General features: G+C 32.7%; 6 protein-coding genes and 1 pseudogene across 7 annotated transcripts; 4 read left to right on the plus strand and 3 right to left on the minus strand.

Annotated features, from left to right (window-relative positions):
• The first annotated feature begins 376 nt into the window (after nt 1–376).
• Nucleotides 377–4769, plus strand: LOC11416686 (uncharacterized). Of its 2 annotated transcripts, XM_039834615.1 has the most exons (8): nt 377–629; nt 716–796; nt 1208–1384; nt 2079–2249; nt 2778–2990; nt 3073–3170; nt 3690–4104; nt 4162–4769. In XM_039834615.1, the coding sequence occupies exons 1-8, from the start codon at nt 533–535 to the stop codon at nt 4533–4535; spliced, it is 1626 nt and encodes a 541-aa protein (XP_039690549.1). In that variant the 5' UTR covers nt 377–532; the 3' UTR covers nt 4536–4769. The 2 variants fall into 2 exon arrangements, with proteins under 2 accessions (XP_039690549.1, XP_003613269.2); XM_003613221.4 differs by having other exon boundaries at nt 3690–4769.
• Nucleotides 4770–7841: 3072 nt separating this feature from the next.
• On the minus strand, nt 7842–12398 carry LOC11426446 (disease resistance protein RGA2-like; annotated as a pseudogene).
• A 1131-nt stretch (nt 12399–13529) lies between these two features.
• Nucleotides 13530–27537, plus strand: LOC11411112 (AP-1 complex subunit gamma-2). The gene is made up of 18 exons (XM_003613224.4): nt 13530–13806; nt 15366–15668; nt 15820–15961; nt 17692–17865; nt 18884–19063; nt 20096–20250; nt 21573–21663; nt 21761–21924; nt 22398–22452; nt 22819–22941; nt 23036–23131; nt 23727–23854; nt 24593–24697; nt 24796–25052; nt 25294–25530; nt 25620–25795; nt 26306–26410; nt 26953–27537. The coding sequence occupies exons 1-18, from the start codon at nt 13775–13777 to the stop codon at nt 27046–27048; spliced, it is 2619 nt and encodes an 872-aa protein (XP_003613272.1). The 5' UTR covers nt 13530–13774; the 3' UTR covers nt 27049–27537.
• A 3090-nt stretch (nt 27538–30627) lies between these two features.
• LOC11409570 (RING-H2 finger protein ATL47) lies at nt 30628–32595 on the minus strand. The gene has a single exon (XM_003613225.4). The coding sequence runs from the start codon at nt 31923–31925 to the stop codon at nt 30819–30821; it is 1107 nt and encodes a 368-aa protein (XP_003613273.1). The 5' UTR covers nt 31926–32595; the 3' UTR covers nt 30628–30818.
• Nucleotides 32596–37097: 4502 nt separating this feature from the next.
• On the plus strand, nt 37098–41469 carry LOC11412837 (protein trichome birefringence-like 43). The gene is made up of 5 exons (XM_003613227.4): nt 37098–37393; nt 39484–39655; nt 39967–40142; nt 40232–40390; nt 40885–41469. Exons 1-5 carry the CDS (start codon nt 37113–37115, stop codon nt 41183–41185), a joined length of 1089 nt encoding a protein of 362 aa, XP_003613275.2. The 5' UTR covers nt 37098–37112; the 3' UTR covers nt 41186–41469.
• A 6040-nt stretch (nt 41470–47509) lies between these two features.
• LOC11405640 (threonine--tRNA ligase, mitochondrial 1) lies at nt 47510–59232 on the plus strand. Its single transcript, XM_003613228.4, has 19 exons — nt 47510–48017; nt 48898–48957; nt 49075–49164; nt 50799–50873; nt 51024–51152; nt 51255–51344; nt 52699–52787; nt 52872–52968; nt 53053–53139; nt 54136–54220; nt 54628–54722; nt 55055–55087; nt 55175–55261; nt 56175–56267; nt 56517–56609; nt 56704–56925; nt 57385–57456; nt 57872–57943; nt 58846–59232. Exons 1-19 carry the CDS (start codon nt 47547–47549, stop codon nt 58939–58941), a joined length of 2136 nt encoding a protein of 711 aa, XP_003613276.1. The 5' UTR covers nt 47510–47546; the 3' UTR covers nt 58942–59232.
• Nucleotides 59233–62864: 3632 nt separating this feature from the next.
• LOC11405975 (protein RICE SALT SENSITIVE 3) lies at nt 62865–65592 on the minus strand. Its single transcript, XM_003613230.4, has 7 exons — nt 65275–65592; nt 65015–65065; nt 64696–64878; nt 64464–64569; nt 64294–64335; nt 64128–64184; nt 62865–63719 (listed from the first exon to the last, which is right to left on the minus strand). The coding sequence occupies exons 1-7, from the start codon at nt 65409–65411 to the stop codon at nt 63207–63209; spliced, it is 1089 nt and encodes a 362-aa protein (XP_003613278.1). The 5' UTR covers nt 65412–65592; the 3' UTR covers nt 62865–63206.
• Nucleotides 65593–72089: the final 6497 nt, after the last annotated feature.

Genomic DNA, 72089 nt, shown 5'->3' on the forward strand with positions numbered 1-72089 from the left:
ATTATTTTAATAAAAATTTGTGTGGGAAACACTTAAAGATGGGTCTTAAGTTAGATACCGATATCTTAGAAGATCCCCAAATTTTTTTCTCACAATGGAAGTATCTATTAGGCACTAGGTCTTAAATGATGAAGATCTCACCATTGTAGATGCTCTAAGCACTTTAAATAGTAAATTTTGTATGAAAATTTATATATTTAATACATAAAAAATTATTACACTTGACCTTTTAAAAGAATAATTGCAAGTTTCCGAAAGCACCGTTAAGAAGACTTTGTTGAAATTAATCTTTTCATTATAAGTAACACAATAAAGTAAACAATTACTAGCATACATAAGCACATCCAATCCAATACAAAGGAAATCTATTTAAAGATACTAATGGCGGTTAAAGATTCTCTCTCATACTAACCTGGCCCACAACTCCCTCTTGCATTTTTTCTTCCCTTTTCCACCTTTCTCCTTTCACACACACTACCACACACCACACTCCTTTCAGCTCCATAATCCCATTTTGAATGCTTAGGATCAAATGGGTAAGCTTCATTTTGCATTGACTTTTCTTCTTCTACTTCTACTTACAAATGTCTCAGCTGCACCACCATTATTCTCATCAATTTCACCTGCAAGTAAGTCATTCACTCATTCACATACCCAATTTTTCATTTATCAAACTTTTTTCTTTTTTATACTTAAATTTTGTTGCTTTTTTCAGAGATTGTTAATGGGTTTCTCTCAAATGCTGTACCTGCTTTCACCAAATGGGTGTTCTCACTTAAACCAACCACCAAAAAAGGTATAGATCTATCTCAAATTCTCAATCTTCAAAGCCCTGACACAAACACCGGACACGAGATTGATACTAACACACAAAAGTGATTGAATGTATAATTAGAAGTATCTGGTGTCTGAGGTGTCTTGTCAGACACCAGATACAATATGGCTTTAATCTAAAGTGTTGGTGCTACATAGATCACAAATGACACATACACCCAGAGACTACATTGACACAATTTTTTAACTTAAGAAAATGAAAGTGATTGAATGTAGTCACATGTATCAGTGTCTTGTCAGACACCAAATATAACTTTAATATGAAGTGTTGATGCTACATAGATCACAGTGATATCTTCACTTTTTTTTAATGTTTTTCTATTATTTTTGTTTTGTTTTGGTTGTGATGTGGAATTGGAATGTTGAATGGCAGCGATTGCTGGGAAGTCAATGATGAAGTTTGAGAGTGGATACAATGTGGAAACTGTGTTTGATGGAAGCAAGCTTGGAATTGAGCCTTATGCAGTTGAGGTGTTGTCTAATGGGGAGCTTCTGATTCTAGATTCGGAGAATAGTAACATTTATAAGATTTCGTCTTCACTTTCTTTGTGTAAGTGTGCCAATGTGATAACTTCACCTATGATGTCACTCGTTGCTCCTACTAGCAACATTTTTTGCAGTAATAATAATTGTTGTTATGAAATCAGAATAATCTTTCGGTGATTATAAGTTTGGTTTTGTTGTAATTGTAGAGAATTGTTATTTGTTATGTTATTCAGTTTCTTTTGGCCTGATTTGAAATATTATTAACTACCTTGTTGACTTGTTGATCCATTCATTGTGTAGCATAAAGTAATGTGTGGAAATGGAATTGACTTACTTTAACTTTTGAAATTATGAGCTATATTTGATTTTGTTTGTAACTGCTGCAACTATTATACATTTTTTGTGGTTTTTTGCGTTGTAGACTTACAACAAGAAACCATGAATGACAAGGGTCATTTCTTGTTCCCTATTCTCTCTCCCCTTTGGACTGTAGAATCGGAAACAATGAATTGAAGCAATATGACGTCAAAGAGTTTGGTTATATCATTATCACTAGTTTCAGTGTGATGTGTACAATGCATGATATTTTGTCACTCTAGTTGTAGCTTATGAGCTTATTATTACTTAACTGTTATGCATGCATTTGGAACTCCTTGCATCTATGGCATCTTAATGTGATTTCTCTGCCTCACTTGAAACCATTGGTATGTGTGCACTTTCTTCACTTCAAAAATAACATGTACATTGCAAATGTACAGATAGCAGGCCAAAACTTGTGGCAGGATCTGCGGAAGGATATTCTGGACATGTTGATGGAAAATTAAGAGAGGCTAGGATGAACCACCCAAAGGGGATTACTGTTGATGACCGAGGAAATATCTATGTTGCAGATATTATGAATATGGCAATTAGGAAAATTAGCGATTCAGGTTAGCATTTTGTTATACTTTGGTTATCTTCTCCTCTAGAGACGTTTTTTTTTCATTTGTGTATATATGTATAGGATTCCTAAACTAGAACACAACTGTCTTGTAGAAATTCAAGGAAACTTATAAATCCTGTAAATGTTGCTTTAGGCCAAACTTATATTCAAGGGTTTGTTTGGATTGACTTATTTTTATTCGAGTTTATCTATTGACATAAGCATTTGTAAGATTGTTTAGGCTAACTTATTGAAGCAACGTACGACATGTCCATAAGCTGTTTTCAGCTTATTTCCATAAGCTTTCCAGTATAACTTATGAAAACAACTTATAGCTCATGAAAACAGTTTGATTATATTCTATCTTTTATTATAGAAATAACTTCATATATAAGCACTTATGCTATAAGCACATATTACATTGTATCAAAACATTGTTCTACTTTGAACATCAGAGTTGGAGATGGAACTTTTTATTGAATTAAGATATCTGTTTTCTCTTTTATGGAAAAGGAATTAAGATGTTTGTTTTCAGGGGTTACAACAATTGCTGGAGGAAAATTAAGCCGTGGAGGGGGCCATGTCGATGGACCAAGTGAAGAGGCTAAATTTTCTAATGACTTTGATGTGGTTTATGTTGGAAGTAGTTGTTCTCTACTTGTCATCGACAGGGGGAATCAAGCCATCAGGGAGATTCAGCTGCGCTTTGATGACTGTGCTTATCAATACGAAAGTGGATTTCCACTCGGTAAATAAAATAAATCTATTCAGAGTCTATCTCTAGAGTTTTTATTAGTTACATATTAAAAGTGTATGCCTTCAATCTGCAGGAATTGCAATGCTTCTCGGAGCTGGCTTCTTTGGTTATATGCTGGCATTGCTGCAGCGTCGTCTAAGTACAATTGTTGCGTCTCAGGATATGACTCTTGTGAGTGCTTGTCTAGTTCTCTGCTTTCTGATGTGTTATATTAAATAAGATAAATATAGTCTATATAGCACTGACACCTCAGATCAATGGTGTGTCTGGTGTCCGATACAACACGGACACATTTGGTTACATTCAATTTCTTTCTCTTTTTAAAAACCATACCAGTGTGTTTGTGTCTGTGTCCAGTGTTTGTGCCCATGACGGTGCTTCATAGAATAGTCCTAAATAAATCGGATAGATAGTTGGCTATCCAAAAACAAAATATGATTGATAGAACTTCAATAAGTTTATATGCAGTAAATATCCAGATTTCTTGAGAAAAAAGGAATGTTACTTCTTACTTCTCATTGTAGCTGCATGACATGGAAAACTATAAAATCTCAAAACATGCCATAGTAATGATAATCGTATGTAAACATATCCTTTGTTCTCTAAAGCTAGCATAATTTAATGTTCATAAAATCAATATCAGAGTACATGAGAAAACTTCAACTAATAATTCATCTCATGCTTTTGTAGGCTGAGAGCTCAGCAATGTCTGACTTTTCACCGAGTCCATATCAAAAGCCATTGAAATCTGTCAGACCGCCTTTGATTCCATCAGAAGACGAATCTTATAAGCAAGAAGAAGGTCTCTTTGCATCCATTGGGAAGCTTCTTACCAATGCTGGGGCCTCAGTAGTGGAAATAATGGGTTTCAGGAAAAAACCACAAAGCTATGAATTTCAAAGCCAGCCTTTATTCCATCAACCTGAAAGGCAAATAAATGCTTGGCCCGTGCAAGAAAGTTTTGTAATTACAAATGAAGATGAGCCCCCTTCTATTGACCCGAGAACTCCAACCCCTAAGAAAACATATCCTTTCATGATTAAAGACACCGAAAAAATGCAACAGTTGTGGCAAGGTCGGGCGCTCTATAATGGATGGGAAGGAGATCTTCAGCATCAGCAGCAGCAACAACAAAAACATGTGTACAATGGATGGGAAGGAGATCTTCATCAGCAGCCGCAGCAACAACAACAGCAACCACAACAAAAACATCTGTATAACGGATGGGACGGAGATCTTCAGCAGCAGCCGCAACAAAGACAACAACAACAGCAACCACAACAAAAACATCTGTATAACGGATGGGACGGAGATCTTCAGCAGCAGCAAAAACATAATTATCGTAATCAGTATCATTCATCGGTTGCTCACACTTACTATGAGCAAAGTCATGAGGAAACCAATGAGATAGTATTTGGTGCAGTGCAGGAACAGGATGAGAAGGAGTCTGTAGTTATCAAGCCTTTGGATTACGGTGATTCTTTCTATGATCATCATAATATGCGGTCTCGAATCAGTTATATCCACAAGTACTGAGTATATACAATCAAAAACGTTTGCCGTAATGAATCTCCAATAGGGGAAGTTGAAATCAAGTACAGAAATTATAATGATTTCTTTTAAATAGTAGGATTTTATTTTAGTGAGAAGCTGATGATCAGAAAATTATTTGTTTCTTCGGTTTTGCCAAATTTTCAGTCACTCTGGTGTGTAAACAAATTGAACATTGAGCATAATTTAAAGGCAAGATCAAGAAATTTTGGTACGCTATTCCTTTTGATGGTCATGCTTAAATATTTAGTACTAGTATATTATATACCATGAAAAATCTAACATGTTCCTTACAAAAAATCTTCCTCCTTGTTGAAGTATGATACTGAACGTTAAATTCACTCAATAGTAAACGCAATCCTTGAGTTTGACATTAGATGTTACCGTTTAAATTTACTACAAGTTTTTGATCAATGTATTACGTATTAATGTTGGTACTTAGTACCATTCAAACATGATGGTTGTTATAACTTTTCTTTTTGGAGCATGTATTATAGTATTTTTTCACTTTCACAAAATTGACTTCTAAATTGTGATGAAAGAATTTTCTTTCGTTTTTGTAACTATTATTGTTTACATTATATCATTGTTTAAGTGGACCTCTCACTAGTTTTATTTACCGTTTTGCATCTATTCTGAATACAATTAAATTTTTCCGTAAAAAACAATACAGTTAATTTTGACAAAATTGGTTGTTGAAAATTTTAGTTTAGTAACGTAATTAAAAGCACACTTATAAATTGAACTTCGTGATTTTGCTAGATATACAAGTTTTTATGTCCCTATATAAAAAAGTCAATATGATAAAAAAATTTAAAACTTGTAAGTATTTTCAAAAAACCAAAATTAATGTGTTTCAAAAAACCAAAATTAATGTAGTTTTTCTCAATACAATACAATACAATGAAAGGTCTGAGAAATCCGATTGGCACATTCTGATTGTATGTCAAGAAGCGTTGATTGTTGGGAAATGACGGGTCTGTCACAAGTGATTCAGGATTGTTTTGAGCATTTCGGTACAGTAGGAGGCGTTGCAGCTCTGTTACACGTTTCGCGATTGTTCTGCTACACATTCTGAACTGATAACCATTTCGCAAGCATCATCTGAGCTGCAACGAGAATCAAATGTGAAAAATGCGTGGAATCAGAAGGCGTCATCAGCGCATCAAATTCTCGTTGCAGCTCAGATGATGCTTGCGAATGGTTATCAGTTCAGAATGTGTAGCAAAGCAATTGCGAAACAGTGAGCAGAAACAATAGGGCGTCTGGTAATGCAGTGCACGGTGACTTGTAATGTTGATGCCAATTTTTTGACAAGGTATAATCGAACTGGTTAGGTGCATGTATCCGCGACGAAGGAGTAATTTTTGTGAAGGCAGAGGGTATCATTGTGCTATGTGCATGTCGACAAAGACGGAAAGACACAAGGTTCCAGGTGATTGGGGTGGTGTGTAGCGAGCAAAAGTTTCGCCAAAGGTGAGGAATTTGGAGAATTTGTAGAGGTTGTCTACCGACTTGGGATAAGCTAAGCACACGTCATGTTCTATGTCTGCTGCAATGTCCCCTTTGCGCAGAGACTGAGAAATCCAATTGGCACATTCTGTTTGTATGTCAAAAAAGCGCTGATTGTTGGGAAATGACGGGTCTGTCTCAAGTGATTGAGGATTGTTTTAGGTGTTTCGCACAGAAGGAGAAGTGTTGCAGGATGTTTGTGCGCGAGAGACAGAGGACGTGGTTAGTAAGGTTTTGTCGCTAATATGAAGTAGTTGGCATAGATAACGCGAAAATGTGTGAACTCAGAAGGCGTCATCAGCGCATCAGATTGTCGTTGCGGCTCAGATGGTGCTTGCAGAGCAATGTTTATCAGTTTAGAATGTGCAGCAGAGCAATCACGAAACAGTGAGCAGAAACGATATGATTTGTAATGATTGCACCAGTTTTTTGACAAGGTGTAATCGAACTGGTTATGGTGCATGTATCCGCGAAGAAGGAGGAATTTTTGTGAGGGCAATGACAGGGTGGTTCAGCCCTGAGCTGCCAATCCATGAAGGTGAAGATGTTGCTATGTTGAAATGATTTCAATTCAATGAAATCTATGAAATGGGTGCAACAAATGGGTATTTCTAGCATGACTTTTCTTGGTGATTCCCAAGTTCTTGTTGCTGCAATATATGGCAGAAATGAAGGCCAATCTGAGTTTAATTTTATTGTGAACAGTATTAGATGTCTTTTAAATTTGCATTGTAACTTTGAGGTAAAGTTTATTCGGAGGGAAGCTAATATGGTTGCTCACAGCCTCACTCGAGCGGCCAATTCTTTCGCTCGAGCGGCGATTATGTTCCTCTTTGTATTAACCCCCTAATGATGAATGAAATGAGTTAAGTTTGTTTCCTTAAAAAAATAAAGTTACAAATGTAAACACTTAGGTTCAATGATGCGAAAGAGAGAAGACATGGGCAAACACCAACCTTAGTTCAGTGATATGAAAGAGCACCTTTATGAAAATAATGAAACAGGTCAGAAGTGGTTGGTTTCGACCATTATGAGATGGTAATGGAACATAAGGCACCACATAATTTCTAATATCTTGATCTTGTCACAACATCTAATATACATTTCTTGGAGATCATCAAGTTTAATGATTTCAGTTGAGAGCAGCTTGAGTTTGGTGTGCTCAATATCTTCAGAGAAGCAAGGTTTACGAAAAGTTTAAATGTATCACACAACATGAAAAACTTGAATACTCCATGTTGCAGTAGTTTGCGAAATGGAACAAAAAATGATTAATGATCGTAAAAAGCCATAATAATTGAAGGTGAACAATATGGTAAATAGAGAGGATAAAATGTAGAGTGGATGAGAAATCCAAAACTAACCTGCAACAATATAGTTTTCTTAATTTTTTGTTAAAGTAAGTTGTGTTAAACTAATCCAAAACTAACCTCTCAAAATAAGTAAGATCTATTTAAAGGGTTGACATTTTCTAAGAGATGTTTGTCTGTAATCGATGGTTAAGGATGAACTCCCAACTAATTAAAAGTTAAAAAATCTAAATATTTACTACCTGTGCTATAGTTGGTTATTTTATGAAAGGCCGTTTTACTATCACAATCATGGAGATGCTGCCATTTAAAGTTTTAAGTGCTGAAAAGACTAAATAATCTCTTGTCAATTGGAAAATCAAAGAATGGTTCATGGTAATGAATTCTGCGACTAGACATTATGTATTGATTCTTGCTTTAAAATAATTTCTGTTAATAGATGTGATGGGTTTTGTTAATCCTTGGAATTAGACTATGCTTCCTTGGTTGTTCTGCCACAGTATTTTCAGTTTTGTCCTGATTTCGTCCTCCTGCGGAAAGAATTGGATGTTGCCCTAAATTTCAATATTTTTATATTGGAAATGTTACCAGATTGTGCACACATAAGCTTTGGATGGAACACATGCATCATTCCTGCTGTTCCATTGTTTCACATTAACCTTACACGCATCATGTCTCAACTTCAATTCACAAATGAAACAGAAAAGGTATAAATAAAGAAAACTTCAATTCACTATCAAAAGGTTTCTCAACTTAATCACTTGAAAGAATAGACTAGGCACCATCATGAGCTTTAATTCGCCAATCTTCTGAAAAATTCTCTGATTTCTTTTGCTAAAGACTTTCATGTCTCCCTCACAGAGAAGCTCCATCAAATCTTATACCAGTGATGGACCCAAAGGAATCATGTTTCCTAATGAAGAAATTAGGAAAATCAAATAGGGTCCTGTATCATCTGGCTGCCGCAGATTTTACAATTCGCTTTGTGTCAGCTACAGAAGCTTGGGGAGAAACAGTCTTTCATTGCTGCAAATTCCATGTTCCCTTTCCATGGCTGATCTTCCTTACCAGTAGAGTCTGTTATCACATGAGTTATAGCTGGCATATGAATTGTTGTTCCAGTGGATTTTCTGACCCTTGTCAAAGACGGAATGAATTGTTGTAACAGGTTCACAATATTCCAAGATTTCTCATGATTTTTTCCTCACACAGATTTAATTTGTGGTTTCACTTGCAAATCAAGAGGTGGTTGAAGGAATGATGGCCAGTAGAACTGCTTGCAGAGGCGTACCTAAGAAGGATGAAGATCGTAAGGGTTTCAGTCAATTAGCACATAAACTATGGAGTTATTCATTAAGCATAAACACACAGACTTTTATGTTGTTTTTATAAAATTTGGGTGTTTTTTAAAATTATTTTTCTAAAGTACTTGCATGATAATTTTGAATTTGAATTTCTCAAATCCATTTTTTACAAATCAGTTCAAAAAAATTATCTCAGAAAGTCCCAAGTCTTGGAAAATTATTTAACTCATCAAATCTTATTTGTTTTCCACATTAGAGATAAAATCATGAGTAATTATGGGGGATGGATAAACATATGCCAACAAGATGATCAAGTACCAAGATGGAAAATTTAAAGCAGAACATCATAAAATAACCATTATAGAGTTTTGATGATGGGAACAAAATTTGTACTCACATGGTTATGTTGGTGCTCAAAGGGCTGTCTTAACCCCAGCCGAAGTACAGAGGACTCGTTATTGGCATTCACCCTTCAAGAAACTATACATTCAAGTGCACATTAAACTGCATGTCAACAAGGACAATTTGAAATCAATAAAATTGGTATTTACTATTTAAAACATATCTTCTCAAGTTATTTATCACATATCTTTTAAAGCAACACAAATGGTTATAGCCCCAATTTTTTTGTAGTATTCAGCCGATGAATTTAAAATACCGAATTTTTAAAACATACAGTGCTATGATATGACCAATGACTGAAGAAATAAAAAAAGCAGCAAGCACTTTACCTTCCTTTAGATCTGAACAAATTAACTATATAGGCAACCCAGAATCAATAAAACACTTGACCAATCTTCAAGAGAATACTATTATGATAGAGGAAGAAAAGGAACATCGTTAAGATGAGGATGAGCGATAAATATAAAAGTGTCAAAATGTATTAAGAAAGGTGAGAGATCCAAAACATACCATGAAGATTTTGAATGTGAGATATTTTTGGCCAATCCTCGCCTGTTTCCCTTTTACACCGTTTCTCCAACTCAGGACAACCACAAATACTCAAACTCTTAAGAGCAGAAAGGCTTTGAATGCTCGTCGGAAGACAAATCAACTTCGGACAATCCCGAATTCCTAGTTTTTGAAGTGAACAAAGTTTTCCTAAAGAGTCAGGTAAGGATGTCAAGTTTGGAAGACACAACAATGATAACGATTGAAGGGAAGTCACGTGTTGTAAGTCCTCACCCAAACCTTCTATTTTTGAGCAGCTCCAAATCGTCAATTCCTTAAGAGAAGGTAGTTTCCCCAACTGTGGGAGATGTAAACAGCTTTTGCAACTTTTGAGATACATAGACCGTAAATGTATTAAAGAAGAACTAGACATCCATTCTGGGAAATGGAAACCTGTATATCCTTCCACCCACAATTCTTGAAGTTGTTGGGAATAAGGTTGAAGCACTTCAAGTATCTGCTTCACATTTTCCTGCAATTGGGACTCTTCATCCCATGACAACCGCAAATTGTTCACGTGCTTACTCAACATGTTGGCTTCTTTAGCATCTTCTACATTTTTCACTCTCTCAAGGTGTTTGATGTGAAACTCATTTACTTTGAAATTTAACTGTCCTAATTCTGCCAAAAGGTTTCCCTTGCCAACTACATACATGCTCAAAGTCCTCAGGGAAGTCAAGTTCCCTATATTGGGAGGTAAACTTGATAATCTGAAGCAGCCAAACAAATATAGATGTTGTAGAGCTTTCAAGTGTATCAAATTATTAGGCAATATTCGGAGGTTTCTACAATAGTGTAATTTCAAAATTTGTAAATTCCACAACTTACATAGAGATGCCGGAAGAGTTTCAAATTCACCGACAGAAAGATCCAAGTACCTTAAAAACTTCAAATGACTGAATGAAGATGGAAATCTTGTAACACATGTCAACTTAAGTACCCGTAAAGAATGAAATTTTAATACATCGAGGTGATACTCGTGACAATATAAGCTAGTGTAGGTCCTCAATAATTTGACGTTATACATCAAGATTGAATCTACTTTAGTTGAAGTTCGATTTCCAAATGAGAGATGGCGGATTCTTTCAAATGTACTAGGCATGTCATCATTTCTTGTAATGCAACACACCTCATCTGAAATTGATTGAGCAAGATCGTGAACAAGATCGTGCATCTTGAAACTTGTAATTTTGCCAAATACATCTGTCTCAATATCTTGAAAAAATGATCTACAATATAATTCATTCCACACATCATTGTCGATATCTTCTTCGTCCAATATTTTATTGGACGAAATAAAGCCATTAGCCATCCAAAGCTCAATTAGAAACTGCTTCCTTATTATTGCATCTTTGGGAAATAGTGCACAGAAGGCAAAACATTGTCTCAGTTTAAGCGGCAAATTCAAGTAACTTAATCTCAACGCAGGCATGGCATAATCTTCATCTTGTAAACTCCATAGTTTGCTTTCCTTCACATAGTGCCACTCTTTTTCCTCTGTTTTAAAGCGCAAGAGACTTCCTAGTGCTATTGCAGCAAGAGGCGCTCCCCCACACTTCTTTAATATCTCCTTTACTATGACCGCAAGCTTTGTCCGTTCCTCATTTGATCCAAAAGCTCTTTGTTTAAACAATTCCCAACAATCCTCGTCGGATAACTTCGATATATCATGTGGAGGTATTGTTCCCATGATTTCTGCTACCTTTGCAAGACGAGTAGTGACCAAAATTGAAGCACCCTTTCCTCCACAAGCCAATACAGATCTCAATCTCTGCCAATTCTCTTGTTTATCGTCCCAAACGTCATCCAATACAAGCAAAAATCTTTTTCCTTGTAGTAGATGTTGAAGTCTTCTTTGTAGTGGTTCTAGATCCAAATCTTCACATGAGTTCTTAGTTTCCGCTTCGATGATTGCTTTAGTCATTCGCTTCAAACTAAAATCTTCTGAAACACACACCCACATTCTGGACTCAGTGTTGGACCACCCTTTCATGATTGAAGATAAGTTGGGCAAGTGTTGTTTTCCCAAGTCCGCCTAGACCCACAATTGGACAGACACACAAATCCTCAAGACCAGAAGCTTCCCTAACCAAAAAATCTACAATTTTATCCTTATCTTCATCTCTTCCATAGACTTGAGGTTGAGAAATGATTGAGGTGGTTTGGCACCAGTCAAGGACTCCGCTTCTCTTTTCTCTGACTATCTCAGTCAAATGAAACTTGGTCTTTTCTTCAGCTATTTCATCCAACCTCTCTCGTATGCTCTTCATTTTCTTAGCAATTTTGTAACGAAAAGCAACTTGTTTTGGATGAAGAGATGATACGCAAGAGCTTTGTAGCTTACCATGTAGTCCACCCATGGATCCTCTGTACTCCAACTCCCGTGCATTGGTGGCACACTCATCCAAGATATCATCGAGGACGTAAGCAGCATCTTTAAGCTTAAGCAACCAAACCTTGACAGCTTTGTCGGTGAATTGTTTCTCCTCAGCATCTTCAAGTGTTGCCTTGATTGTAGTAATCAAACTTGAAAGATTTTTAAAGTCTTGTTCAAAACCAAGAAATAGGCCGATATTTTTCTGAATGAGTGAGGTCAAATTGTCAAGGGCAAGTTCAAGCACAGCTTCAGCCATATTCTAAGTTGTAACTTGTAAGTCGATCGCAAAATGAAAGTATAGGTTTGTTTGTATGTCTGAGAAATGAAATGTGGTAGTATCAAGGATTAACAATAAGGATTGGTAGGTATATATGGTAGTAAAATGTTTTGCCTTGACTTGTGAAGTCAACAAGGGTCCCCCACTGATAATGAGTTATTTTTTGAGTTTTGCTTCAATTACTATACTCGAATTCTTAAACAAGAATCTTTGTTAGTTTATTTTTAACGCTAGGTGTTAATGTTTTAACTATTTGTTCAATGTACTAAGTCATTTTTAGTTGTTTTATTATATATTTTGTTGATTAACCATATGTTTTCAATTTTTCATGGGAGATGTTCGGACTATTAAAGAATAAAATTCATGATGAAAATAACTATCTTAAATTATTTAACGTTTCCCATTTAATTAGTGTCAATATAATGTGTATGAAATATATTCTTAATAATAATTAGTATATATATTGAGTGTGCTGTCTAGACAAAAGTTTGATGGATAAATTTTGATTGAGAAACGCAAGTTTCACATTTTTTTATTACAAATAAATTAAGCATTTTATACATTTGTTGGAGTATACAAAACTCCTATTTGCACGACCTTTTGCATAAATAAGCCTCAAGCTGTCAGAAAAGAGACATCTCTACTCAAAAGTGTCGTTGGTAATTTGATAACTAGCAATTATCTCACAAGAGATATGCTTTCAAACATCGGTCAACATGTTTTAGCGAAAAAATCTTGTGAACATTGATAATTATGTATTTGAATATTTTTATCGGCATAATAAACACATATCTTTTTTCTTAACTTTTTTTTCCTTCATATGTTTTTGATTCTATAAGAAAATAATTGATCAGAATAACTAATTCTTTTTTTCCTTTCTTACATAAAACTATTTTTTTTGTCCTATGAGCTTAGCTCAATTGATAGAAACATTGCATAATTTATGCAGGGACTGAGATTCGAACCCCGGATACCTCATTTCCCCACATTGAATTGTGTAAGCTCTAGCCACTAGGCTACTAGACTTAAAAAAAATTGTTTTATACAAAATTACCTTATTATCTTTGTTTACAAAAATAACTTCTTTCTTTATACCATTGAGCAACATTTTCCATTAAGCATTAAGCATAACTAACAAAACAATCTCAATTTTACAAAGATATAATCATTTTGATAGTCAACACTGAATTTCATTTCATTTCATTTTTTTATCTAAAAAATTCGGAGTGAGAAAAGTTAAAATTGTAAAAACGTTACAAAGTAGAAGAAAGAAAGAAAGAAAGAAAAAAAGTGCGGTGGCGTTAAGTTCTTTTCTTCCCCCGAAATTCACACAACACAACACTCTCTCCGTATCAGATCCGAATCTCTCCCTCTCTTCTCCGATTCCGATCTCCGATTCCGATCTCCGATTCCGGCGACTCAATTCTCCGATTCCTTCTCTCCGCAATTCGATCTGATTCAACTTCCCCGGCGAATACACGCAATCATCGATCATGAATCCTTTCTCTTCAGGAACGCGTTTGAGGTAATCAATTGAATCCTTTCAATCGGATCAGCTTTGCACTGTTCTTGCAATGCGTTTAGATGCTTCTTCTTCATGCTGATTTTGTAGCTGAGTAGGAATATTTTGAATTTTCTTCGCGTTTTTTATTGAATTGGAATTTATGTAGCTTATTGAGTTCTAGATTATAGATTTTGTTAATTTTAAGCTGAAATTAGTGTACAACGTGTTCAAATTTTTATATTTGGTTTATGGTTTTGATGTGGTTAGTTAGGCTATGGATTTCGAAACAGTATAGTATTTGAATCATACATTGAAATTGAAATGTTATAGTAGTTTACGTTAGTGCTGCAATTCGATTCTAGTATGTGGCATCGAACTTAAATTTTCATCTTCAGTTAAGAGCTACGAAGCACTGCCACAGACACAAAAACTGACACGCGGACACCCCGATAGTAATTTGAGAAAATCATATAATGTAATGTAATTATATGTGTCGGTGTCTGACACCGACCCATGTCCGACACCGACATCGGAACACGCCTAATCCGAGGAGTGTCTTTGCTTCATAGGTTATGAGAGTTATGACACAGCACGGGGCACATTGACACCAATAATAATTTGAGAAAGTTAATTATTTGCACGTAATCACATGTGTGGGTGTCAGACACTGACACGGGTAATAATTTGAGAAAGTGAATTATTTGAACGTAATCACATGTGTTGGTGTCGGACACCGGACACACATTTGATCAAAGGTGTTGTGCTACAAAGATCTTGAGAGGCTTTTTCCTATATCTCTGAAACCATTGGGAACAATTCATAAACAGCACGTGGTTTGGATATGAAAATAAAAACCTTTTTTTTTTTTTTTTTTTTTTTTTTTTGCACTAGGTGGGGGTTAAAAATATGAACTAATCATTGATGATGCTTAAATGTTTATCGTTTGGCTTTAGCGCATAGACATGTCTTTCTAATAACCTTAGAAATTGACTGTTTGAAAAAAGTAGTGGCGAGGTTCAGAATCAAGAGTGTCTGAGCTACACATTATAAAATAGGTAGTTATTTTTTCCTCCATCTGTAGATTCTCACTGATGCTGCCCTGATTTAAGTATCAGGTACTATGTAGTATTGCCACTTCGGGCTGAGGGCATGTTCAATATCCGTCACGTGTCCGTGTTCAACACCGACATGACAATGACACATGTTAAATTCAATCATTTCAGTTTTTAAAAATATTAAAAGTGTCTATGTGTGAGTGTCGTAGTTGGTGTTTGTATCAGTGCTTCATAGATTGGGTGCCACAGCCAATCATCTGTTGCATTATAGAATTGGATTTATTATCCTCCTATAGATTTACGGACTCAAGCAGGATTTTCATTTCTGCATATTCCTGCAGCGGTGTGAGTTTTTCATTGTAGTTGACTTTTTATGTAAAAATACCTTTTGCCTCCCAAATCAGAAATGGTTAACATGTTTTCAGGTTTTCTTGCAAGTTACAAAGATATTAATGTTCGATGGGATTTTCTTTTGGTGTTATAGTAATCATTTTTTACTTATCTGGTTCACATCCGAACATTTAGGGACATGATTCGGGCCATACGTGCATGCAAGACTGCAGCAGAAGAGCGCGGCGTTGTAAGAAAAGAATGCGCAGCCATTCGTGCTTCAATAAATGAAAATGACCAAGACTACAGGCATCGTAATATGGCTAAGCTAATGTTTATCCACATGCTTGGATACCCAACACATTTCGGTCAAATGGAGTGTCTCAAGTTGATAGCATCCCCTGGATTTCCGGAGAAGAGAATAGGTTATCTTGGCCTCATGTTGCTTCTTGATGAAAGACAAGAAGTTCTAATGTTGGTCACCAATTCTTTGAAACAGTATCCTTTTCTTAATCAATCTTATTTTTTAATTCCCTGATTTTTATATTCCACTTTATAACGTGTTATTGATATTAGTCCTCTACTGAAACAAAACAAGGGAAAAATATTGATAATTTTTTATATAGGAAAAGCCTTAACCGAACTTCAGAGATCTTAATCATACAAATCAGTATATAGTGGGACTTGCACTCTGTGCTTTAGGAAACATTTGTTCAGCAGAAATGGCTCGTGATCTTGCACCAGAGGTTGAGAGATTGCTACAATTTCGTGATCCCAATATTCGGAAGAAGGTGACTTTTTCAATGTATTTCATGCATTTATTACACCTTACACCTTTCTGGAACTATAAATACTGTTTTTTTGTTTTTGTTATATATCGAGGGAGAAGAGGTCGTGGATGCTTCATAGTGACAGTAACATATTATTGCTCTTCACTTATAGGGATTAGTTTTGGAACTTTTGTACATCTAGCAACCAATAAATACTAGGTTTTTTTAACTGCTCTTGACTTATGTGATTACTTTTCTTACATACATCTAGCAACCAATAAATACTAGATTTTGTTTTACTGGAATAAAATATCCTATAATACCGGACTCTGATCCTTATCCTTGTATAATAGTGACATTACTTGCCTCCATCTTTGTGTGATTGATAAATTTTTTTTAAATTATGAAGAGAGAATCATGATTCAAGAGACAGCTTGCATCTACCCAACCATTTCCTATAGGCAAAAATGGAAAAATATGATCTGCCATAGATATAAGGCTCCCAGTCAAATAAAAATGCCTGTTCTATATTGGTGTTTTCTGGTTAATATGTGGATTTCAATCATGTTCAATCATTCCAGAAATTATGACTTGGATCAAATAAATTTCTTTTTGATTTGGCTTCAGGGAGTTATTCTAATGCACATAAACTATAGTACTTTATGTTGAATTGCCCATTTAAAGTGTCTGTTGTTTCATCATATGGTCGTGATAGCCAATAGTCTTACCATGTGGTTGTTTGTGCCACAACTATTTGACATAAAAAACGTCAAATGCATCCCGGGGTCCTTTAAGTTTGACGTTTCTATCAGATTAGCCCTTTTAGTTTCAAATTGGTCCTTTATTTAGTAAAAGTGAGCAAGTTAGTCCTTAACTTTTTTTGTTTATAACAAATTGGTCCCTCTTTTCATCCAGCTTTGTTAAAAAGCACTTACATGACCATTTAACATTGAGGTGGAAGGTCCAAAAAGCGTTTATGACACTAAATATGATTACTTACATTTTCTTGTTGTTTCTCAATTCAATCCTAATTTTACAGATAAATATTTCATCAACATTATAAATAAGGTGATCTATCGATTTTGTTTCAAACCAAGACTGAATTATACATCTATGAACCCTCATTTTGAGAGCGGTGAATTTGGACCTACCAACTTAGCAATAAACGTCAACATAAGCACTTTTTTAAGCAAGTTTAGTGGAAGGAAAGAGGGTAATGGTGTACATATTTAATGACTTAAAAGGATTAGGTGCTCACTTTTACTAACATGAAGGACCAATTTGAAGCTAAAAGGATAATCCGGTGCAAACGTTAAACTTAAAGGGTCTTGGGATGTATTTGGATTAAAAAAAAAATTCTGATGTATAATAATGCATTATCATGTAATAGCAAAAATGTTTATGAAATGTGAGATTGGATAAAGTTTAGTGGTTGTTGATATCACCTTTTTTTCATTGTTTTTGTTAATATTTGTTTAGTACTGTTTTCTTGTTCCATTTTTCATAATTTTGAGTGGAAATCTATTTATCTATATGCTTTTAAGAACTTGACATCCATCAAGCTGGCTGTGTTGCCTAATGTTAGTTGTCGCATCTGTTTTTTTTTTTTTTTGTGATATCCTTGCTCCCATTTTCTAAAAAATTGCATGTTATGTAATTTGATTTTGTTTTATCTACAAAACCTTTTCCTTCTAACTGCTTGATTTGTCATTTATAATTCACATAAATTAACTATGTTCACTGTTATATAGGCAGCATTGTGCTCTATAAGGATCATAAAGAAAGTTCCAGACTTGGCAGAAAATTTTATCAATCCTGCTACTTCATTACTTAGGGAGAAACACCATGGAGTTTTAATTACTGGAGTTCAGCTTTGTACAGATCTGTGTAAAACTAGCACAGAAGCTCTTGAACATATTAGGAAGGTAGTTTTTCATCTTTATAATTTTGTCAATCACATAGTCATAAGAGTATTCCCCATAATCCACTTTAGATTTTAGTTGAAGTAAACTTTACTATTATAAACTTAGCATGAAAAAATATTCTGTGCTCTGCAATATAAAATCATCTTTATTTTTATTCGTTCTTCTTCTTTGTCAGTTAAAACTAAAAGCATCCATAAATTATAGAATTTGCTTCTTGAAAATGTTATTGATAGAAAAATTATATGAAACCATTCACGTGTCTTCATCTAATAGCTTGAGCATTTAGGGCAGTTGGTTCATAATATAATAACGGTAATGTTTGATCTGTGCTTCCCATGTTCTTTCAATGAAAAGTTGAATTTCAGCAAAAGACAGGCGGCCTTGTGTATTGTCCATGCATCAAGCTCAGCGGGCTCTTGTGTGAAAGGGCATGTTATAAATACAATATTAAAGTATTCACGTGTCTTCACCTAACTGCTTGAACTTTTGAGATAGAGGGTTTATGACAGTTGTAATAATTTTGGGGGAAACTTTTCCCACCCCTCACATCTCTAAAGAACCACACACAATTTCAGAAGTGTACTTCTGGAGGGTATGGTTAGGTAATGTTGGGCTGGGGAAAGTTTCTACCATAAATTTACTGAAGTTATTTTCTGGAATCTTGGATTAGTCGAGTATCTGACCGCTTCATATAATTTATAATGCTTTTTATTTTTTACCTGTGTTTGAGGTATTCTCACGATCCATTATTATGATTATCACTGTAAAACTCATATTTCAGTGACTATCATACAGTTTCAGTGGGCACAGCACTATATTTTTAGTTTTTTGCAAGCAAACTTGTCGGGTATACATATCATATGTTTATGTTAACTGTAAAGGAAAATAAACAGGGTTCATATGTACAATTTTATGATGTTAAAGTTTACTTTGATGGCATTTTTGTATCAGAAACACTGCAATTTGAGCTTTGACTACAGCCCAGCATCTAACAATATTATTTGAACAATTATTACAGAAATGCACAGATGGTTTGGTCAGAACTCTCAAAGATCTAGCGAACAGTCCTTATTCGCCAGAGTATGATATTGCTGGCATCACAGACCCATTTCTCCACATTAGGTTGCTTAAACTTCTGCGAGTGTTAGGTGAAGGTGATGCTGATGCTAGTGACTCTATGAATGACATACTTGCCCAGGTCAGTTGTGTGTATGTTGTTACTTTTATGACAATATTATTATATTGTTCATACTACAATGGTTGCTTATTTGTCATGTTGCCAGGCTCTGTAGTGTAGATGTATGCTGAATACCATATATGGTGTTATGATATTTTTTCCACTTCCATGTGACTTCCTTAAGAAACCTTGGTGTTAAAGATACAGGGTCTTAGATAGAGAAAAGAAAAAAAATAAAGACTTTGAATTATGGATATTGTTTGATATGATTGGTGACTTTGATTTTTGATAAAAATATATACAAGACTCGAAATCCTAATTTACTAGGAAAGCAAATAATAATCCTAATTTACTAGGAAAGCAAATAATGATAATAACAAAGAAGTACAGAAACTAATCCTAAGAGATAGTCTAAGATAAGAAACTAATCCTATGAGATAATCTAAGATGCTCTAAGTATCAAGATATTATAAGACATTTGCATATCTTTGCATCAAATTTAAAATTCATTCCTGATTTCTTATTATTTTTATCATTTTATCACTAAATAACCCAAGTTTTTTTTTTGAACAGAACTAAATAACCCAAGTTAGTATAATATGCTGACAAATTATCCAAAAAATCCAGTTTTGATCCATATAATTTCTTAAATTTCCATGTAGATATATTAAAATTTAATTGGAAAAAATCTGAATTGCTTGGGGGTAGCAACTAGTTGTTATTATTTTTTTGAACAATCGAACTAGTTGTTATTATATTATTATTATATGTATGATTAATCTCTTTTAGAAACTTCAATTCACTTTAGAACCAAAAATAGAAGAAGCTCCAATTCAGTGACCAATTAAACTTTCTTCATAAATAATGTTAACCACTTGTTGCAGTCATAAAGTTTTATATCATTCATTTCAATATTCTTAGGATTTGTTTATTATTTACCAAATCTATGAGATTAAGGGAGATGTATTAATGATTTTAATGTACTATTGCATATTAGTGGCTCACTTTTCTGAAATTTAAGGTTGATAATTTTAAACTTGCTATCTGTTTTAGGTGGCTACAAAAACCGAGTCAAATAAAGTTGCAGGGAATGCCATTTTATATGAGTGTGTTCAAACGATAATGAGCATTGAAGATAACGGTGGCTTACGCGTACTTGCCATCAATATCCTGGGAAGATTCTTGTCAAACCGCGACAACAATATCAGGTTTACTTCTGGTCATTACTTTTCCTTGACAAGTAACTGAAAAACTTGATTCAGACTAACACCAGTACATTGAGTGTTCGCATTTCAAGGTTATGATCTATATAAGCAAAAATATACAAAAAGCATTGAAAGAAGTCTGATGTTTCCTCCAACCAGGGAAGGATGCCTGATTACAGTCCAATGAATTGATATTTGATGCAAGAATCTAGGTAGCGTTCTTGATCAGTCGGATTGATCGTTCGCCCCTTAGAACATTATCCTGTTTTCTTCAAACCTTCAACCATAGGGCCTACTGCAAGTGACTGGGAACCACTGTTTTTTGTGTGTTAGGATATTGAGAATATTTGTTCTATCCCCAAACCAGTATTTTGACTACCGAATATGGAGAAATGACCACTTTTAGCGTTAGTTCTTGTAAGATTACATCTATAAACCAAGGGCACTTCTTTTAACTGGCACAAAAATGATCCAGTTATCTATTACTGACCATCCAGCGTTCTTGTAGAAATGGTATATTATTACTTAACAAAGAATATGATAGGATGATAGGAGGAGATTACAAAGCTATATACAGATGGGCTTATGGCCCAACATTTTAAAAAATGTTTCCCACTTTCCTTGATGTCTTTTGATAGCTGGATTTTGTACTGACTGGATTATGAAATTTTTGTAAGCATGTGCTTTTATGATTGTGTGCATGTATGTTATAGAGTCCTGAACAACCGTGCCTATAAATTTTTGGTACGTTGTCTGTGATTGATGTATTGATCTATTTTCATTTTCTATTGCATATTCATAATGAGCGGATGCTTCTTGAGATAGTAAATTTGGCAGTCAAACATTTGAGCAATTCAATTATTACTTTACGAAGTTCACTAGTTATTTTGCTCCAACTCGTTTAAATTTTAAAATGGTGGGATCCCAAATATATTGACTACAAGTTTTGCTTGACTAGAAACAGAATAAGCTTGTGGTTGGATTAAATACATTTTGCTGATACATGCAGTTAGAGTACTTGGTTATATTCTGACATCTCTGTTATTGTCTAAACTAACCTTCATGCCTGTAAGATGTAATTTACATGCTGACTAGGTTAGAGAAATATATGCTATCCTGTTAATAATTCTGTCTTTGGATGTTGCAGTTAGAGAAGAAGTGAGAAACAATTTGTATATAAAATAAGTTGTATGGCTGTTCAAATTATTTATTTTAGTACTTTTTATCCACCAACAAAATTTATTTGTTAAAATTAATTTTGTGCTTTGTGGATATCATACTTCACTATTGTAGTGAATCATACTCTTCCTACCCTCTTCCTTCAGATACGTGGCATTAAACATGCTAATGAGGGCTGTAACTGCTGATGCTCAGGCAGTGCAGAGGCACCGTGCAACAATTCTAGAATGTGTGAAGGTATTTGATTTGTTTTCTTTGTTATTACTTCTTATCCAATGTCGAATGTGTTTTTGCAACTAGAGAAGTTAGTTAATCAGTGGACTTTTTGCTTCAGGATTTAGATGCTTCAATTCGGAAAAGAGCCCTTGAACTTGTATATGTTCTGGTAAATGAAACTAATGTGAAGCCTTTAGTGAAAGATCTTGTAGATTATCTGGAAGTCAGTGATCTTGATTTCAGAGGAGACCTAACTACCAAAATATGCTCCATAGTTGCAAAGTGAGTCGCAAGGTTCTGAATGGCATTCTGTTTAAGTATTATTTTCCTTTTTTAAGAGAGGGGGTGGGGGAGGTCAAACGTAGGTTGCTAGAGTAGCCATGCACTTCATTTATTTATTTCCAGTAATTTCTGGGACCACTTATGATATTATATCAAAATAAATTTAAAATGGTTTGATTCGTCACAGGAACAGGTTTTACTATAACTTTTTCTTTTAGAAGTTATATAACTGTTTGTTGTGTTAGTAATAAATAATAAACATACAATCTGTGTTTGTCTTTCAATTTTTGCATTTTGGACATTCCTGTTCCTTAGTCTCCCATCTTCTCTTCCTATTTGGTAAAATAAAACAATCTATTCGGCTTATTTCACATGGTCCGCTTCATTTCAGTTTAGAACAATTAATTAGAGTTTCTTGAAGTGACAATTATAAGTCTTGCGTTGACTATCAATTTTTTTTATTGTTGCTTCAGGTTTTCCCCAGAGAAGATCTGGTACATTGATCAGATGCTGAAGGTTCTGACTGAGGTATAAAAAATGATTTCCTGTATCAGCTTATTATATTTACGCCACACACATGCTGGTATCGATGAATTTTATTATCATTTATATGAATTTATAGTTCAGGTATATACATATGATTCCATGTGTCTTTATCTCTTTGCACCTGAGTTATTTGTACTGCTTCTTTGTTTCCGTCACATTATTCTCATAAAATTGATGGCTTTTTATGATTATTGCCGAGAAGGTGGGGGGGGGGGGGGGGGGGGGGTGATTTGTGCATTAGGATGCCATTTTATTGTGATTATTGTTTGGTGCTTTTGGGCTTCCTCCATATTGAGCCATGCTGGTGTGTATTGAGTGCATGTACTGATCTTTTTCTTATGTTAGTAGGCTGGAAATTTTGTAAAAGATGAAGTATGGTATGCCTTAATTGTTGTGATAAGCAATGCTTCCGAGCTTCATGGATATTCAGTAAGAGCATTATACAGGGCATTTCAAACGTCTGCTGAGCAGGTGCTCATTTCTGCTTTGACAAAGCCTATGCACATTGTTGATTTTCTGTTGATGTTTATATAGCAACATCATCACCTAATATTTATTTTTCCAGGAGACTCTAGTTCGAGTTACAGTGTGGTGCATTGGGGAGTATGGTGACATGTTAGTCCATAATGTTGGAATGCTTGGCATAGAAGATCCAATAACAGTGAGTGAATGGTTATGATTGATTGTTTATACACATGTTTACACTATTGCTTCAAGTTGCTTGAATATGATAAATTGCATGGCTTCCATAAATATATCATCAAGTTAATAATGAACAAATAGAAACAAAATCCATCAGTCTCAGTACTACATTCTCATATTCAGTTCTATTCCCATTTCTTTGTAAGGTAGGAAATGGATTAAGTACTGGGATTTGTTTACATGTTTGATCGGCATGTTGAACTTTTTCTCTGTCAGAAACGGCTCCTTGTTATTTTCTTTTTTAATGAATCTGGCACAATATGTGCTTGGTGCTTAAACCATAAACATTAGAATTGTGGCTTGCCTCTTTTAAAAGTTCTTATTGCTTATCGATTGTTTTATACAGAGGAATGACCTGATTCCCATGCCCACTTTATCTTTTCTTTTGAGATATATTCAGCTTAATGGAACAACAACTGGACTACCGACCATTGATGTCTTTAAATTTTCTTGGATATAGAACATTGGAAAATCTAAGAAAATGATATTTTGATACATACCGTGTTTAAATTTTTTATACTATGTTCTTTATTCTTAATTGTTTTATCTACCAGGTGACTGAGTCAGATGCAGTGGATGTTGTAGAGATTGCTATAAAACGCCATGCATCAGATCTTACTACAAAAGCAATGTCTTTGGCTGCCTTATTAAAGCTCTCTTCACGTTTCCCTTCTTGTTCAGAGTATGCTGTTTTTAAGTTTGTTTATCATGTATTGCATCATATATACATTTTTGTCTGTTAAAAGCCAAATATCCTTAAAACCTAATTGTTAGATGAAGGCTTTTGAATGGTTTCTACTTTCTAATACACTCCCTCACCAGTGCTCTCAAATTTCCATCATGGAATTATATCATGACAGATTTCATGCCAGCCACCACAAGCTGCAACACCTATTATATCCGCCATCGGCAGCAATGCCATGTTTACAGGGGAGGTTTTTCGCTTGCCGTCATAATTCTCCTTTGATAACACTGTCCTTCACATAATATCCCTTTAGGCTTGAAATGTAGACAGTGCATTGTCCCACTTTATCTTGTGTTGAAATTCATAATTTATTTAGAATTTAGAATAATGGAGGTGGCAAGGATTGCACTCATGACCAGCTGGACATAGAGGTACTGATGCCTTGTCAAGAACCTACTCTTCTAATCAATTAAACTAATAGGTGAAGGTTCGGGAATGTTTTTACATGTGTAATATGTAATATTTTAGTACAAATACCGGGTTTGAGATTTAAAAAATTTAATCCCCGCGCGTGTGACTTGATCTCTATGACAAATCAGGGGAACTTTTTCCCTCCACAACCCTTCCTACTCAATAGACAAGCCAAAAAATTGTTCATCCAGTACGAGCCTGGTTTTCTTCTTGTACTTTATGTTTTGACATGGGGATTTTATTCTCCTTTGAATATGTATATAGGAGGATCGAGGAAATTATTGTACAGTTCAAAGGGAACCTTGAGCTAGAATTGCAGCAGAGAGCTATTGAATTCAACTCGATTATTGCTAAGCACCAAAATATTAGGTGAGTTTAATTAAGCTGCATATTATATTATATAAAGAGCTTGGTTCTGCGATACTCAGGTAAGAGAGATCCTATTATGAGAAACTGTTATTGTGCAGATCTACTCTTGTAGAAAGGATGCCAGTTTTGGATGAGGCCACTTTCATAGGTAGGAGGGCTGGGTCTTTACCAGGTGCCGCTTCTACAGCAAATGCACCTTCAGTCAGTCTCCCGAATGGGGTAGCCAAACCTGCAGCTCCTCTTGTAGATCTACTTGATCTAAGTTCTGATGATGCTCCAGCACCTAGCTCTTCTGGTGGCGATTTTCTTCAGGACCTTCTTGGTGTTGATCTATCTCCAGCATCACAGCAATATGGTTGGTGTTTATAGTGCATCATATAAATTATTATTATGTCATGAAAACTGAACATTTTTTTTGTTTTTTATGATCACCGTCTTCATTTACAAACCCCTGTTTATAACTTTATATATAATATTAGCACTGTTTTCATAAATAAATTGGAATTGTTTCAGTAGTTATTAATTGGTTTTATTAAGGAAGAAACATGTAAATTTACTCATTTTCATAGCATTTCTGACTTTTATTGAATTTTCAGGTGTTGGTCAAGCATCAAACAGTGGCACAGATGTTCTTATGGATCTTTTGTCGATTGGATCGCCTTCTGCCCCGAGCAGCTCATCTACAGTAGACATCTTGTCCTTAAGTGCTAGTAATAATGCACCTGCTTCACCATTGGATGATCTCTCACCACTTCCACCTTCTTCAAGAGCTACTTCAAATGCTGGTTCAATGATGGATTTATTGGGTGGTATTTCCTCCAGTCCGGCAACAGGTTGTATACCATGTTTATAATTTGGGCATTATCATTATTTTAAATATAGTTGAAGTACTGATTCCTCCTCCTTTTCTTATCTTGAATAGAAAACAATGGACCAGTTTACCCGTCTGTAACTGCTTTTGAGAGCAGCTCCTTGAGGTTGACATTCAATTTCTCAAAACAACCAGGAAACCCACAAACAACAGTTATCCAAGCTACCTTTACAAATTTGTCCTCCAATACATATACAGATTTTGTTTTCCAGGCTGCAGTCCCCAAGGTATGCCAAATGCCAATCAGCATGCTGCAGTGTTGAACTGTCTACATGAAATTGCTAAGATCATCATCATTGCCATTACTATAACTTCAATTGTGGGATATGAATTTACTGCTTTTTTTATTTATTTATCTTATGTTAAACGTGTGATATGAATTTACCGGTTTTTCATCTTCAAATGTATACTGTTAACTTGAGGTTCCTTGCTTTATAATTTATTTTGGCTATTGTCTTCTCATTCCATTTTTTACATTTAATTTTAAAAATCTCAAGACACGAGGAAAGCACTTGTGGCTGTTGCTTCTCCTAAGAGATGGATTCTTATGATAAAAATGTTTGCAGCTGTCAATTACTGAATAGTTTCCTTTATAGTAGTCTAATTAGTTATCTTGTTTTTAGTGCTAAATAATTGCTTCTACTCTTTAATGTTTGATAATTAGCTCTTTCATTGGTTGGTCTGCTGGATATGTTCCGTTATCTATTACTTACATATGTGGTTATTTTGACTTTCAGTTTCTACAATTGCACTTGGATCCAGCTAGCGGCAATACTCTCCCTGCTGCTGGAAATGGGTCGGTCACGCAAACTTTGAGAGTTACTAATAGCCAACATGGAAAGGTAGATATCCTTTATTAGTATTGCTTCACCGTAAATATTTATGCTCTACCATGCATCTTGTCAAGTTTGAATTCTAAATGTGATATTGATCACTGCCAAAATGCTGCGTAATGTTTTACTTTAAAATTGGACAGTACACACAACAAAAACTGCCATATTTTAGTATATACACTGATATGGAGTCTGAATTAAACTCCATATTTAGGTAACTGGACAAGCAGGGGAAACTCCCATTAGGCGCTGCAAAAATTATATTTTTGTATAAGGATGAATTTGTATTTAAATGTGAATAATTTTTTAGTATGAGCATTTATGCAGTAAAATTATTTATTGTATCCGAAATTGTCAGTAAAATGGCCATCATGCTCTGACCGTTATTCTGGATCGACAAATACAAGATTAGACTCCCTTTGCCCCCTTCCCCCTTTTTGTCTCTATTTGTGCTTTGTGAGTATGTTGTGTATGTGTTTCTACCAATGAGATTAACTTTGAGCAAGTGTTTATTAGAGAAAGACTTGATTGCTAGAAACTACTCTTTTCAGAAATCTCTTGTCATGCGCATAAGGATAGCATACAAGGTAAATGGCAAAGATACATTGGAGGAAGGACAAATCAGTAATTTTCCCAAGGGTCTGTGAAGCCAAAAATATGGACGGGTCATCAAGGTGATATACAAAACCCATTGTTTTTGTCTGCACTCTACAATACCGGTGCAATTTTCATGTTTGATTCCTTCAAATGAGGAAGGTATGGTTAAAGCAAACGGGATCCACTTTTTAACTCAAATTTGAAGTCTATTTGCTGGCTTCACATATTTGCTATATTTTCCCCCCTTTATTTAGGTGTTTATGTACATTAGTACAAAATATTCTTGTATGAAAAAGGTCAATCAAATTTTGCCTCTCAAGGCACTGAGAGTTTTGTCCTGTTGAGAACTTGAGGTGCTTTCTAAAGTTATAGTGTTGTTAAAAGCAATTTGGTATCCCTTAGACAGTTGGTATATTATATTTGATTTTGTGTAACATTTTTCCCCCAAAGGTTAATGAAATGTCATCTCAAAATTGTGTAAACCTTTTTCTTTCTTGATTTTTGGCTGTTTAATTGTAAGTGAGGATTTTCCATTGTGATGTTAAAACTGTTGAGAGTATTTTATGGTCTCTACACGTATTTCAGAATGTTTTTATTTTGTTTCCGCAAATATTATTGGTTGAAATGCACTTTATTCCCACTTTTCGACTGTAAGTAAACTAATTTTGTGATTCAGCAACTGTTTTTTCCCGTGTGAAGCCACAGCTTGTGGCATTGTTCTGGGGGTGCGTTAAATACCTGTATCATAGTTCTAAGCTGCTTGACTCTGTTTTTATCATCAAATCACGGAAGATGTACATTTTTTCCTTTGTACATGTGTAGATTATCCAAAGTCAACATGCAAGATCTAACGAGTTTAAATTTGTACAAGCTCTTTAGTTATAAACCCTAAAATAATTGTTTTATTTTTGTTGTTTATGAATATCAGCTGAAATAACCGAACTATGATTGCTAAAACAGTAGTATACCATAAGAATGTAATGCCAAATGATACAAAAGAAAAATTACAAAACATGAATGCACACGTTTTATGATATTATCATCAGTAATCTAATTACTGGGAATGAATCCTTAAATTTTTTCTCTTATCTCTCCTGTGTATTCAATCTCACCATCGAATGGAAACATGTGAGACGAGTTATTAATATAATTTGGGAGTAAAAATTGTAGTATTGAGATTGAATACACTCGAGAGAGATGAGAGGAATTTTTTTTAGAGAATCCATTTCCCTCATTACTAAACAACACATATGCAGTCTGATTTTTCAGATTAATATATATTTAATTTTTAGTAAAGTGTCAAAAGTATATCTTACGCGAAACACATGGCATGAGATGCCATTATCTCACAATTGTGTTGTCATGCATAATCATATCATATGCAAGACAAAAATCATTCAGCTGCTCTATAATAATATATGCTTAACTAGTAACCACCTCTTTGTTGTTTTCTTTGTCCTACGACAGACCCACCTCAGACAATGCAATTCAAAGATTTTCTCCATCACTAAATTTAGTTGACACAACATTTTAAAAGTTGAACTGAAAATTGAATCAGCAAGTCTTCTGGATCATTATTTAAACACCTCAAATTGAAATGAGATCGTAATCGAACTGTTTAAATAACTAAATCATAAAGAATGCCGATTCATTGTTTAATCAGTTGAATTCTCTAGTTTGATACTACAATTTTCAAAACATTTAGTGAAAAGAGACAATATTAGTTTGCTCATATTTGACTAGTTAAATTTCTTAATTATTTAATATATTGTAGATTTGGTATCTTTCTCTATGAGATCCAGCTATATACTACACCACCGTAGAAGCCACCCCCACCATTTTTTTTCCTTCTTGAAATTGGTGTTGAGTTGTGCTACTGTCATTTTGCCAAGGCAAAGTCGGTGAAGGTCAAAGACATGTGTGCACCCCATTATTACGGATCAATAATGAGGACGTTGATCACTTACTCCTTTTTCTATAGGCCCCAGCATCATAGGTGCACTGCTTATTTTCCTTTATTTGGCCTTATAGGTTGTTGACCCAGATGAATAAAAAATTGAAAAAAGGTGTTGGATGAACCTTGGAAGGATGTACTTGGATTATTACATGCTTATTTGTCAAGAAATAGGGAACCGTCTAAAAACCTATCACGACCAGTAGTTTTGGACTGTATGTTGAGTGAGCCATACTGCTTTCTTTGAGTGCAATGACAACCGGCTCAATGCAAAAATTTTCACGAATGATTTGGCATTTGTGATGAGCATGGATTATTTTATTTATTTTTTTTCTTAAAGAAGGAATGAGTATGGAAAAATGAATAGTTATGATTATAAGTACGAAAGTGAATGCATGAATAAATTGTGACCAATAACTATATGTCAAACTTCAAAAGTTTGGCATAGTGTTATAAAGATAAGTCTTGGACATGGAAGATAGGTTCAAGCTCCGATCGTCTCTTTGGAGAAATTTAATTGTAAATATCTTTTTAAGTTCTTTAAAAATTTAAGGTCTGTCTTATCTTAAACTCAGATAGCATCATTTCACCCATATTTTTTTATTTTATTTTAAATTGTGACCATTAACTTTTTATTCAAGCATCGCCCAATAACATAACATAAACATACTAACGAGTAACAATCAACATTTGTCCATTAAAAAAACTCCTGAAGTCTTCTTTCAAGTTGTTTTTTGAATTCCTCTAAATTGGTGTTCTAGTTCTATAAAAAAATATATTGCGTGAGAATTTAATAACCATACACTAACGGTTAAAAAAGGTTTATATTTTTTTTTAAAGGAGTCGTTTTTTTTAAAAGAAAAAAACAAGTTTTACATAGTAATTCAAAGATTTACATCTTACCATAAAGTTAGGATAAAATATTGACACTTTTTGGTATCCCACACACATCCTTTGAAGTTTGAAGCACTAACACATCCCCATCACCATCATATCATGACTCCACATTCCTAATCTAAGAAACTCCTCCACCCCACATTTCATTTTCCACATCTATCTTGGCAGTTAAATGCTAAACCATCCAAAAAAGAATGCCTTCAATAAAGGGTCATGCACATTAATGAGTAGATAGAAGAAGGAATGGAATCTATCCTTGTTCCTTTTACTTCTTTTTACCCAAAAAGTGATAAAGCAAACCTCACCCAAAAACCAAAAGCATCCAAAAAAACAACCACCCTAATTTGACCTCACTTTCATCTTCCTACTGCTTGCAAGAAGTTGCTGATAAAGAACACTTTTGTCACTTAAAGAATCACATGCCATTAATGGTCCATATAGTGTGATTCTTTCTAGTCCATGTACTAACTTTACTCTTCTTTTTCAGTTATAACCACATCTACTAGATGTAGTGTAGTTAATTTGTTACAACTCTATAAAGGGAAAACGGGCGCTCGATTTACGCAATGTTTTAAAAATCGAATCAACGAAACCTCTGGATCATGCTGGTTCATTTGTTTTCAATCATTCAAATCGAAACAAAACAGCCGTTGAACCACTCAAATAACCAAATAGTAAAAAAAAAAAAACGGTTCAAGGTTTAACTGGTTGAAATGTCTAATTCAGTTCGAGTTTTAAAAGATTGACTCAAGTCCATATTCACATATTAGGCCACATACACAAAAGAATGATATTGTTCAAAGACAATACCTTGATTAAGTTAAGTATTTCATATCATAACTTACATGTATTAGCACTAAATAGAAAAGATCAAAGTATGAGAAGTAAGAACTAAACAAAATGGATTCATTGAATTTCAAAATATGAAAGTAGTTAAAAATACAAAAACACTATGTAACTTGTATCACATCATGTACCTCTAGCTTTATTCATCCATTGCAAACTTTCATTGGCAACACAATTATGAAAATGTGTATCAGATGAACTTGGTATCTTACTATCTTTCTTAGACCATTGCCAAATCTTTGAAACAGAAAAACTTTCACCTTTCCTTGCAATGTTGATTTTCTTGCCTTCAACATCACCATCATTGGAAAAACTCCCATCTTGAATTTCTCTAATTCCCTTCAATTGTCTCATACTACCATCACCCTTAGAAGCTTTCAAAGCAACTTGCAAATCTGAATCAGCAACAACATATTGAAAAGACCCCATTGAATAACATCTCCTAACATCAAAATTACAATTACTACTCTCTCCTTCACTTTTTGCACCCCCTTCTTCATTATTTGAACTTCTAAACTTTCCAAGCCTAACAGAAAAAACCCTTTTCCCATTCATTATATGATTTTCCATATCCTTGTTAACTGAACCAATCCCTATAACAAATTCTTCATCCCTTTCATCCTCAAACTCAAATATAGGATTTTTATCAAAAGAAAACCCTTGTGAATAAAGGGTATTTCTACATAAAGGACAAGATGAATTTGACAATAACCATGTATCTATACAACTAATATGAAAAGCATGGTTACAATTTGGTAACAATCTTAACTTATCTTGTTCCAAAAACTCACATAAACAAACAGCACAATCAAATGGCTCTTTCAAACCAATTATCTCTTTGTAAATGAAAACAGGAAGTGCATCAATGAATGCTTGATCTAAACCTGAATCATGAAGATTGAAAAGCTGTTGTAACTGTCTTTGGTATGCATCAGATTCAGACATTTCAGGAAATCTATTTGATTGAGAAATTGTTGTTGTTGATGATGATGATGAAGATCTATGCTTTATAAGAAATCTTACAAGTAAATGAAGAAAACCTAAGATGAAAAATATTATAGCTAATATAACTATGATGAAAAGTATTGCAGGGCTTATTTTGTTACCAGAAGATGAAGAAATTTGTGTTGGTTCTGAATTATAAGGAATTGATGAATATGGAGGAGAAATAATTGAAGGGTTTGTGATAGCACCATTGTTATTGTGGATTTGGGAGTGAAAAAAATGCATTTTTTGAGAATTTGGTGTTTGAAATTCAAATTAGAGATTGTAAATTATGAAGTGGTTTTGAATAAAGTTATTAACTTTGCTTGATTTGAGATTAAACCCAACTCATACATTATGATAAAAACAAGCAATAAGCATATTAGATTAGAAGGGTTAAGAAGAGGATTAAGCAAAAGATTAACAAGAAAAAAATAAAAAATTTATGTTGGGTGTTTAAAGAGTGTGAGTGCAGTAACAATAATAGTATTATTATAATAATATTATAGAATTATGATAAGAGAAAATAACATGGGTGAGAAATGTCAATGTTTGCAGGGTGTAGTTGACCTACCATAGTTGTTGAAAATTTGAAATCTGAGGAAATAACTGAGTTGAGTTTAATTCTCTCTCTTTCTAATGAAAAAGAAATAATAATGATGATGGTGATGATATAATGAATGATGGAGAGTTTATTAAATTGTGTTGCCACTGCTACATATCCAACATTGGTCATGTGAAAACCAAAGGCACTTCCAAAACCCAAGGTTTTTGTTTGGGTCCCCTGCAACCACTTCCTACAATACATAGCAATAGAGTCATATTCATATATTCATCCATGACAGAAGGCAAAATTGTCATTTTATTTCTTTGACAGGTTTGTTTGAGTTGAGGAGTAGTGCTAGTGCCAAATTGGTACTTTCTCAAACAAGTTTCCCATATTTTGTTGATTTTAGAGTATATATTATTTTTAGTCTTTGATGTACATCAATTATTTTTTCTAATTACATCATCTAATTAATATTATTATGTACATCAATTCTAAATTATTACCTTCTATTTTGTATTTATGATAAGGAAAATGCTAACATGTGCGATAAAAACACATGTTAGTATACTACATATATAAATTGTGTATTTAATATTGTGTCAATTTATTTTTAAAACATTTTTTTTATGGCCGAGAATCGAACCCCAAACCTTATATATATTATGCATTGTTTTTACCAACTGAGTTAAACGCACTATGACATTTTTAAAACTTTTGAACATTACATTTTTTCAATAAATAGTTACTCCCTCCGTCTCGAATTAAATGTCATTTTTTAGTTTCACACGGTTATTAAGAAAATAATTAGAAATGTTGATTTCAATGGTAAAATATGTTTCATTTATCAAAACAAATTTTTTTTTTGCACATTATTAATTATAGTTAGTGGAAAAGAATAATAAATATATTGGTATTGTAAAAGGGATAAATAATTTTAAACAAAATATGGTAAAAATGACACTTATTTTATGACAGGTGAAGTATTATTAGTAGAATCTTAACATGTGTTTTAGGGCACTTGTTAACATGATCCTTATTATAATTATAATGTGGACTGGTAATTAACAAAATTTGTTTGATAAAAATTTTATCTTTCTGTTTTCGGTTAAAATTTATCTTTAATTTGTGTGAATGGTTAGAATTTCTCTTGTGTGAAATAGTTAACATTGATAACTTTTGCATGCTGAACAAAGTAGTTGTATATTGGTTACAATGTTAGTATATTTTTCTCAAGCGATAAACATTGTTATGGTAAATTGTTGCTTTATTTACACTTATAATTTAGAGATTAATGAATGAATTGAGCAAAGATATAATATATGTGGGGTGTTGGGTATACTTTTCAAAAACTTCTTTATAAGATTCTATAAGGCCCATACTGAAGTCGACACATTGGTCCTAAACATACAGGTGTATTTCTATTTGCACCCTATTTAACCAAGAATTCTGCTCTTTATCCAGCACAAAACACTCGCGCCCTGCAGTTGCGCTAGTTAACTCACGCAGGCTGCGAGAGTTAACTCATGCTAGTAGCAATATCAAGATTTGCCTTTTTCACTTTTTGTTATGCTCCACTCAATTTATTTTTTTAATTAAATTCCAATTGTTATTATTTTATGTTGCTGCAAGTTAATACTCAATCCTATTTGATTTCCTTTTTGCTCCACCTGCCATTCCATACCTATTGCTGCGTAATTAAATTCTAAATAAGTTGTTGTTGTTCCATATTAAATTGTTGATACGGTCAACAGTGTTGTTTGCCTTTCAATTGCTTGCAATTGATGTGATGCGCTGCTGTCCTGTGTAAAGTCCCATCATTACTGCAATGTTGTTCTATTGCAAGAGGAAAGCGCTGAAAAAATGACGGGCATATTGATATTGCTACTAGCGTGAGTTAACTCACGCAGGTGTTATACCTTATGTGAGTTAACTCATGCTCCGTGACTTAAGTCACGCATGGGTATTTTGGGTAAGGCTGCAGGGTGGGAGCGAAATGTGCTGGGTGAAGAGCAAAATTCTTTAACCAACAGACACCATTAGTTTTTTTAAACAAATGAAATAATAATATACACTTACAACGCACACATACAAGTGGAAGAGCTGGAATTTGATTAAATTATGATCACGATGTACAACGTATGAATTTTGATATTTTATCAGGTAAATTAGGACTTGTGTATATAGACCCTACAAATTAATCCATATGTTTTGTGTAAGAGTACTTGTATCACATTTTATTTTGAGAAATTATATAAAAATATAATTATTAGAAAATATTTTTATAATAATTAAATAATAGTTAGTTTATATACATAAAAGCTATGTTGAGTAGAAGTTAACTAATCGGATTCATAAACTATTTAAGAGCTAACTTTCTTTTCTTTTTTTCAAGTAGTTTAGTGGTTAGAGAAATTTATTTTAAAGATGAATAAGTGGGGTGTCCGGGGTTCGAACCCCGACCTCTGCACAAATTGTGCATTATCCCTTACCAAATAAGTTAAGCTAATGGGAACTCTAAGAGTTAACTTTCTAAATATATTTAATTTATGACTGAAGATCCATTTTAATATCTAAAAAATAATCTAATTTAGTCGATGGAAAAAAAATTAGAACACTTTATTCCATACTTAAAACCCCGCGATAAATAATTAAGAAGAGCAAACTTGGAACGTTCAGGGGTTGATCTGATGGTCAAAGTTTGAAACATAAAAGTATACTTATCTTTAGATCTCAAATTCAAATCCTCAGGAATCAACAATTCATGTGTTAGGTCAAGACGCAAACAATTGTTGTGTTGCGTTAATTAATATGCCAGGTTTTCTCTTTTTCAAAAAAAATATACTAAGTTTTTCTTTAACTTTAATTGGCCCCTTGTTAGTGAACGATAAGATCAATCACCTTTTCCATCCTTAAACTAGTATATATACATAAGAAAATAATGGAAAATACAACAATCCTAACCTACATGACTTCGAGAGATTTGGATTGCTCTTCACGTGTCTTGGCAGTGGCAGATCGCTTCAGGGACTGGTGGGGGCCATGTCATCCCCCAGGTTTCCCTTATATAGAATATTAGTTGTAGTTTATCAATAGATTATGGCTGGTGCAGTGGAAAGGGGGTGCCATTAAATCTTAAAGGTTGCGAGTTTGAGACTTCCATCTCTTCTTTTTTAACATTTTATCATCTAATTTTAAATATTGTATTAAAAAAAAAAAAGCTTTAGTGGGGATTCAAAACCCTATTCCCGTAATATTTCAATCAATACTTTTTCAATCAATACTTACCACTAAGATGGTTATTAATTATTGATATCTATTGAAACCATTTAATATATATTCCATAGAAGTTTGACACCCCAACAAATTAATTGAAGATCCGCCACCGTGTCTTGGACCTTTGATCTTGCCTCTTCAAAGAAGATTTAAATGCCTGCTAGTCGAATTCAAAAGAATTGGAACTACTTACATATTAAATCTCGTCGAATGCAGCCACTCCATAACTTGCATTTGAAGAACTTCTTCGACTACAACCTTACCTGTAAAAAATGAACACTTAAAAAGACAAGCTAATTAACAACAATATAGTATCTACAACATAAAATCTCTAAATACTGGTTTTTTTTCTTCCAATAAATGGCCTATTTTTATCCTATTTTTCTTCTTGTTTAGTGCTCATACAAACCACTCTTTACTCAGACACATCATTGTAACTATGAACTAAGTAGAATATATTATGTTAATTGGCAGCGTTTTTCAGATGTTTAGGATTTGTTTTTAGAATGGAAGTGTTTTTAATATTTATTTAAATAACTTTTGTCATTGAATGACTTTATATTATATTCTAAATGTTAACTTCCTAAAGATATCTTGTCAAAAAAAAAAAAAAATTCCTAAAGATATTTTACTTTTATATTTTATTAGAATTTAAGATGGATGTAAAATAAAGCAAAAGGCATTCCCGTAAACTTAACTCAATTTGTGGTGACATTGCATTATATATGTTTAGTTTTTGTTCTTGGAAGTTTTTTATTTTTGCATTTTGCGAAGTTCTTTTTAAGTACTATTTTTACATTCTTGCGAAGTTAGATGCTATTATTTTTCAACAAAAAAGAAAGATACTATTATGTGACGACATCTTTGATGATTGATATGCAAATACTTTGTAAACAATGGCAGATCTTCTTTAGAGCCCATGGTAGCCATGACTCCCCATATTTAGTATTAGTACTATGTTAGGCATAAACTACAAAGTGTTGCAGTGTAGCCGTTGCTCATTATTTTTTTCATAAAAAATGTCTTTGTATGATTGAACCGTTGCTCATAAGGTTAGTATTTAAGCTTTTGCAAACCACTGTACCACGTAACAATTTGTGTCTATTATGTGAAACAACTTGTGTTCCTTTCACTAGACCCAACTCTCACTATTAAACTAAATCAATGAATTATTAACTAAATAAATCATACTCACTTAACATAAACTTTATTAGCTAAAAATATGTATAGATCTATCTCTTTTGACATGCACTTCATTCACAAATCAACAAATTATCAAAATATAATAAAAAGTTTATCTGACATATTTTTTCCATCACCTATTCATTTTCTAACCATTCAATATAGCAATTTTAGGACCCACTCAAACTATTAATTAACTTCATTATGTATAACCTCCATAGTCCATATGTAGGACGCTTATTTGTGACTCTTATGTTTTATATTATATTATCCCATTTCATTTCAAGTGCAATCTCCCTCTTTTCATCCTTTTACTTCTCTCTCTTTCGTGATCCTAACTTGCATTCTCCCCTTGAATTAAAACCATTTATATCATTTTTTATATTGTTGCTCAATATATATATATCAACCATTTCTGCCACCTTTGAATGTTTTCATTTTTCAATCTTATGGAGAGTACTTATACCATATTTGGTGCATTGCTTTTGTCTCTTTTCATTCAAATACATGGGAGTGATAGTTTTCACAAAAATTCAATTGCAAATAGAGGTTGTGATTTATTTTATGGTAAGTGGGTGTTTGATGATTCATACCCTCTTTATGAAAGCTTAGAATGTCCATTTTTGGAGAATGCATTCAAGTGTGCTGGTCGTCCTGATAAGCTCTATCTCAAGTATAGATGGCAGCCCAATGGTTGCAACTTACCAAGGTACACATCACTTCTTAATTAGACATGTCATTTATATCTATTTTTCTCACCCAATTTGATAGTGATGCATGCTTAAATTTTCTTGTGATCCCCATGCTTTTTTTTTTTGCTATCTATTTACCCTCAAAGTTTTAAGTCAATGTTACTGTGGCATTACTCTTTTTTGATATTATGAAAAATTGCCATAAAATTTTAATCAAAAGTAGTTTTTTTATATAAGCAAAGATAGTCAAAATAATATAATTATAATTAACAACCGTTCATATAACTTATTTCAACTAACAATGTCGATATTATTAAGTTGAACATATTCAATTGAATTCGAATGCGAGACATTTGAGTTGAATGTGTGGGTTTTCAGATTATATTTGTCACTTCGTTACCTATAAAAAATTAATTATTAATAATATATAAGAACAAGAGTAATAATAATAATAATAATAATAATAATAATAATTAACAACCAATGAATTAGTGAGCATTTATGGGGGCAAGTTTTGTGCTCCTTTTATATGTGAAAGAAAGTGTTTTGTGCTCCTCTTTTGCAGCAGAATTAAAGCAGAAAAACAAGAACACTATTAGATTGGATCTCTACTAACTAATAAACACTAAGGTTGATTAACGAACCAAAAGATCAACAACAATTTTGGATGTATTCTATGTTTTTTTAAGAGGGATGGATATATTATATATTATGATTATCATACTAGAAGACTTCGTGACAATTAATTAGATTCCACGTTTACTACTCCTCTCAATAGAAAATTATATCTTTGAATTGTACTTGTTTTTTAAACCACTTAGAAAATTCATAATATACGTTTTTAACAACAAGGAAATACGAATAAAATGAGACAATAGCGTTAGGCGTCGAATCGGGCGGGAATCCTGCCATTGTTGAGATACAAGTGTGTCATGTGTGAGATTTCTCTTATTTATTTATGTAACTTTATTTGGATTTCCCTTTATTTGTTAAAAATGAAAATTAATGGATATAACTTCTAAAATGAGGCAGTATTATACGTGTATTGAGAGACTCACAAACCTAATGTTTAAGATGTGATATTCAACTTGTGTGGTTGCTTTTGGTGGAATGAGATGATCCTCAAGCCTTTCTCGTGATCCAATACTGGTATCAAAGTCTATGGTGGTCAAGCGGCATGTTTTGTTGATTCAGCGACAACAGTAGTGCAAGTATATGTGTGTGGGTGAAAAAACTTCCGCTTGAGGGAGAGTATACTCATAGGTGAAATAGATACTTACACTTTAAAGTGAGATTGTTGTGTAGCAAATGGTAGGTAGAAGACACACATTAGATAGAAAAGTGAATGTTGAAGAACATATAAATAAGTGCATGGGCTCAAATATAATGTTGAATAATATATAAATAAGTGCATGGATTCAAACACAATGTTTTAAGATTTTTGGTAATGTTGAATAATATATAAATAAGTGCATGGATTCAAACACAATGTTTTAAGATTTTGGATTAAAATGTGGTGTGAAACTCGTTTGTGTGATTGTTCTTGATTAAATGTGTAGAGAACATTCTTGCATAAATTAGATGTTAAAAGTTTATTTGTATAAGAAGAAGAGTTGTTTAATATACTTGTGTTTCAATATACTTGTAAAAAAAAAAAAAAAAAATTACAAGATTCTGTAACCTGGATTTATAACTTATTTTATTTTGATACTATAACTTAAAAAGAAATGCTTTTTTTTAACTAAGTGTTTTTTTTTTAAGTTAAATTAGCCCACCCAAATTGACTCTGAAGAGAATCGAACTTAAAATTTATTTCAGGTCTCAAATCAATACCACCAAACCAACCCAAATGGGTCTTAAAAATAAGTGTTTAATTAGATGTTTGTTGTTGAAAATAAGTGCTTAATTAGATAAACTTATTAAATAAACCTAGTGTGTACATATGTTTTATAAAACTTGTCATGTCATATTATCATATCACAAAAAAATAGTATAATTTAAATTACCACTAGGGTGTTAATCAAAGAAAAAAGTTACCACTATGGTAGAATAATTTCAAATGGATACTGAACTTTGAAAAATTGGAATGAACTTGGCTTGTTTGTAGATTCAATGGTGAAGATTTCTTAACAAAACTTAGAGGAAAGAGTGTCTTGTTTGTTGGAGACTCCTTGAGTTTGAATCAATGGCAATCACTCTCTTGCATGATTCACAAATCTATGCCACATATCAAGTACATCTCAGTCACCAACAAAGGTCTCTCTACCTTCACCTTCCCGGTAAGATGTTTTTCACCGAACTTACGAAATTTTTTCTTTCACTTCTCTTTTACTATTATTCAACATATATTTTGAAAATCATTATTAGGACAATTTTGATTAACAATGTAATTTATTTCTAATTGTATAGGTCTTAAACACTTAGTAACATAATTATTTATTTCTCTTTTTGGTTTCAAAGAGTTTAGCGGCTAAACTCATATATACACTTAGGAACGTAATTATTACATGTGTAATTCTATTTGAAGTTGTGACCAACCAAGTATTTTTTTTTTTCTCTCATGACCGCTGATTCCTATTATAATTTACAGAGCTACGACGTAAAGTTGATGTTTTCCCGTAATGCATTTTTGGTGGACATTGTAACTGAACGTATTGGCCAAGTCCTAAAATTAGATTCAATTGAAGGAGGAAGACTATGGAAAGGAAATGACATATTGATATTTAACTCTTGGCATTGGTGGCCTCACACAGGAAAAAAACAAATGTACATAAAATTTCACTCTTCACATGCAATCTTAACATTACATGCATCATGCTTGATGCTTATGCCTTGTATTTTCTTATACTTTGCAGATGGGATTTCGTTCAGGAAGGAAAACATATATACAAAGACATGAATCGTTTGGTTATGTACAAGAAAGCTTTAAAAACATGGGCCAAGTGGGTTGATGACAATGTTGATCCTGGCAAAACAAAGGTATTCTTCCAAGGAATTTCACCTGATCATAAAAAGTAAGTATATATTTTCTACTAGATATCTTTTATGTCTAGTGGACTGTGTGGTCGAGTTCGTAAACCACCTCAAAGTTACATTTTAGGTAGCCTTGTTAGATGGATTTTTGTAAGCAAACTCATCTTGTTCAAGGAAAAAGTGATAGTTTTCGGAATGCCATGAAGATGAACTATTTGCTTGGAATACAAGTCAGCAACTTAAACAACATAATTAGTCTTTTGGCATGAGAGGAAATGATCCATTTTTCAAAATCTACCCACAACTACCATTACAAAATTCTTTTGATGATTAGTTTATGGTAATCCAAGGACAAATTTCATGCCAACATCTTCCCAAGGTGCTTCTAGAATGAGAAATGGTATATATATAATCCAGTGTTTTGACTGTTGGCCTTAGCCAAGGGACATACTATAACATCTTTGAAGGTTTCTTGTATAGGTTAATGTATAAGTTTGTAGATTTGGAATTAACTTTCTTTGAATAATTATTGCAGTGGATCAAAATGGGGTCAATATGCATCTACATCTTGTAAGGGGCAAAAACTTCCATTTCCTGAATCCAAGAATTTGGGAGGTCCATACCCAGCTGAGTTGGCTTTGGAGAAAGTGATAAGAGCCATGTCAAAGCCTGTGCATTTGCTCAATATTACCACCTTGTCAAAATTGAGGAAAGATGCTCACCCATCTGTACATACAGGACATGGTGGTCATACCAATGATTGCAGCCATTGGTGTCTGCCTGGTGTTCCTGATACTTGGAATATGCTTTTATATGCATCTCTCATTCAAAATTAACTCTATAGTGTATTCATTCCATAGAAAAGAATTTGTGAAGTTTCTTGTATAATATATTCATTGTTTATATACTATATATTCATTATGAGTCGCCCCATAGAAAGGGGAACCAATGTGCAGACTTCATGACAAAGCTGGAAGCTATGCCAATGTGCAGACTTCATGACAAAGCTGGAAGCTATGCCAATGGCACTTTTTCTGTTTTGTTTTTTTTTCCTGTCATTTATATTTGTAACCAAAAAAACAATTATTTGTTGGATTATGTGGCTCTCATTCAATTCCTTCATCTATAAGCTATTTGTGGTCAAGTCCTTAATCGTGAAGTTTCCTTTTGCACTTTACGGCACCTTATTTCTTAGTGGTTAAGGACTGCCTACAACCATGACATGCCACATATGTTGCATGCTTCACACCTCCACTTGCTTGCCATGTGCTGTTTTGCTTCACCATTAAGAATTGACGAATGAAGGCTATATATATACAGCAATCATATGTCGTGGAGACATATATCAAAACAATTAAAAACCACACTTTGTAACATACACTTGAGTGTACTTTTGGTGAGAATTCTTGTTCCATTTGAGAGAGTATTTTAGGAGATATTGGGAGAAAATATTGTCCTTTGTCCTCATTACTATAAGAGGACTTGTTGTACTCTTTTCTTTTACATAGTGGAACTTTGCTCGTGATCGCCCGTGGTTTTTTACTTCTCATATTGAGTCCACGTAAATCTTGTGTGTTATTTCTCTTGTTATTTTACTTACTTCTCTTTAATTCTCAATAGCATCGATCATGTGTTTCTGCATTGCGCTGATACCTTAACATTATTTTGTATGGGACCAGAGCTAACTGATACGAAAACCTAGTAATACCTCACCATTATCGCTTATAGAACCATATCTGCAACACCAGAAGAAACAACAAAAACAAGGGAGGGTGCCAGTGTGACATACAAAGCGACTAATGCAGATGAGAGTGTGTGTATGTATAGGATCCGGTGGCATCATGTGTAAGTCAAATCTAGACCATATTCAAGTTGATCAATCCAATGGCTTAGAATATTTAGCACGTGAGTTCTCCTAATCCCTTTTTCCCATTCACTTGTGATCACACAAAACAAATCAGTAGAGATCATGTCATGCACTATTCTTATAATTTGGTTTATCAATTTTGATTTTCTCTATTCAATAGAAAATTTTAACTAATTAAACAAATATGATTTTGGTTATGAAGGCTACTACGATATCTTTTTCTTCTCCCAATCGAGAGATATTCAGCACTACAGTCCTTGAGTTTACAACAGGTAGCAAAAATCAGTAGAGCCTTCTGCTCCCACCACACGCAGATTGTCATTCCCATAATCCTAATTAAGATATAGAATTGAATGATTTGTTATATATATTTATTTAAGATTTTAAATTAAGTCTTTTTGTTTTGACTCATTTTCTTTTTAATATCGTTGTCATATCTTAGAATTTGATATTGTTTTTACTTTGGTGACATTCGAGTTGATATATTTATATATATGGTCTGCACTTCATGGTGAATTTGCATATTTGTTTAAAAGGTTCGACTTTGTTTCCAAGAATTTGGTCTTGTTTTGAGCATACAGTTTGAAGCTTTGATTATAATATTTTTTTTCCTGCTAATATTCAATTTGAATCATTGAAATTGTTTCAATTTTCAAAATCATAGCGCTGATTGGAAAATTAAATATTTCCTATTGTTATATGTATTTGGTCTAATTGATTAACTAGAAAACATTTTTTTTAATCAAAATAAAGCAACTTGAACAAGAGTTTTGATTGTTTTCTTTGTGAAATTATTGGTTAATTTCCTTAATTTATATGAAAGATAGTTTGGGCTTAATAATTGTTTGCTCAATCATTATTTTGGGCACACTAACATAATTTCTGGGACATGTTACATACTTGAAACATGTCTTAGAAATTGAGGTTTTTTTTGGATTGTGTGCTAAATAAAGTAGATTCCTTGTACCCACATGCTTTATTCCTTGTTTATTTCATGGTTGAGCATATGTGGTTGAACTAAAACTGTCATTTATGTGCGTTTTTTGAGTTGGAAATAGGGCGATATGACTAAAACTGCAAAAATATAGTTTAAGGACGATTTTGTTCGATTTAAAAGAGGTAGGACCATTTTCGTGAGTTGGTCAAAATGTGAGGATCAAAAGTGTAATTAAGCCTAATTTTATTTTATCTCAAATTCAGAAGGAAACACCATGATTAATATTTTATGAATCGGTCCTTGGATCGGATACCGAGTTTAAAAAAAAAATTATGAATCAAACTTTGGATATTCAAAAAGATTTGATTTGATTTTGGTGGCTTGATTTGTTTTAAAAATTAAGTAATTTGATTGGAAATAATTCCCAAACATCGATTTTATATTTTTTATTTATGCGAATAAATTTTATTTTGTGAAATGTGTACATATTTGGTGTCAATTAAATATGAGAATCGGATAGAATTTGAAATCATATATTCTCCAAGATGTGAGTCTAAAATATTATATGTGAAAATCTCTTTCATATAAGGGATCTATTCTATTAAAGTGTTGTAATTGCGAAATTATTTAGACTCAATTTTGTCAATCAAGCACCAAATATTGAGTATATGAATTTATAATTATTGCATAAATTCTTTCAATCAAGCACCAAATATTGAGTATATGAATTTATAATTATTGCATAAATTCCAAGAAAAGAAAAATGTGCAATTCTACATAACACAAATAAGCGATCATCATAAACAAACAATTTTCTAAACTCAACTATTTGTTCTGATGTTTGAGTTTTAAGGCTTCTTTGTGGTGCTAATGTAAGGTTTTCAATAGGTTTTCAACAAACAACAAATTAGAAAAGTAAATACGCATCTAATCAAAGTTGTTGGCAAAGAAAGAAAAATGCATAATTCTACATAACACAAATTAATGATTATCATAAACAAACAATTTTCTAACCTAACACATTTGTTCTGATGTCTTAGTTTTGAGGCTTCCTTGTGGTGCCAATGTAAGGTTTTCAATAGGTTTTCAACAAACAACAAATTTGAAAGTAAACACGCCATCTAATCAAACTTGTTGGCAAAGAAAGAAAAATGCATAATTCTACATAACACAAATAAGTGATTATCATAAACAAACAATTTTTTAAACTCGGATATTTGTTCTGATGTTTGAGTTTTAAGGCTTCCTTGTGGTGCCAATGTAAGGTTTTCAATAGCACGCCTTCTAATCAAAGTTGTTGGCAAAGATGTCACGTAAGATGTCACGACAACAAAAATAACAAACTTAAAGTAAAGTGCTGAAAGAAAAATAACACAAGGTATTTGTTGACCCAGTTCAGTGCAACCTCACCTACGTCTGGGGGCTACCAAGTCAGGAAGGAAATTCACTAAGTATTATCAATTCAAATCATACATAAAAACCCTCGGTCTACAACTTCTCACTTAATCACCACCCGTGCAATTTCTACCTAAGACTCTCCCTAGTCCTAGATATGAGAACCTCCATCCACTTCCTCTTAATCACAGATCCAGTGATCGTCCTTGTAGTAATAGAAATGGAGACACACTCTGTGAAAGACAAAATCTACTCTTGCTTAAAAGCTCACGAGTGATTCAAAGATACAACTCTACTACATAGTCCAGCTCTAATATCAAGGGGATACAAGAGTGGCTGACAAAAATAAGGACAGACTAAAACCCTAAAAAGACACTTTTTTAAATGACAGCTTTAGTAATCAATTAGGTCATGAGTCTTCCTTTAAATAGCCTGATTGCAGAAAGAGCTTGATGCACAAATTCGGCTAACCATCAGCTGAATCACGATATTTCAGCACAATAATTATGAAGTAGATCAGATATTTCCTTAAATGTTGCAACAACATCCTTAAGGACTAAGCTAAGTATAAACCGCCTTAAACCTGCTTCTAGAAACATGCTTCTTGGTCAACGCTTTACGTGAATTAAATATTCAGAGAATATTCAGGAAATTTTCATGTTTAAAATAAATACCTAAGTAATCGGAACAAGGCACACTATGATGTCATACCAATATGTTAAGACATCTTGTCTGACATCTTGCTAGAACTATTGTTTTAACAAAATGTAGCCAACACATGTCTATAAACCAAACACTTTTTAAAATAAAAAATATCATATTTTAAGCTACCACATTTTAGAGACTAGGTACTTGTTAATTTTACTATAGTCTTAGGTGTGAGTAAGAGGTCTCCCAATGCTTGAAAATGAGCATCTTTAACAACACATAAATGATAAGATATATACATCTAACATCTTTAGGTTTTATGTTTAACATAACATGTTTATATTCAAGTCACTTTGTGTGGTTGCATTTAACCTAGTGTGGATATCTACTGAATGTTTTAAGCTTCCCTTCGACCTAACAATTGGTATCAAAGTAGATTTTACCTAATATGGGAGTGAGAGTAGATTCATGGGTAGTAAATTCAACTTTGAATGGTCCACTAGTCTTACATTGGTTAAAAATGAACTAAAGGAAGAAACTATAAGAGATGTGACTTGTGTACCTAATTGTTTAAGGTTTTTAGTGGAGATGTGATGTTCTACTCTCCTAATGGTGTTGCTCATTTACGATGCTCTTTGGACCCTACAAAATGGTGTGGATCATTTACGATGCTCTTTAAACTCTTCACAAGGTTGAACCAAAATCCTCATAGTTGTGTTTGAGTATCAAGTAGTGTTTGCCACTTCAAAAATGCTTAGTTATAATTTTAGTATTCTATTTTCATCATTCTACATATTTTATCATCTTAGTTATAATTTTAGTATTCCAGTTCCAACCAATTTACTTTTCTAGACTCTTCTCCTTTTCCACTTCATATACATTCGTTTCTCTGTACAGTTTATCTTCCGTGTAAGATTAAGGTTATTTCATTTTCAAATTATTCATCCTATTTCATGAGAATTTTCTTCTTCTTCTTTTCTTTTAACTTTTTATATTTTAAACTTATGAAGTTACATGTTCATTTTTTTTTTTTTTAATTTGTTCATTACAAGTAATTTTATCTCCATATCAATGTCTAGAAGGTAGCAATTTTCAACTACACTTTTCGTAAATGATTTTTTTTTTGTCTAAAGGGTGAAATCTTTTTCAACAAAACTTTTCTCTATTGTCATTGCAATGTGAAAAAGGATGATTATACTTCCATTTGCAATTTAGAAAAATGAGTTGTTGAGTTCTTACATGATTTATATGTTGTCATAATCTTATAGACATATTTTTGTGATTTGTTATTTTAGACAAGTTGGATAATATTTTCACTACATTTTGCAGGCAATTCAAATCTCTCCGTTGAGCTTCGTTTTTTCTTTAAATAATAAAAACAAAACGACGAAAGAATTGTTCAATTCAATCATAATTAGTTTAAACAAAACTTTCATGATGAAATATACTTTGACATCCATTTTACATATGCAACCACCAGATAATAACATCACTAATATATAGCAACTTATCCATGTTTTGCCTTTGAAACATTAAGCAAGGTAGTACAAAAAAATGTATTCTCATTTACATTGTTCAATCACTATTAATTCCTTTTTTTTCTTCTTCTTTCTTACGTGTTCTTGAGTTAGTTCAACCTTAAGTGAGGTGGTTTAATAAAAATGTAAAGATTAACTATCTGAAATATTTTTAATTTAGTCAATCCTACAATGCAAAGAGAAAAAAATTAACAATTTTTTTTTTTAAGAAAAATTAACAATTATTTATTACCTTGATCACTGTTTTCTTTAATTTACCTTTTTTTCAGGGAGTTAATTTACCTTTATTATAGATGTCTCTTACAATATTCCTCATATTCTAAAATATAAGCAAAAATTAGTCAATAAAACTTAATGTATTTGATTCAAAATTTGTATTAAATATATTAACTTATATTAACCAATTTTTGTTTATATTTTAGAACGGAATAAGCATGATCTAAGCATCCAATAAAAATTAGCCACAAATGACAAAAGTAAATTTTTAAGTGCTGCTTATAGGCTAAATTTTTTACTTCACTTTTAAATTTTTTCATATGGCTAATTTTTATTGTATGTTAGATAAATTAACGACATTTATTCAATGACAATATTAAAAAAATAAACATAATATTATCTTTCCATAAATTTTTTATGAAAACAATCTACTATCATTTATTTATTTTTCGACAAAAAATCTACTATCATTTATTAGAAATTTAGAATAATAGTAAAATATATTAACCGTGCATCGCACGGGTGTAAAATCTAGTAAACCTATAAAGCAACCTAAAAACCCAACGGACCAAACCCGAACACAATTACACTCTTCTATGCTATGCTCTTTAATCCGTTTGCGCCGTAACATTCCTTCTTCTACAACCTCACTCTTTCTCCACATCGGTAACCGTTTCAATTTCTCATCCTCCGCCGCCGCTATGGTGGTCGCTCACCCCAAAGACGAATCCTACCTAGCCGCGACAATCCCTAAGCGCGTCCAAATCTTCGAGGCGCTTCAAGCTGAACAACAGACTCGACGTCTTTCACTCTCTCCCGATCCGATTAAGGTTACACTTCCCGACGGAAACGTGAAGGAAGGGAAGAAATGGCAGACGACTCCGTTTGATATTGCGCGTGAGATTTCGAAGAATTTGGCGAACAATGCTCTTATTTCTAAGGTTAATGGTGTTCTTTGGGATATGAATCGGCCTCTTGAAGAGGATTCATCGCTGCAGTTGTTTAAGTTTGATGATGATGAAGGGAGAGATACTTTTTGGCATTCTAGTGCTCATATTCTTGGACAGGTTGATTCATTATTTGCCTTCAAATTTGTTTAATTTCAATTTAATTTGGATTATTGATATTGATATTGATAATGTTGATTATGATTGTTTTAATTTCAATTCAATTATGAATTAGGATTAATGATAATATTTGAGTGTATGTTTGGTGTCATGGCGGGAGTAAAGCACCAAATTAGTCTCTGAATGTAGGTCGCTCTCGAATAGGTTCTGACTTTATGAATATTCAAAAAGGTCCCTGAATTTATTAAACTCTCAAATTGGTCCCTATTATTAAACCATTTACTATCAATTCACTCCCTATTTTAACAACTTACTGTCAATTTGGTTCGTATGTTTATCCACTTACTATCAATTTAAAAGAGTCAGGGTCCTTATTGAAATATTCATAAAGTCAGGGACCGAGTAGGGACCGAGTTGAGAGCGACCTACAAAGTTAGGGACGAATTTGGTGGTTTACGTATGTTTGTCAGGAATATGATTTTTCAAAGCTAAAAAGACTCTGTTTGGTAAAAAAAAAAAAATGGCCGATAGCTGACAAGCTAGGTTATAGCAGATAGATGATAATACGAAATTTAATTAATATTTAATTATTTTCAAATGAGATGACAGTGTAAAATTTAGACAAAAAAATGATAAGCTATAAGCTATGTGAGTTAGCTTATCAAAAAACGCTATAAGCTCATGCGAAAATAACTGTTACCAAACAGGTCTATTTTAGGCATACAAGCTTATAAGCTATAAGCTCAAAATTGTGTCTTTCCACACATAGCTTAAGTGTAGCTTCTGCAAAATCACGATGATTTTGATACATCCACCGGGATACCAAAGATGCACTGATATTGATGTTAATAATGATGATGTTTTTTGTGTGTGTGTGTAGTCTCTTGAGACGGAGTATGGATGCAAGCTTTGCATTGGACCCTGCACAACTAGAGGAGAGGTATTTTATTTTATTTATTTATTTATTTTTTTGTGCACGCAGTTTTTTACTGTTTTTGTTGATGTTTACTATGAGAGGGTTTTTGAATAAGAAATTGATGATGTTGTTGTTGTTTAGGGATTCTATTATGATGCATTTTATGGTGACTTGGGTTTGAATGATGATCACTTTAAACAAATTGAAGCTGTAGCGTTGAAAGCTGTTGCGGTATTATTTCTAGTCCTTATCCTGTAGTGTGTGTGTGTGTGTGTGTATATATATATATTTATTTATTTTTTCATTTTTAGTTAGTGTTAGTTTAATATTCTAAAACCGAACCAGAGATCGAATCATTTAGACTTCCACATCATGGTTCAACCAGTTGAATTGTTTGATTTTTAAAACATTTGTTTCGTCCTGCTAGCTGTTATATCTGGCGCTTTGTTATTTGGACTGTTTACAGTGATTAACGACACTTATTTAATTTTTCTTCATTTATATGTTATTTTGTCCTTTACATGTTATTACAGCAGAAACTTCATAGCTGATCAATTTATTTTTTTCATTTTTAGTTAGTGTTAGTTTAATATTCTAAAACCGAACCAGAGATCGAATCATTTAGACTTCCACATCATGGTTCAACCAGTTGAATTGTTCGATTTTTAAAACATTTGTTTCGTCCTGCTAGCTGTTATATCTGGCGCTTTGTTATTTGGACTGTTTACAGTGATTAACGACACTTATTTAATTTTTCTTCATTTATATGTTATTTTGTCCTTTACATGTTATTACAGCAGAAACTTCATAGCTGATCAATTGTGGAATGAAGTATCAAATTTTCTTTCAAATTTCAGAGTATTTGCATATATTTCTTAATCTTGAAGTCTGTGTTCACCAACAATGTGTTGTGAATTTTGTAAAATGGGTTTTGATTTGATTTGCTAGTCAAATCACGGGTTAGGAATGTTAAAAAACAGGAAATGCTTTTACATTTAGGTGCACCTTCTAAAGACTGTCTTAAAATGAGTAAGTAGCGGTTTCACCCTTGAATTTTAGTGTGCTAGGATCTCGATACACTTTAAAGTCAAATTAAGTAAAAGGTAGATATGCACTTGTAGAGGAACCTAAATCTTTTATTTGACAACTTGTCTAAAATTTGCTACGATTTGGTGGTCACTTATTTTATTTTAAATTTAATTATTTAGATATATAGACTATTCCGACCTTACTCAATATTTTAATTGATTGAAACAATATTTAGATATATAGACTATTCCGACCTTACTCAATATTTTAATTGATTGAAACAAAATCAAATCAAGGGCCCGTTTGGATTAGCTTATTTTAGAGCTTATATAAAACAACTTATGCAAAGAAATAAGTTTTTATGTATTATTTATAAGTTTTTAAGGTAGTTTATGAAAAAACAGTTTATGAAGATACAATTTTCGTCCGTGAGAAATTAAAATAAAATCTTATTTATTTACATAAGCTATTTTTCATAAGCTCAAAATAAGCTCAAACCAAACGGGGCCCAATTCCATATGTAAGCTTTATTTCTCTAATCTAAATCAATCCAGATCTCATTTTTATAATGGGCTCCAATTGTTTAAGTTGATTTCGAAGCAAATCAAATCATTTCCTTTGTTTGAAGTTTCCAAACACAGTGCAAGATGTTTCAATATCCCCCTTTAATTTAGAAATTTTAATCCAGTTGTTTTTTCCATTTTTTTCATCTCCTAACTTGTGTGTTCAAAATTATGAACTCAGATTTCGTGGATGTTAATGTTCATTCTTACTATAAATAAAACATTTTTATGTTAGTAAATAAATGTGATGGATGATAAAGGTTATATTTGCAGGAAAAACAACCCTTTGAGCGCATTGAAGTGACACGCGATCAGGCACTTGAGATATTTTCTGATAATAAGTTTAAGGCAAGTACATTGACACTCTTGTTTTTAACATTAGTTATCTGATTTTTTGTACCACATTCATATTGATTTGAAATATGTTCCCTATCTCCGTTCACCTGTAACTAATGATATGACGATTTGCTGCCTTGGCTGTATTGCACTTGTTATCAGGTCGAAATTATCAATGATCTGCCCGCTGATAAGACTATAACAGTGTACAGATGTGGACCCCTCGTTGATTTGTGTCGAGGACCTCATATTCCTAATACATCCTTTGTCAAAGCAATTGCATGTTTGAAGGTATGTGTTTGATCTATCTTATGGAACCATTTTTTAATCGTTTTTTTTTATCCAAAAACTCATATCAATGCAAACACTTGTTTTTTGGTTTTGCAATTCCAGGCTTCGTCAGCATATTGGAGGGGGGACAAAGATAGAGAAAGTTTACAAAGAGTTTATGGTATATCTTATCCTGACAATAAGAGTTTAAAGGTAATTTCAATTCATATGGTATTTCTCTAGTAAACCACACAAACTGAGCCGTGATGGACTAAGTGTGTAGTTTAATTGCCTCTTAAAAATAAGAAAATACTTACTAGTAGAAAACAGTTTACCGTATCATTGAATAGTGCGTTAGATCCTCTGCCCTGTGTTACTGTGGTATGATCGAAATAATGTTTCGATTGTGCTGCTATATATACACTATGCTTATATAATACCATATTCAATCATATCAAATATTATTATTATTTTTTTGTTTTGAAGGAATCATATCAAATATTTAACTTTTGGATGTAATATATGCCATATTCCTAGTAACTTTGCTGCCTGGTCATACATGATGCCCTTTGAGTTACCTATTGAAAGTGATCGATTTTCTAGGTATCAGTCTAGATATTCCAACCAGAGTAGACATTTTTTAAAACTAGAGTAGACAATTTTTAAGTGGTCCTCTAGATATTCCAACCAGTCTTTATACTGGCCAAACTGGAGATTCAATGGTGAACTGGCCAAACTATAGGAACTACTTGTGGTTTGGGTAATTGAACCAATCCAAGGTTTCTTTATTTTGAAAAAACAAAATGTTATCAAATATTAAGCCCAAATCTGCTGTGTGTGCATGTATGAGCACAAGTTAGCAGTCAGTCACTGATACACTTCAAAATTATTTTACTGTATGTTTTTATGTACAAATATATTATTATCTTGTATCTGTAAGATGTTATAAGTTGTTTTTCAAGTACTTTCATTAGAAAAGGCCAATAGTTTTTCTTTGGCTTCCATGCGTGTATAAAATAAATTAAATTAAATTTCATATTCATTTGACATATTTTAAACATTTCTACATGCATACTTTTGGTAAATGCTATTATCGTTAAGTACCATGATTTTGTCATTTTTTTGAAATAACTTACAATTTTGACTGGTATTCATTCATTATAGTCTGAACTGTGTTTTTATGATAGTACCAAGAGTAATACAAACCACTTTATTGTGTATTTTTATGTTTATTATATAGATAATATGATATTTAAAAATAAATTCAGATGCTGGTAATATACATCAATTAATTCTGTATTTTTATATTATTAAGATATACAAAAATGTCCCGATGCTGGTACGATCTAGTTTGATTTTAATATTTCAAACGTCTTACTTATCACTCAAATACCAGTTTGCTTTTTCAGTCATTGGGATTAACAATCTTCAGGGTGAAACTGGATAATTTCTTTATTATATTTTATTGAATCTTTGTGGTCAAGTAGTAAGATTGTGGCCATGCCATATGGTGTATTATGATTTTTTCATTTGATTACGTTTCTTTCTTTCTCTCTCCTTATTTCAGGAATATTTGCTTAGGCTTGAAGAGGCTAAAAAGTATGATCATAGGATTGTAGGAGTGAAACAGGAGCTTATTTATCATCATGAGTGGAGGTATAATGTATTCTTTCTTGTCTGATCGGACAGTTTAGTAAGCTTTTCTTAATGCTGTCTATTGATCTGTCCTGTTTATGTTAGCCCGGGAAGCTGGTTTTTTCTTCCACATGGTGCTCGGATCTACAACAAACTCATGAACTTCATTCGAGATCAGTACAGAGACCGGGGCTATCAAGAGGTAAAGTTCAGTACAGAAGTTTCTTGATATGACTAAAAGCAATATTTTTGCAAGTGCTTAGTACAACTTGCATTGAATCATCAGGTTATATCACCCAATGTCTTCAACATGGACCTGTGGGTGCAATCTGGTCATGCGGCAAATTATAAAGAGGATATGTTTGTCTTGGAGGTATGTATATTTTTTGTTTGCATGTGTTTTTTTCTGGAAGATTAAGTGTTGGATGTACTGATGCAGTGTCTTTAAATCTTGCTTAATGAATCATATGTATGGTCAAGTATTTTATTGCTCTTGTAATAATTTTACTTTGTGAATCATTTTGTAGAAAGAGAGCTGAGTACTTTTTTCTATCATTTTGGGAATTAGGAGCTAGTTGCTCTGGATGGGGGGTTTATTCCCCTCACAGTGTTGCATTTTTTATGCATAAATCTAGGACAGCTCCTTCAATAGGGGTTTGGTAGAACATAGAAAAGGTGCAACAGAAAATGAGTATTATTGCTAAAATATCAAGGAAAGAGAGAAGCTCTCATACATGATAGCGATAACCGGAGCAGTAAAATGCTCCAAAAGAAGAAGAGAGCCACCCTCCCTCCCTCAACCACAGGTTCTAACAAAATACTTGAATAACCAACACACAATCCCCCCCTAATCATTATATTGGAATATTCTAACTGTCTACTGAGGTAGCAGCAGCTCCTATTACTCAGCAATACTCCTGACTATTTCTCCTGTCATTTATTACGTTCATAACTTTTCAAACCCTGGGCCTATTTTGATTAAGGCTCTCTAGGACATTTCCATCAGACAACTGACATGCTCGGTATCCTATTAGGCATCTTTCCCTTTTAATTAGCAAATAATAATTTACAGTTCCATTGTGACTTTTGCATTTACCAGCTTTTGTGCCTAACTGTGACTGGCTTAGTATTTGACTTTTGCGCTAAAAGTATTTGAGCTGCTTGGTTCTTTTGTTTTACTGTCTTACCTTGTCTTTTCATTGTCTGGCCTTGTAAATCTTGTGCATTTATTCGTGACTGATTTTTAATTGAAAAATGGAGAATGATTAATTTGATCAAATTTTTTTAAGAAGACATCTATAAAATCTTCAAACTAGTTTTTTTTATTTTGAACGCAGTTAAGTTATCTAACCATATTATTGTGTTTTAGATCGACAAACAAGAGTTTGGTTTGAAGCCGATGAATTGCCCAGGGCACTGCTTGATGTTTAAACACCGGGTTCGATCATATAGAGGTAATTTCGATTTGCAAAGACATACATCTTCAAATGACATCTTTTGTTTCGTACATGGTGTGGCTGAGCTACTCCACAATTTATTTGATGAAACCAGTTATCAGTATAATGCACCTGTTTAAGCTTCTTGGTTATTGACAGTTAATTGATGAGAAATGGCTCAAGGAGGTCGTTTATTAATTAGCTGTATTTTTCACATAAAATCATTTTGGCATATATAGCAAGATTTATTCAATCAACTATGTCCCTAAATTGAACTGGAAGTGAACTAAAAATTATAACTTTGGTGTAATTGAGGTAGAGGTAATTTAGTTTCCATTTTGTAAGTGAGTGTATAGTTTAAAGAGATTTCTATAGAGCTGATATTTTTATATGAAATATTATCTTACAACACTGTTTTGGTGCAGAACTTCCTCTCCGTTTTGCTGATTTTGGGGTTTTGCATCGAAATGAGGCCAGTGGTGCCCTGAGTGGATTAACACGTGTTAGGAGATTTCAGCAGGTAAACCCTTGTGCTGTACCATATTTACGAACAATAAGATAAAAGTTTTGGTGAAATGGTTGAAGGGGATATGGTTTTTTTGTTTTATCTTGGTTACATTTCTAGTTGGCTTCTAATGTGAACTGTGGATTACCCCAATGGATACTACTAACAAATCAGTAAACTGACCTGGAATATGTGTTATTTATTGTATATATACGCTTTAAAAATGGAACATCAGTGCAGATCCTCAAAACAGCTTTAAAATTTGGAATAAATTGTCTTTAACTTTTATTTTCTATACTATTAGAAGTTCTGTATTATTTATGTTCTTTGGTTTGTGTGTTGGACAGGATGATGCACATATTTTCTGTCGTGAGTCCCAGGTGTGTTGAATGTAAATTTCTGCAATATAAATCTTTGAAACATCTCTCGAGCCAAAGCTGAAATTATTGTTTCAATACTTATTACAGATAAAAGATGAAGTCAGAAATGCCTTGAACTTCATCGATCATGTCTATAAAATATTTGGTTTCTCATATGAACTGAAGCTTTCAACGGTATGCTTTTGTTCTTTATTATTCTCACTGTCCATCACTTGGTACTGATTCTCATATAAAGAAGGAACTTAATTTTTCCTTCCTTATCTTGGCTTCTAGCTAAGGGAAACATGTTTTGGCCAATGTATGCTCGCAATGCTCTTACAAGGACTCTAATTTTACCTACCTTAGTCGGGAAATGGGCATGAGGAAAGGGTAGAAACAGAGAAATAAGAGATTTTTGTTATATAGGAAAGTGGTAATATAATAGTTTCGGAGCTAGTGATCATTCACGCTTGGGAGGGAATTTTTCTCTTGTTATTTCTTTCTCTTTTTTATCAATAATAGAAACATGCATATTTGCTTATAGTGATTGCTATCTACTGATGCTTTCATTGAAAGTGTATGCACACAAGGAGTACTTCACAACTATCGAGGACTAGTTAACTCAAAAGGGTTATTGGATACCACATTTTACTCTTGGTTGATAGCCAGTCAAGTCACAACTTCATAGTGTTGGTGACATTCAGACTTGAGAAGTAACGTTGGCAAGATTGCGATGGAAGCCAACAATCTTGCAGTACAAACATCCCTGTCCGTACTGCGATGATGGCTGAAAACTGCAGCAATATCATGAGCTTCACTGCAACCATGTGGCCACTATACCTCTTCAGGTTTACAGCTCCAAGAAGAATAGCCAGGCCCTAATTTTACCATGAGAGCAATGAGAGATGCCTTTTATTTATTTAATCATTTGGGGAGGGGAGGGTATTGGGAATGCAGATCATTCCCTAAGCTTTGTAGCTTCTGCTCTTGTTATTTTCTTCTCTTTTGATACATGATACGGAAATACATATTGCTGATAGCAATTGCTATAAGCTATTTGATGTCTAAGTTGTTTATTTTCCCTTGCTTGTGTTAAATGCTTGTGTAGAGACCAGAGAAATACCTTGGAAATATTGAAACGTGGGAGAAGGCTGAAGCTTCTCTCAAGGAAGCTTTGGATGAGTTTGGCAAGCCATGGCAGGTATGCTAGAGGTCTTTAATTTCAGCTATAAGATGTTGCTTCAAATGTATGGTTGAAATTCTGATTAAAACTAGTACAGTGTGGGCATCTAAAAGTGGAGTATACTTGCCACATTTTAAATTCAATTATAAGTTTAGTTAATACCATTTTTATTTTCTTACTCATGTTTTTTATTTATTTTTGTATCTCTTTTATTATTTTCTATGGAATGTAACATTTGTTAACTTCAATTGTTTGCAAACTCTGCAGTTGAATGAAGGGGATGGTGCATTTTATGGACCAAAGATAGACATCAGTGTATCTGATGCATTGAGAAGGAAGTTCCAGTGTGCAACTCTACAGGTTTTACACCGTTTGGTTTGACGTGCATTCACATGATTCCTGAATTGTTATTTTTTTTTTTTTTACTGATAATCGAAAAACTGGCTCCTTGCAGCTTGACTTCCAGCTTCCTGATCGTTTTAAGTTGGAATTCTCAGCTGAGGATGAAGCCAAAATTGAGAGACCTGTTATGATACATAGAGCCATTCTAGGATCTGTTGAACGCATGTTTGCCATACTTTTAGAGCACTACAAGGGTAAATGGCCCTTCTGGCTCAGTCCTCGGCAAGCAATTCTCTGCCCTGTCTCGGAGAAATCACAAGCGTATGCACTGCAGGTACAAAGCTCGGACTTTATTTTGTTGTATATTTGTCAAATTCATATCAGTTAAACGGGGTGATGATGTGTACTCGTATCATTGGATAAACTCTTAATCTCCTTGGAGGGTAAAATTTGTGCATCCTATATCACTTTTCATGCTTGTCAAATTGGAATCTATTACTCGATGTAGCCGATACAATTTTGACCAACTCTTGTTTGTTTTAAGCATTAATTTTCTTTTCTATCGTTGATCCAATTTGTATTTTTTGAGTTTGCTATATGCGTTTTTATATAAACTTTTTCTGTGGTAACTTCCTTATGAAGCTTGAGCAATCTTGCTTGGATTGTTCTATTCCTATGGCCTAACTTTTGTTATTGTTCTCATTCTATTTTTGTTGGACTCTTGTAAATATTTTGATGTGAAAAGCAGGTTGCTGATTAGTTTTATAAAATATTTTGTGCTGCAATTTTCTAGGTACGAGATCAGATCCACCAAGCAGGATATCACGTAGATGCTGATACAACTGACAGGAAGATTCAGAAGAAGGTATCACATACCTTTAGAACCAATAAATTTTTATTTAGTACTTCATGCCATTCATTCATGGGAGAATAGTGCTGTCACGGTTTTGATCTACTGCTTTTGGAAAATTTGCTAGTTAATTATGTTTGAATATTGAGAAACCCATGGTTTCTGCAAGTGTTCAAATATAAATTGGCTTATGGCCAAAGCGAATTTTATATCAAGTGTGTTCCCCCTTCTCTATTATGTGGCCTCTAGTCAGTGTATTTACTATTTAGTGTTATTTTCATCTTATTCATGTGGTGGGGGCATTGTTTTTTGCTCATGAAATAGCCATTCAAGTACCAATTTAGAAGTTTTATTTTAATTTACCTTAATTATTAAAAATCTAACGTTGAAATAAAAAGTTGTATTAATAAGAAGTTGTGTCATTCTGTAGGTAAGAGAAGCTCAGTTAGCACAATACAACTACATCTTGGTTGTTGGCGAAGAGGAAGCTAAGACAGGACAGGTTCGGTTCTTCCTATATCCACTATCTAATAAATAAATTGGTTTCAATTTTAACTCTGCTAGTTTTGTTCCCCAAACCTCACCACCACCCTTTCCTTGCTATAATAGTATGTGTTCATATTTGTGTTTGACCTAGGGTTTGTACCCGATCGCAATTTTTAATTAAACTCAAACGCTGCCCATTTGAATTGAATTCATGAGAACTGTAGAAAGGAACAAGTATGATTTTCATATATGCATACATGCAAGCAAACCTGCTGACAGTATTTCATCTGCTGAGCACAAATAGTTGTATTTTAGTGTATAAATATTCTGATTAGCTCACGTACAAAGCATATAACACATCGTTCAAGGTCAAATAGATTTTTGAGATTGAAACAAGGCTATATACTTGACCTACTTTCCAAGCAAAGCATAGGCTAATGATTCTAGTTTGCGTATAAAGCTTGTTTCAATTCAGGCTTGTTAACATTTAGATGAAAGAGCTTGAGCCTGTTAATGTTTGGCTGAACTTAAAACCTTATATTTGATGCAAGTCTGGGATCAAATCCCGAATAAGGAAGTATTATCTATTAATCTTACGAGGTTTACTTTCCAAGTCATTATCTTGTATATAATTTAATTTCCATCCATGAAAAATAATGTACACTAGGGGTCCACTCAGTGAGAATCCCCTCCCAGTGAAATCTTGTCCTCCAAAAAACAAAAAAGAGAGTTTTTAAAATATAAGAAATGGGAGATGCAGTGTTTTAATGATGGAGATTGCAATGGGGAGTAGTCTAGTGAAATCTCCAATTGAGAGAATCCAAATTCCTCAATTCTCCTTGTTTGATATTGTGGCTGTCTTTTGACCAGTCGTTTTTCTCCTACAAAGCTAAGAGTTGTTTCATTTCATTGTTCCAGGTGAGTGTACGAGTCAGGGATAAGGCAGACCACAGCGTCATGACTATTGAGAACCTGCTCGAACACTTCAAAGACGAGGTTGACGCCTTCCACTGATGATTTGATCGGAAAACTGTTGAGCAAGTTTATATCCCCAATTTTTTTTTGCAGGTGTACACATGTGTGTGCATTATTTACATTTAAAAAAAAACCTGACAATGTAGTCTAATTTCCGACACGATTTGGAAGTTTAATGTATTTTCATTACTGTGCTGATTGATGTAATGTGAGTCTTGGTTTATACCTGGAATGTACTCATTAGCATCCTTATTTGATACATACTGAGACAACATTTTTGAACACATTTTTATTGTTGAAAGGCAACTTAAACAATCCTCTCCAGAGAAAGTGTTAGCGTTATTTTAATAATGTATCCCTGTTATGTGCTATTTATCACCGTTTGAATTGCATACTACATCATTTCTTCAGTGATGAATGCAAATAACATGTCTTCAGATAAAACATTCTGGGCTTGTTCGTTTTTATTTTTAAATAATGACATTTTTTTAAGATAATTACTTTTGGATGTTTTCATATGTTGCAGTTTTTTTTTCTTTAGTTGCAGTTTTTTCCTTTAAAAAAAGAGCATTAGAAAATAAAATCTTTTCGAATGAGAAGCTGTTTAGTTTTTTGTAAACATTTTGATAGGTGAGTTGTTTTAATTTTTTTTTCCCAGTATAGCAGATAAACACAAATAAACTTTAACATGTTTCCTAAAAAAAAAATACTTTAACTTGACATGTAAATCTGTAAAAATAATTTCTCTCTTTTCCTATATATTTTCTTTATTGTGGTCGGTGGATTATTAATTAGGAGTTTACGCAAGGTAATAATATTTTTTGTTATAAAACGTAATCATTTTTTGTTGATGATTGGTCACAATCTATTTGAATGTATACTTTTGAGATTATATAATATTTTGATGCATAAGTTCGAAGTCATGTTCGGGGTGGAGAAATCTTCTCCCTTATTTATATACGTGTCATATGTCTTAAAGAATAGCAAATGCAATAATCGTTCTAATTAAAATTATCTATTGGTAACAAACAGAACTTCATTATCATGAGGCCAAATAAATCATAGTATTAATCGGAAAAAAATAATAGCTGTACAACCATTTTGTGACAACGTTTTATCTCATTTAGATTGTGTTTTTGCTCTTTTTATTTTTTTACCAATAAATTGAAGAAAAATTAAGTTATCCTAAAAGTTATCACAAATTGATGTGTAAATATCATTATTGTATTTTTTTATATTTTTTATAGAGGATCAAACCTGTAGGTTAATTTGGTTCGATTGAAAATAAATGACTTTGAATTAGTTGAAAGTCTATAAACAGTAGTCTATTCAAACCGAATTGAACCAATGCAGTTGATTCATCACGTTTCTATATATTACATTTATTTATTTATTTATTTCTTTTTCGGTTTAAACGAAATTAAACTGATTGAACTGATTAACTTATGATCAGAAAGTGTTTCTGATTTGATCTCTAGTTTGAATCACATCCACAAATATTGTTAAGAGTTTTTTTGAAATAAATTAATATTAGAACTTTCTTTTTACAAAATTATTGTTAGAACTTAGAACAGTACTACAGGGTCGCGTTTGGTATGAGCCTGCTTGATTAGCTTGTTGTTGGTTCATTATTCTATTTTACCTTTGGAAATTCTGTATCTAGCTTATAGATCAATTAATCTGAAGAACCAATGTCATCGTTCATTAATAGACCTAATTGAAGTCGGAACAAAATTCTATACATACTCATCTAACACGTAGGTTGTTAGCATTAGGAAGATTTTAACATGAGACATAAAGAGGAGCATATATTGAGTTCCAAACCTACATCATTAGACCAACCCTGTGTTGTTGTTGGTTCATATATAGTTCATTATTATTGTTTTATTTAAGGGTTGTTGGTTCATTATTGGTGTTTATAGTTTTAGGCATTTTTCGATTCTCCTGGCACAGTGAGTAGTAGTAATTATATAAACTTGTATTTCATGTTTTATTTCGTGATTATTCTTTAAATCGAATAAAAAGTACGTAAGTGCTGTTTTGCTTCACATTATTTTTTGAGCAACTCAGATAAACATGCAGCTTCACTTTCTATTACTTACGCTATAAATATCTCGAGTCTAAAAGAAAAGCTATAAATATCTCATATTTCGTAATATTTTTTTCAAGTTGATTTTCTTTTTCCATAAAAAATCAGGTAAGGTTGCTCATTAGAAGTATATTTTTTTTTTTTTTTTTTTTTTGTTTTTGAAATGGCACATTTATTAAACAATTCACCCATACAAGCAGTATGTAGTGGAATCGGACTACAACATCAAGAAAAGACAACAAAAACCTCCAAAAACTCAACCTATTACATATCCGAAACAACAAATAAACTAACCCAAAACTGCTCCATCACCTCAAGAGACAATATTTAGGATTCCAACACTACTCATAATACAAACAAGTTGGACACTTCAAGCGCGCCAATGTCCAAGCCAAAACAAAACCTTAATTTCATCTACCAATTCTTCCATATCTTTAACCATATTATTAAGATACGATTTTTACGAGTATTCCAAATCAATCAAATCGTTGCATGTCAAATAATCCAATAAACCTTCCGCAACTTTTCGTTTGATGCTTCACCACTCCAACACTCCAAGCGAACAAACAAATTTGTCGGGGTAATAAAAGAAAATCTAGCCACCTCATAACCAAAGACCACACATTGCTCGACACCTCACAAAACAAGAAAAGATGTTGAGAAGTTTCACCATCACAATCACACAAGCACAATTCACCGACGCCTCTACCAAAATAATGTTGCGAATGGCAAGATTCATTCTAGTTAGAATGCGGTCTAACAAAAGTTTTCAAGCAAGGCACCACTTTTGTAAGCGCTTGACCTTTCCAAATATAGCCAAAGACCCTCTTCTTAACCTCACCCCATCTATCTTCCCAAACCAACAATTTTTTTCAATAAAATCTACAACAAACCACTTTCTTCCGGCCTCCAATTCCAAGAACCCGATTCATGTGAACAAGCAAATCCGTCTAAGGCCTCCGTCAAATCATTAAGTAACCTCACCTCCCACACAAAAAGAGGTCTATGCCAAGATGGAACAAAATTCCCAAATCCATTGGTCAATATCCACATATATTACATATATAATTATAAACTCTTTGCTATATGGGATATGCCTTAGAACATATATTTCACTTCACTATCCCTATATGCGGGCTTTAACATCAAACTCCACCCACACTCAAATATTAAACCAAAAAATGTCATAGGTTGCTAAAATAAACAATTTTTATTTTGAGGGGAAAACTTAAACAATAAACAAAATTTAGTATTATACCCTATTTAATATTATTATTCGAAAAACACACTTCCCTAAATTTAAGACAAGTGACATATGAGAATCTCTACTAAATACCATAAAAAAAATAGTATAAAAAGGTACTCTCTTCGGTCCTAAATATAAATGAAAGTTTTTTTTTTCTTCAAGTTTATTGAGTAAATGATGTATTTATAGTTCAGATACATCAATAATATAATGAACCTAAGAAGACTTTTTTCTTTTATATTTAGGAATATGGAGAGAGTATTTTATTTTAGATGAATTCAAGAAAATGAAATAAACTGCCTTAGCCTCTATATATCTAGTTAGTTTTTCTTTTATCAAGTACACATCAATTTCATCAAAAAATAAAAGTACCTTGCAGGTATGTATTTGACTAAGTATACTATATTTTACAACTTACATTATATTGAGCGGAACTTCGAGCATTGTAGATGAAAAAAATTTGAATGGTAAAAGAGACCTCATTAAAAGTGACCGTCAACTTTTTCTAAAAAAAAAAAAAGTGACCGCCAACTAGAATCCTAAATAAATATTAATAATCGATAAATTTGAGAGATACTTTATATCAATAATTATAAAAAAAAATATAAAATATTTTACAAGATACAATAATTAATAATTATTGGCTGTTTTACATTACATCCTTAAACAGCAGCAGCAGAAGCTAGCATTGGATGTTGATCCAAGTACAATGTGGTAGATTGGCAGTGTTACTATGACTACGTAGCTAACTGCATATACACACACTGACACAATCTTCACACATTTGCATGGAATAATGGAACTAATTAATACTACAATACACTACCAAGAAGAACTGAAATATGCAGTAGTAGTACGTACTAGTACTAGAATTATTGTACTTAACCTAACATTAATAACTCTCTCACTACAATATGTTAGGACTTAAGCTTATAGAATTATATATATGATTAATTGATAATTAATACTTCAAAATCCATTATTATTGTTTGATCCATTTCCAAGATGATCTTGATGGAAATGATGTTGATGGTACCCTGGCATGGAACTACTACTCTCACCAACATCAAGTTGTTCAGGTCTATATACCTCATCTTCTTCGTTATCTAACTCTTCTTTCGCAACTTTTTGCATTCGTCCGGTAAATTCCAATGCTCGTTGTTGTTGTGGTGCCAAAACATGTTGTGTTTGTGTTTGAATTTGTTGTGGTGGAACAACTGAAGGTAGTTTAGAGAGTAATGCTTCAAGACTACTCATTGATGGAGTTACTTTCATTGGCATAATGTTGTTGAAATGTTCATGATATAGTTGATCATTTTGATGCTGTGGTGCAATGCTTCCTTGAAAGTTATGCCATTGTTCTGCTGGATTACCATAAGGGTATGCAGATGATGAAGGATGTGGAAGTAGCACTCCTGGTATGCTTTCAATGTAGCTGAACTTTTTTCTTAGTAGAACCACATAGCTCAAGTCTTCAATCACCTTAAATTCCATAGAGACAAAATTTGATTGAGTGAGTATAACTGTTTTTTTTTTTTTTTTTTTGTTTAATGTGTATGTAATGTTTTAAGACAAAAGGTCCGAGAATGCGACTGATCTATGATATCTTGATTTTTTATGTCTCTCCGACTGCAAACATGATTGCGGTTTAAGTCACATTTAACCTATGAAACACACAAATACAATCACCGAACACGACACTAATACCGATAATAATTTAAGAAAATGGTATAATCGCATGTGTCGTTGTCTTGTTAATTGGTGTTAGACACCAACATAAGTCGGACACCAGACACATCTTAAATCTGAAATGTCAGTGCTATATAAAGTTTTTTTGATTTGATGAAACCTTGTGAGAGAGAGAGAGAGAACAAAGGGAGAAGAGAGAACCTTGTGAACAGCTCCTAATTGAACAACACCTTCTCTAACAGCAATGAGGGCTATAGTCTGCAAGATACATATAATTAATTGAATTAAATTAAAGAAAGGATAATTAACTGAATTAAATAAATAAAAGAGGGCTATAGCTGCACATATATGAATACTATATACATACCTTTATACCAGACAAGAACTGAGCTTCCCAAGTCCTAGGGTGCTGAAAAAGAAATCATTCTATCTATTTCAGGAAACTTTTAATATGAAAGCATTAACTAAGATTATAAGAATAATAATAATAATCTAATTTAAGCAAGAATACCATATACATAGTTTTATTTTACTCACTGAGTCTGCTGAATTATGCCATGCTGATAAGAAATTAATTTCTTGATCATTAGGTTCTTTATATATCCACTTGTGACTATGATCTGCAGCTACTTTTCCAATCAACCTGCTCCATAAAATCTAATTAACTAATAAACCTATTTGCTTAAAACTTCTTTCAACAAGAACAAAATGTTGCTAAAACTAGTAAAATAAATTAATATGAATTTAGTAGATGCTACATAGTACATACCCTTCTCCATAGTTATAGATCTCATGTGACATCTTGAAGAAAAGTTCAGGTTGAAGACCTTGGTAAGGTTGAATTAATTCACAGTTCCCATAAACTGATGATGAGCTAGGACAATCACCAGTGTTTATTTCAGGTGCTGCTGATGCTGCAAAATTGCAGAATCCATCTTCCCAAACCAATATCCTGTGCATGCATTTATAGAAAACATCACAAACTTTTAATCACTAAATAAATGATGACAATATAAAAATATCATTAATTCCATTTTTATTTTATTTTTATAATCAAGTTATTAACACTCATGAAATGAAATCATTACCAATTCCTTCTGTTTCCTCTTGATCTATCATATGCCCCTTGTCCTTCCCACCTATATTATACACACACAAAAAATATTTAAGAAAAAAGACTTGTATATATATATATAATAAATTAGTCCTCATATATATATATATGCAGCTATTTATGTATATACTTATTTATGTAAAATGTAAAATAAGTATATGTAATGTTTTCTACACATGAACATTTTGAGCTATATATAGAATTGATTGATGTATTTTCCTATGATCTTCTTACTTGGGTGGAGGATAGTTTCTAGGCAAGATCCTCCAGAAAACAGCATAAACCCACTGAGAATTTTCATGGATGCACAAACTTCTTAGAGTGTGTTGAAGAAGATGAGTAACAGCCAATGGAGTAAGATGTTCTTCCATATATAAAATAAAATTCTCACAACAATTTATATTCAATTATAGAAACTATAGCTTATAGCTATTTGATATCTTTTTTTTTTCTCTCTTATTTTTTCTCTTGAAACCCTTTAGCTATAGGTATCTTTAATAATAGTAGGGAACTGCAACATCCTATCCTCCTTTATATAAGCACACACCAACAAGGAAATATCACATTTATATTTCATTTAGGTGGGTGGGGAAAAAGAATAAGGAGGTGAAATAAATGAAAACCATATACTTTTTTAATTTTTTCCAAATTTTTTTAATGTGGGACCTACCACAAAAAAAAGCCTCATTTTTCAATTTGATAATTGAAAACAACCAAACCTCACCCAAATTCATGAATCATCTTCTATCACACCAACAAAAAAGGCCAAATGTAATATAATATTCATTAATACTATAGTTTATTATTTGTGGCTTAAAGTTGAAACAAGACATGATTTATATGAGTTATATAGCTCCATGTCTTTGATTTGATCACTGATCTTATCTTTATTAATTGCTAGCTAGATCTATTATGCTCCTGCAGAAGCAGCATCTTATACTATATGCTATTATTTAATTTTTAATTCATTTTTTTTCCATACCGTTCTGCTTCCTGACACTCTTCTTAAGGTATCAGCAAGTACTCATGATTCCTAAACCATAAACATTTATTTCAATTTCAATTCCACCATCCACAAAATTACACCAATTAAATTTTAATTTACCACATGTTTTTAAACAAGAATTTACCACATTTTTATGATGTATATGTCATGTAGAACTGTAGATATATACATATATGATATATCATATGTATTGTATACTATTACTGTTTTTCTTTCTTGATTAATTACTAACTTTTTTTCTCTCTCTTTATTGTCTGCTACCTACGGAACAAGTTAATAGTGCCACTGCCAGAATAAATCCCTTAGTAAAAACGAAATATCAACATCAAATTACTGTTTCATATACTATTGCATCACAGAAGCTACTAGCAAGTAATAGTGTAACAAGGCACAAAATGCACTATTAATTACTACATATGCCAAAAATAATTATATATACATATATGTATATATAATATATATTTATAGAGAAAGAGAGCACACATGTTGTAAATACTGTAGATTGTCAGACTTTAGTATTCTCAATTTATATTTTACCCTAAAAGCTGAAAGACTTCAGTTATTCCTTAACCATTGCTGCACTACTAGGGAAGACATTTTTTCCCTCCTCTTATTCCCTTTATTTAGTTTTCTAATTTCATTAGTAATATTATGGAGGCCCCTCATTGAATAGTATGGAATACTCAATGGACTATTTAGGTGGCTGCATATTTTTTTTTCTGTTAATAGGTAGCTTTTAAGGGAGTGTTCTATAAGTGTTTGAATAATGAATGTACTTTGAATAAGAACCGGTTGTCAGCACCTTGGAAAGGGCTACCTAAAAACTCCTCACTAGAAGTTTAAAGGTCTTGCTAATAAGTGCCCTCAGAATAATGGTTAAGGAAACTATAAATAAAAAATTTGTCTTGAAAATATAAGATTTGATTTTTGATTAAGTAATTACACTACTTTTTATAAAAAATTACTTATTTTGATTGCTTAACCAATTAACCAATGCCCTAAGGACACTGTTTAGTATTCTCCAAAATTTAAATATGTTTGCAGTCGCGACAAAATCAACTATCTCTTTCGTTAGTCTCTACAAAATTTTATTCATTAGGAACCAAAATAAAAAAAATTATACGAATAAAAAACATATTTAACTCAAAGTCGAATGAAATAACATAGACCATAGCCATTGGGACGCCAAGGCCATAGATATGATAGAGACTTAGGTATATGGATTGTCAAGTCTCACATCGGATAATAGGTTTTTAAGCGCTTAAATTCATTTATGAAAAAAGAGAAACAAAAGTCTAAGCGGACATAAACCTAATCCAATAGAATAAAAAAAATTAAAAAATATCATTTCATGCGGATTTCATTCCTATATTCTCAAATATAATCTTTCTCTATCACCATATCACATCAGTAATATGAAATGTTGAATAGAATATTTTTGTGACTTGGTTCTTCTTAATCTATATCTAGGGTTCTTCTTAATCTATATCATGTGAGGTGATAAGATAAGAGTTGATAAGTAGGATATAATGTTGAAGGAAAAAAGTTTCTACTACTTTTTTTATGAAGTAATTTTCTTTTAAAGTACACACTGAAACTAATATTAAATGTTGATATAATTAAGAAGATGAAAGCAACATATTTGTAAGTAAGTATTTGTAATATTTTGATGATGAGGAACAAACATAAAATGACAATAGGTAGAATGCAACAGGGTTAAACCATATAACCTGGTGAACATAATTTTTTTCCAAATGAATTAATGTGATGATGAAACACTGAAAAGAAAGTTGAACAAGAAAATCTAACTATATTCATGAAAATTCGAACTTCACTCTCTCAGAATAGTTGTTATCTTCTCTCCCTTTCTTTGCACCTGCTGCATTAGCACCTCTGTAAGTTACATAATGACTAAAAGAAGAACTCATTACTTTCATTTCCTCACTCTCATCTGACACACCACAAAAGCTTGTCAGCTCATTATGCTGTTTTCTCATATAATCCCTTTGACCATTCATTCATTTACATGAAAAAAAAGTTGAAAAATGTAGAAACTCATGATTTTTTTTCTTCTATTTTCTATTGAGGTATTAATGATTTAGATTACCTAATAACTTCATCATTTATTGCTTTCATTTCTTGACAGTGACACACATTGCTATCTCCATGATTTCCTAAACGGATTCTTCCTGTGTAATGTTTGTACCTCAACCTAACATTGCTTTTGTTTCTGTGTGTGTTCGTGTGTGTGAGAGAGAGAAGAGAAAAAAAATGGTTGGTGTTATTATGGATTAAATAAAATGTAATGCATGGTTTTAAATTGAGAACTCAATTACGTTTTGAACTTTAATATTAGGGCAAAATAAAAAAAAAGTATTCCATGTGCTCAAAATTTTAATTGCAAACTATGAAACACCGACAATATACAAACTCAAGATATGACATTGGTACGTCCACAACTATAATAATTTAAAATAAATGAATGAATTTATTGAACCTAATCATATGTGTTAGTGTAAGTATCAAACATCGATAATTGCAAAAAGTTCAAAATCTTGATTAAAATATGGTTTTAGTCCCTGTAAAAAATAATTGTTGAAAAAGGCCCGTATAAAATAATTTATTTATTTAAAATATTCTCTTCAGGAACTATTTTAAAAAACAAAATATTTTGCTGAGATTTTTAAAAAAAATAATATTTTGCAGTCACTTTTTTTTTAATAAAATGGATTCAGTCATCATGTGTATCATGACAAAAGCGGGGCCATGAACTATTTTAAAAAATAAAATATTTTGCACGGACATTTTTCTACATGAATTAAAATTAAAATGAGACATATTTGCAGGGTTAAAATCATATTTTAATCCAAAATCTTTTATATTGCGGTTGTGACCAAAATTTTAAAGCATGATATAGTGTACAATGTGGAACACAAGATGTGTATGTACATGGTAAGGGAGAGAGAATTATAGTAGAGAGTTGGGGACAGTGGACAGATTACTCTGAAAAGAGTGATGTAAGCACAAGGAAAGTGGTGTTGGGGGCTACAAACAATTGAATGAGGTTTGGATTTTATTGAAAGGTGGTGATGCCTTCTAGTGGACATAATATATTCATATTTTGTTCTTTTCAGATAAAGAAAAATAATGATATATATTTTCAATTTAACAAGTTTGGTATGGGAGAAAAGGAAATTAAAGAGTGGCACAATAGTCTTTGGTCAAGGAACAGGTGTTGTTGATACTGAAAGGATGCCCCATCCCTTTCCTTCAATTAAAGGAGGTGGAATCTCTGTCCTCCCATCCTTCACAATGTCTATGTCCCATTTCATTTTTCAAACTATATAGATTAAATAAAAATGAAAACGTTTTTGTAGTTTTTTTATAAAATTCATTTTTATATATGTGTGAAAGTATCTATCAATCTTACCGATGATTAATTTTCATCAGAGAACTCTAGCATGTATGGTGAATTTCTGTCTAAAAACTTGGATGATCACTTTTAGTTAAATTTCTATAAAAAATTTCAAAATATAGAAAATAAGAAAACAATTTAAGTATTTTTTTTTAAAATTATGATATAGATGGAAGGTCGTGGGTTCAAGTCATAGAAACAATATCTTATATAAAAACAGGTAGGGCTGTGTGCAATACATCAAATGGTGGGACCCCTTCTTGAACCCTGCTTATACGGGAGCTTTAGTATACCAAATTGCTCTTTTTGCCCTTTATGATATAGGTGATTAGTGAGATCTCTCCCCTCATTCATACTTTTTCCATTGAAAATTATCATACTATCTAAAACTTACTTAGTATCATTCCAAACATACATTTAAAATTCACACTTAATATCATTGTGACAAATGTATTGTCGGTAAGCATAGGCAGATTATGAAGGAGAAGAAACCAATCAATTAATTGGAAAAAGTGGATGATTTCCATAAATGGGTCTTTAGAAGCATATAATTTATTAATTAGGAGACAACAAAACATAGTAACTTATAATGCATACTTTTAAGCAGGCAAAGATATTTCCTCTATCACAAAATAATTTATTATACTATACTATATATATGTATGTATAGAAAATAGGTGTGGGAGAAAAGTATGTAATTAGATATTATTTTGGAATGTTTTGTGGCTTATTATAGGTTATAGTTAATGGCTAGGGTTAGATATAGATTCCTCCTGACCCCATATTTTTGTCTTAAAAGAATAAGACACATAACCCTTATGCCTCAGTTATTTGGTAATGCAAGTAAATGATACCCTAATTGGTTATCCGTGATGTCTATCTATAAAATTCAGTGTTTCTTGAAGTGATGGAATTTCTTATCTCCTTAACAAACTGATTTGTTTCTACACTTGAGTTAAATTATTACTATAAAGCTTTTCACATGTTCCAACATTATAAAAAATCTTATAGACGACTATTTCACATGTAGTAACAAAATATGCTTGTCTGCTACCTATGCTGTAAAGGAGATGCAAATAAGATTGGCATTAAGGTTCGGATTTTTTATTTCAATTGTAATAAGGTTTATTGGAGGCAGCATCGTCAAGAGTTTGAGTTCAACTTGTCTTCTTTGGGGAAAGCTTGGAAATTCTACGTTAAATATTTTTATATTATGTAAGAGTGTTTTTTACAAGAGCTTCTTCAATCACAAGTTTGTAAAAAATTCAAACTTGTTTTTAAAACAATTATTAAGTGGCTCTCAAACATATTTTGCTCGAATGATAGAAAAATTAATCAATTTATAAGAACTCGTACATTTAACAACTTTTTAATTCCAACTTTTAACGACTTTTTAATTCCAATTTAATTCAATGATACTGTAGTTTATTTAAGTTATTTCAATCATATTTATTAGTTAGCCACACTGCCACAATGATTCATCCATTGAGAAAAAACAGTTCATCATTTTTGTTATAGTATGACTCAAAATTTGATGGATGGAGAATATTGTTGCTAAAAATATATTTATGGACAATAAATACATTTTTGTACCATATGAAGGAAGATTTGATGCAAATATATTTTGAAAGGGAATATTTGATGCAAATATTCTTTCACTGAAGAAGGGGAAAAAAGAAACGTATCTTCAGCGTGATATCCGTTACAAATTTATGAGTTATATTTCTCTATAAATATAGACCTTGTATCAGATGTAAACCTTGAGAGAGATAGGAGGCTGAAAACAAGGGTCTAAAAACAAACAACAAACTAGGGTTTAGAGACACTAGGGTTGAGATTGATTCACCTTTGGAAGCACTGTTAGGATTGAGTCTCTTGGTCACGGGAAGAGATTTGGATTTTGGGTAGAATTAGGTTTGAAGACTTATTCTTGTAACCCTTTGATATCTCTTTTGTAAAGTTACTCATCATTATAGTGGAACGGGGAGCTGCTTTCTCCCCTAGACTAGGTCAGTATTTGACCGAAATGGGTAAACAAATTTCGTGTGTTCTCTCTACTTTTCTCTCGCTATTTTTTCTACTTTTTGTTTGTGTTTATAATTGTTCCACGTTAATATTGGTTGCTTGATTACTTTACTCCACACATCAATTATTTTATTGGTATGATTTTTCAACGAATTCACAACAATTTTATAGAACTTAGTTAAATACCTTCATTGAAGATACTATAAGGACCTTATAAAATAGTTTAAAGGTGGATTTTTTCACTATTGTTAGTGAATACGAAAAGGGAAAGGATATGGCATTTCACTGAAAATGGTGATGGGTCACCTTTAGACCATTTTTTTTTAGATCCATATTTGAAGGAGCAATTCATGTTATTGAGATTCATATAATTTGGGGTGTGACAATATCGATCAATAGAGATGTTTTCTTTGATGAGCAGTTCATGTCAAAGCAATAAGTTCCAACAAATGTGTCAGCATCTAAAGAAAAAACTTCTAGTAAATTGGCGATTCAAGTGGATATCAACTCATTCTACTACATCTAATAGAATATAGAGCACGCCAAATATCATAATATTATCACATTGATATGATGATCGTGTTGATATAAACGTGTGTGTAT

This window comes from Medicago truncatula, chromosome 5 (genome assembly GCF_003473485.1).
Source record: "Medicago truncatula cultivar Jemalong A17 chromosome 5, MtrunA17r5.0-ANR, whole genome shotgun sequence".
Lineage (NCBI taxonomy): Eukaryota > Viridiplantae > Streptophyta > Magnoliopsida > Fabales > Fabaceae > Medicago > Medicago truncatula.

Coding starts and splice junctions, on each gene's coding strand:
- LOC11416686 (XM_003613221.4), top strand. CDS start 533: ATGGGTAAGCTTCATTTTGCATTGACTTTTCTTCTTCTACTTCTACTT. Junction 1,385..2,078: donor TTCGTCTTCACTTTCTTTGT/GTAAGTGTGCCA, acceptor GCAAATGTACAG/ATAGCAGGCCAAAACTTGTG. Junction 2,991..3,072: donor CGAAAGTGGATTTCCACTCG/GTAAATAAAATA, acceptor TTCAATCTGCAG/GAATTGCAATGCTTCTCGGA.
- LOC11411112 (XM_003613224.4), top strand. CDS start 13,775: ATGAATCCTTTCTCTTCAGGAACGCGTTTGAG. Junction 22,453..22,818: donor TGCTGAAGGTTCTGACTGAG/GTATAAAAAATG, acceptor TTATGTTAGTAG/GCTGGAAATTTTGTAAAAGA. Junction 25,796..26,305: donor TCCAGGCTGCAGTCCCCAAG/GTATGCCAAATG, acceptor TTTGACTTTCAG/TTTCTACAATTGCACTTGGA.
- LOC11409570 (XM_003613225.4), bottom strand. CDS start 31,925: ATGCATTTTTTTCACTCCCAAATCCACAATAACAATGGTGCTATCACA.
- LOC11412837 (XM_003613227.4), top strand. CDS start 37,113: ATGTTTTCATTTTTCAATCTTATGGAGAGTACTTATACCATATTTGGT. Junction 39,656..39,966: donor TCTCTACCTTCACCTTCCCG/GTAAGATGTTTT, acceptor TATAATTTACAG/AGCTACGACGTAAAGTTGAT. Junction 40,391..40,884: donor ATTTCACCTGATCATAAAAA/GTAAGTATATAT, acceptor TAATTATTGCAG/TGGATCAAAATGGGGTCAAT.
- LOC11405640 (XM_003613228.4), top strand. CDS start 47,547: ATGCTATGCTCTTTAATCCGTTTGCGCCGTAACATTCCTTCTTCTACA. Junction 48,958..49,074: donor CCTGCACAACTAGAGGAGAG/GTATTTTATTTT, acceptor GTTGTTGTTTAG/GGATTCTATTATGATGCATT. Junction 52,788..52,871: donor ATTTATCATCATGAGTGGAG/GTATAATGTATT, acceptor TGTTTATGTTAG/CCCGGGAAGCTGGTTTTTTC.
- LOC11405975 (XM_003613230.4), bottom strand. CDS start 65,411: ATGGAAGAACATCTTACTCCATTGGCTGTTACTCATCTTCTTCAACAC. Junction 65,066..65,274: donor AGAAACTATCCTCCACCCAA/GTAAGAAGATCA, acceptor TGTATAATATAG/GTGGGAAGGACAAGGGGCAT. Junction 64,336..64,463: donor GGCATAATTCAGCAGACTCA/GTGAGTAAAATA, acceptor TTTCTTTTTCAG/CACCCTAGGACTTGGGAAGC.